This window comes from Schistocerca gregaria, chromosome 7 (genome assembly GCF_023897955.1).
Source record: "Schistocerca gregaria isolate iqSchGreg1 chromosome 7, iqSchGreg1.2, whole genome shotgun sequence".
Taxonomy (NCBI): Eukaryota; Metazoa; Arthropoda; class Insecta; order Orthoptera; family Acrididae; genus Schistocerca; species Schistocerca gregaria.
Window position 1 is genome coordinate 182,122,010 of NC_064926.1, and position 72,089 is coordinate 182,194,098.

Here is a 72,089-nt window from a genome sequence, read left to right on the forward strand (position 1 = left end):
TAACTCTTGAGAAACTACACTCTGAGAAACGTAAATAACATATGATATTAATTACGTTCTTTACGCAGCAAAACATAATGAAAATCCAAAAACAATAAAACGGGACATGAAATATAACGGAAATTCCAAACAAAAGTAACTCGTGAAAAACACTTCAGGATATCACACGTCAATTTGTCACCTACAGAGGATGAAGATTGTAAATAAAATTAAATATTTTCTGAATAAATGATATAATTTTTACTGGAAAACGATAGTATAGGTACTTCTTTATTAGTATGAATAGCATCGGGCTCTGTAAAACTATTCTACACAACATAAACAGGACATAATATCTTCATTTGTGATCAGATGATATTGTCGTTAATTTCTGCAATCAGGTGTAAAAAAATGAGAGATATTCATATTTTCTGTAGAATGATATTTAGCTTTTTGTTTATTGTATAATAGAAAACAGACACGTACTATGTTCATAGGTTTATTGCACATTTGTAACCGTGATACTAATACCCTACGTAATATCATCTTCACAACACCACTGGGATTCCCACAGTGGAGTATCGGTGCCCCACTCCCAACTAATCACATATAAATGGATGGCGACGTTTCCTGCCAGTCAGAGGTGTGCCATCAACTGTGAATCGCAGACAGTAAGTATCAGACAGTAAGCATTTTTTCTCATAGTTGTGAAATGATATCATTTTCGTCTGCAAATTCACATAAGTATTAATTTGAATGAAACCGTATGATGTTAGGGTGACTGGAAAAAACCACTCCGAAGCATATCGACACGTCGGTTGTGAAATTGTGTTTCATAATGTAGTAACCTAATACGGAAAGAATTTTATTCAAACTGACACTGGTCTTGTCAGACTAGTAACTTACAAGCATCAGAAACTTACACGCATATACTCCGCAAGTAGTGTATTCAGTCATTAGACTTCCTACAGAACAAAAGTTCGCTATTGTTTCTTTCATGGACACTAAGACGAGAAACTCTTGACAAACGTTTATCTCCGAGATTTTACCACAGGCTTCTACGTTTCTGGATTTATTGATCAGAAGTAGTTCTTGGAACTTTGCAACTAATATCCTGTAAAACCTGCGCATTAACTCTCACGTTATTGCAATTTTGTCATATGATGACATGATGCAGACCGTGGCTGTTGTTTGAAGACAAATGTTGATGGTGTTAGGACAGCAACCAGCCACAAATTTATTTTCAGTTCCTTTATTCAAAGGGTACCACCGTTACCGGTTTCGAATCGTTATGATTCCTCCTCAAACGGTTTACACGCTTTCTTTATGCCACGTCGTGCGTTTTTTACAGGTTAAACCGAAGTTTTTCTCGGAATTTCGAACATCTTGCACCATTTTACATTGTCGGACGCTTTTTCCAGGTCGAAAAATTATATGAGCATGTCTTGATTTTTCCTTAGTCTTGGTTCCGTTATCAACAGGAACGTCAGAATTGCCTATCTGATGCCTGTACCTTCCCTAAAGGCATCATCATCTAACACATACTCAATTTCCTTTTACGTTCTTCTGTATATTATTCTTGTCAGCAACTTGAATGCGTGAGCAGTTAAGCTGATTGTGCGATAATTCTCGCACTTGTCAGCATCTTCGGAAATGTGTGGATGATAATTTTCCGAAAGTCAGATGGTATGTCGCCAGACTCATACATTTTACATACAAACGTGAATAGTCGTTTTGTTGTCACTTCCCCCAATGATTTTAGAAATCTGATAGAATATTGTCCATCACTTCTGCCTTATTTAATCTCAACTTCTTAAATTCTCATTCTAATACTGGATGCCACCCCTCTTGTAAATCGACTTCTGTTTCTTCTTCTATCACATTAGAGAAATCTTTCCCCTCATAGAGGCCTTCAACGTACTCTTTCCACCTACCCACCCTCTCCTCTGCATTTAACAGTGGAATTCCCGTAGCACTGTTACTGTTACCACCCTTGCTTATAATTTCACCTAAGGTTGTACTGACTTTCCTATATGCTGTGTCAGTCCTTCCGACTATAATTTCTTTTTTCGATTTCTTCACATTTTTCCTGCAGCCATTTCGTTAGCTTCCCTGCACTTCCTATTTACTTCATTTCTCAGCGCTTTGTATTTCTGTATTCTTAAATTTCTTTGAACATTTTTGTACTTCCTGCTTTTCTTCGACCAGCTAAAGTATTTCATCTGTTACCCATGGTTTCTTCACAGTTACTTTCTTCGAACTTATGTTTTTCTTTGAAACTTCTGTGATTGCCCTTCTTGGAGATGCCCATTTCTCTTCAAATGTACTGCTCTTCGACCAGCTAAAGTATTTCATCTGTTACCCATGGTTTCTTCACAGTTACTTTCTTCGAACTTATGTTTTTCTTTGAAACTTCTGTGATTGCCCTTCTTGGAGATGCCCATTTCTCTTCAAATGTACTGCTCACTCAGCTTTCCTCATTGTTGTATCTGTAGCAGAACTCCCCTATCCCACTTCTTTGCGCATTGATTGTTTCCGACTAATCTCTTAAACTTCAGTCTACTCTTCATCACTACTACATCGTGGTCTGCCGGCCAGGGTGGCCGAGCGGTTCTAAACGCTACAGTCTGGAACCGCGAGACCGCTACGATCGCAGGTTCGAATCCTGCCTCGGGCAAGGATGTGTGTGATGTCCTTAGGTTAGTTAGGTTTACTTAGTTCTAAGTTCTAGGCGACTGATGAACTCAGAAGGTAAGCCCCATAGCGCTCAGAGCCATTTGAACCATACATTGTGGTGAAACTTCCTGAGAGATTAAAACAGCATACATTGTGGTATGAGTCTGTATCTGCTCCTGGCTACGCTTTACAATCCATTATCTGTCTGACCATGATGTAATCGTACAGCCGCGCGGGTTTAGCAGACCGGTCTCAGGCGCTGCAGTCATGGACTGTGCGGCTGGTCCTGGCGGAGGTTCGAGTCCTCCCTCGGGCATGGGTGTGTTTTTGTCCTTAGGATAATTTAGGTTAAGTAGTGTGTAAGCTTAGGGAATGATGACCTTAGCAGTTAAATCCCATAAGATTTCACACACACTTGAACATGTTTTTTTGTAATCGTACTGAAATCTTCCCGTCTTTCTCCTCTGTCATTCCTTGTCACAAGCCAAAATTCTCCCGTAACGTTTTCTTTTATTCTTTCATCTACATGACTTTTAGATTTTCATCGCCCTTTACATATTGTATTATCCTTTCAATATCTTCATATACTTTCTATATGGCCCCCCATGAACCATGGACCTTGCCGTTGGTGGGGAGGTTTGCGTGCCTCAGCGATACAGATGGCCGTACCGTAGGTACAACCACAACGGAGGGGTATCTGTTGAGAGGCCAGACAAACGTGTGGTTCCTGAAGAGGGGCAGCAGCCTTTTCAGTAGTTGCAGGGGCAACAGTCTGGATGATTGACTGATCTGGCCTTGCAACATTAACCAAAACGGCCTTGCTGTGCTGGTACTGCGAACGGCTGAAAGCAAGGGGAAACTACAGCCGTAATTTTTCCCGAGGACATGCAGCTTTACTGTATGATTAAATGATGATGGCATCCTCTTGGGTAAAATATTCCGGAGGTAAAATAGTCCCCCATTCGGATCTCCGGGCGGGGACTACTCAGGAGGATGTCGTTATCAGGAGAAAGAAAACTGGCGTTCTACGGATCGGAGCGTGGAATGTCAGATCCCTTAATCGGGCAGGTAGGTTAGAAAATTTAAAAAGGGAAATGGATAGGTTAAAGTTAGATATAGTGGGAATTAGTGAAGTTCGGTGGCAGGAGGAACAAGACTTCTGGTCAGGTGACTACAGGGTTATAAACACAAAATCAAATAGGGGTAATGCAGGAGTAGGTTTAATAATGAATAGGAAAATAGGAATGCGGGTAAGCTACTACAAACAGCATAGTGAACGCATTATTGTGGCCAAGATAGATACGAAGCCCACACCTACTACAGTAGTACAAGTTTATATGCCAACTAGCTCTGCAGATGACGAAGAAATTGAAGAAATGTACGATGAAATAAAAGAAATTATTCAGATAGTGAAGGGAGACGAAAATTTAATAGTAATGGGTGACTGGAATTCGAGTGTAGGAAAAGGGAGAGAAGGAAACATAATAGGTGAATATGGATTGGGGCTAAGAAATGAAAGAGGAAGCCGCCTAATAGAATTTTGCACAGAGCACAACTTAATCATAGCTAACACTTGGTTTAAGAATCATGAAAGAAGGTTGTATACGTGGAAGAACCCTGGAGATACTAAAAGGTATCAGATAGATTATATAATGGTAAGACAGAGATTTAGGAACCAGGTTTTAAGTTGTAAGACATTTCCAGGGGCAGATGTGGACTCTGACCACAATCTATTGGTTATGACCTGTAGATTAAAACTGAAGAAACTGCAAAAAGGTGGGAAATTAAGGAGATGGGACCTGGATAAACTGAAAGAACCAGAGGTTGTACAGAGTTTCAGAGAGAGCATAAGGGAACAATTGACAGGAATAGGGGAAAGAAATACAGTAGAAGAAGAATGGGTAGCTCTGAGGGATGTAGTAGTGAAGGCAGCAGAGGATAAAGTAGGTACAAAGACGAGGGCTGCTAGAAATCCTTGGGTAACAGAAGAAATATTGAATTTAATTGATGAAAGGAGAAAATATAAAAATGCAGTAAATGAAGCAGGCAAAAAGGAATACAAACGTCTCAAAAATGAGATCGACAGGAAGTGCAAAATGGCTAAACAGGGATGGCTAGAGAACAAATGTAAGGATGTAGAAGCTTATCTCACTAGGGGTAAGATAGATACTGCCTACAGGAAAATTAAAGAGACCTTTGGAGAGAAGAGAACTACGTGTATGAATATCAAGAGCTCAGATGGCAGCCCAGTTCTAAGCAAAGAAGGGAAGGCAGAAAGGTGGAAGGAGTATATAGAAGGTTTATACAAGGGCGATGTACTTGAGGACAATATTATGGAAATGGAAGAGGATGTAGATGAAGACGAAATGGGAGATACGATACTGCGTGAAGAGTTTGACAGAGCACTGAAAGACCTGAGTCGAAACAAGGCCCCCGGAGTAGACAACATTCCATTAGAACTACTGACGGCCTTGGGAGAGCCAGTCATGACAAAACTCTACCAGCTGGTGAGCAAGATGTATGAGACAGGCGAAATACCCTCAGACTTCAAGAAGAATATAATAATTCCAATCCCAAAGAAAGCAGGTGTTGACAGATGTGAAAATTACCGAACTATCAGTTTAATAAGCCACGGCTGCAAAATACTAACGCGAATTCTTTACAGACGAATGGAAAAACTGGTGGATGCAGACCTCGGGGAGGATCAGTTTGGATTCCGTCGAAATGTTGGAACACGTGAGGCAATACTGACCTTACGACTTATCTTAGAAGAAAGATTAAGAAAAGGCAAACCTACGTTTCTAGCATTTGTAGACTTAGAGAAAGCTTTTGACAATGTTGACTGGAATACTCTTTTTCAAATTCTAAAGGTGGCAGGGGTAAAATACAGGGAGCGAAAGGCTATTTATAATTTGTACAGAAACCAGATGGCAGTAATAAGAGTCGAGGGGCATGAAAGGGAAGCAGTGGTTGGGAAAGGAGTGAGACAGGGTTGTAGCCTCTCCCCGATGTTATTCAATCTGTATATTGAGCAAGCAGTAAAGGAAACAAAAGAAAAATTTGGAGTAGGTATTAAAATTCATGGAGACGAAGTAAAAACCTTGAGGTTCGCCGATGACATTGTAATTCTGTCAGAGACGGCAAAGGACTTGGAAGAGCAGTTGAACGGAATGGACAGTGTCTTGAAAGGAGGATATAAGATGAACATTAACAAAAGCAAAACGAGGATAATGGAATGTAGTCAAATTAAATCGGGTGATGCTGAGGGAATTAGATTAGGAAATGAGACACTTAAAGTAGTAAAGGAGTTTTGCTATTTAGGAAGTAAAATAACTGATGATGGTCGAAGTAGAGAGGATATAAAATGTAGACTGGCAATGGCAAGGAAAGCGTTTCTGAAGAAGAGAAATTTGTTAACATCGAATATAGATTTATGTATCAGGAAGTCGTTTCTGAAAGTATTTGTTTGGAGTGTAGCCATGTATGGAAGTGAAACATGGACGATAACTAGTTTGGACAAGAAGAGAATAGAAGCTTTCGAAATGTGGTGCTACAGAAGAATACTGAAGATAAGGTGGATAGATCACGTAACTAATGAGGAGGTATTGAATAGGATTGGGGAGAAGAGAAGTTTGTGGCACAACTTGACTAGAAGAAGGGATCGGTTGGTAGGACATGTTTTGAGGCATCAAGGGATCACAAATTTAGCATTGGAGGGCAGCGTGGAGGGTAAAAATCGTAGAGGGAGACCGAGAGATGAGTACACTAAGCAGATTCAGAAGGATGTAGGTTGCAGTAGGTACTGCCGTACGTTAATACCTGCCTCTGTCATGTTTGTCAGATTCGGTGTGTTAAGGAATTTATTGCTTAAAGTGTAATGGCCTAATTCCTGAAATATGTTTTTATCTTGCTGTCATCTTGAGAGGCGGTATATGTGTACTGTAGAGCATGTTTGGCCAACCTAGTATAATTTTATGTAAGATTGAATTTAATGGGCTTTTATTTAAATGGTCATTTTAGTATATAAATGTGCCACCCTTCCACCGTAAGACTTTTCTTTGAAGTTAAAATCAAGTTGCACCTTCGGTGGCAAGTTAATGTTTTAATTTTAGTGTTTTGTACCATTTCCATCCCTGCTACGGGGTGCATAGTTTGTGTGCTTCTGTAAATTGTTAAAACTTTTATTTAAGGTAATCTGGTGTGTTGCAGATTTGCATCTGTGTAGTCTTTCAGGGGTTGTTGTGAGCGGCCGTGGCTACCGCCATGTCAATAGGGAGCGGCAAGGTTCTCAGCTCGAAACCTCATACACTCAAAAATTTGTTTCTTTATGCCTCTGAATAAATTGTAACTTGATATTTAGAGGACATGTTTTGAGGAATCAAGGGATCACAAATTTAGCATTGGAGGGCAGCGTGGAGGGTAAAAATCGTAGAGGGAGACCGAGAGATGAGTACACTAAGCAGATTCAGAAGGATGTAGGTTGCAGTAGGTACTGGGAGATGAAGCAGCTTGCACAGGATAGAGTAGCATGGAGAGCTGCATCAAACCAGTCTCAGGACTGAAGACAACAACAACAACATGGCCCGCTGCAGCTGTCTATCGCTTGAGGGCTCCAAATTGTAACGTGTAACAAGGCGGTGTGTAACGCAACTACGTCAGTCGGTGAGCCGGCACGAGTGGCCGAGCGGTTCTAGGCGCTACATTCTGGAACCGCGCGACCGCTACGGTCGCAGGTTCGAATCCTGCCTCGGGCGTGGATGTGTGTGATGTCCTTAGGTTAGTTAGGTTTAAGTAGTTCTAAGTTCTAGGGGACTGATGACCTCAGAAGAAGAAGATTTTCTCTATGTCTTCGCCTTCAGCTTGCGACGTCGGCACGTAGACCTGAGCTATCGTTGTCGATGTTGGTTTGCTGTCGATTTGATAAGAACAACCCTTTCACTGAACTGTTGACAGTAAGACTCGCAGTGCCCTTCCTTGCTATTCAAAACGAATCCTACTCCTGTTATACCATTTTCTACTGCTGTTAAGGTTACCCTATACTCATCTGACCAAACATCCCTGTCTTCTTTCCATTTCACTTCAGTGACACGTACGATATTTAGAGTTTTGTACGTTTTTGATGTAAAATTTCTATCGTTTTGACTATGTGAAAATATATTTAAAAATTAGACTCTATACCAGAACTTGTGGCTATAAGCTTCCAATATCCTCGTTGATCTCGACGACTTTAGTTCCGTGTGTTATCTGTAGACTGCCGAAAAAGAGACTACTGGAATATGGGGTAAAGGTACGCAAATCTATTGGGGTACAATTGCACAGAAATTATTTGCGAACTTTTAGCCCATAACCTGTACTTTGATTTGTGCATTCAAAGTATTTTTGTTGGAGCTTTTTTACCTTGGATGCCGCACTGTTCACGTTAGATTACTTAAATTATTTTTTCTTTTCTGGAGTTTTTCCTTCGCTGGGTAGTGTTTTCTTCCAGCGTACCGACATCTCGAAGACTCTTCCATTTCAATGACGTGTTCCATACTGGAATTCTTTTTTTCCAGAAACCGATCAAGAACATCAACTCTCCCTCCCCCCTCCCCCGCCCCCAAACCCCCATAAGTATTAAATGCAACCAGGACTGTCAGAATTCAGACTAAGGACCTCAAAAACTATGGGTACGACACTTAGTTCCGGTTTGGTTAATTGGATGTTGCATCCATTCACACGTGTGTATCACCCTTAATGGTGCTAGAGGTGTCTTAGCTCAAACTTATGACTTAACGTCCGGTGACATTGAATCAGTGGTGATACTGATCAAGGTTTTCACTAAGAATCAGCAGATATTGTTAATGATGCTATTAACGCAGCAGATTTTGAAACATAGATACTATGCTGCATCAGAGTTTATCGTTGTGATATGATCATATTCTTCCTAACAAATAATATCAGTTACTACAAAATAATCACCATAGAAAAGCTATTTTATATCAGTTAAAAACGGAATGGAATGGGACGTACTTTGATATGGAATTAAAGGAATTTAGTTCAGTTTTTCCCTATATCGTACCCAGATAACGACGCTGTACTTCTCAGTATTCCGAAGACAAAGTATTCAAGAAATAGCCTAAGATGCTAATGCGCACTAGTGCAAAGGTTCTTAATCAGCAGAGTTTAGGACTGGTATGCCAGTGTTCTTTCCTAGGACCACAGCATGTACCGTAAGATGACACATGCCGACCTTTACTTACAAGCTGCCAACTGCCAGAAATCAGTGGCAAAGAAACTGGATGATAGCACTCGCATCCTCTCTGACAACCAGAGCCTCAACCAAGAACCTTAACATCTGAGGCCTATATTCAAGGGAAACAGCTATACAGAGTGGCCAATTCGGAGAGCTCTACACCAACTGTACACTCTACGGAAACAGTAGAAGAATCTCATAAGAATACGTTTGCTCCATATTGTGGCGCATTATCAGGAAAGGTAGGGAAAATTCTTCGCGAATGCTAAGTGAGGGCTGTTTTCCGCCCACCAGTTAAAACATGGGAACTACTAGGTAATGAAAGGACCACCTAAGAGGTCCATCGGGGTCTTCAAAATCCCCTGCGAATGCACCAAGATATACGTGGGTCTGTTGCGCCAGCTCCTAGGAAATCAGTTCGTCAACGCACCTAATGATGTCAACGTGATTGCATGCCGAAATATTATGTCAGTTGGACACTGACATCCGACTTTCACCCAACAACTATTTCGTCATATAACGATTTCTCTAAAACAGTCACAAGGAAAATGGGTCTGAGCACTATGGAACTTAACATCTGTGGTCATCAGTCCCCTAGAACTTAGAACTACTTAAACTAACCTAAGGACATCACATCCGTGCCCGAGACAGGATTCGAACCCGCGACCGTAGCAATCACGCGGTTCCGGACTGGGCGTCTAGAACCGCAAGGCCACCACGGCCGGCAATCACAAGGAAAACGAACATACAATTTACATTTGATTATAGCAGCAACTGGCACTAATACCCATCCAAATTGCGAAGACAGCGGATACACAGGAAAAGCTGTTGTTTGAGCCAATGGACGATTATGAAAACATAAACAAAATGTGATTCCTCCCATTCTTGAAATGGGAGCAAAGTTCTAGGAATCATGGTGTGGAACAGACTGGACAAACGGCGGGGAACTGTATTATCGTGAAGTAAGGTCTTCACTTGATGAACAAAAATGAGACCATCATTTCCCTATCGAGTGACTCGGCTGCCAGTGGAACAGAACCCATCGCTCCGACCTCTTCAGGTGTATCGTACTTTGTTTGCCTTCTGCAGTATTTATTTTGCATTACGATGTCTTCAGCAGCTCAGAGAAGTTTTAACCTGCAGACGCGGCGTGTTCTATAGGTGGCCGCGCCTCTTTAAGGGACCAGGAGCAAGTCCGGCGCAGGTGCCGCGCTACTGAAGTAGGTGGCTGATTCATGCGTGAGAATAAACAATAGAATCCAAATGTATTGGGAACGACGATGTAATTGCTATATGTGCCAAACTAAATGTTTACTATAATCGAAGCAGCTTTCAGAAATTAATTAATGTATCTGAGAAAATCTCTTTATAAGCTAAAAATGCCACTATGATTCAGCAATATCAAAGTAGAACTTCTTAAACCTAACTAACCTAAGGACATCACACACATCCATGCCCGAGGCAGGATTCGAAGCTGCGACCGTAGCGGTCGCGCGATTCCAGACTGAAGCACCTAGAACCACTTGGCCACAAAAGCCGGCGTTTGCAGAATTCGTGTCGAGCACAACAGAAGTATGTGTGTAGAGCCTAAGGTAGTATTGTATGTGGAAAAATCCCAAGGTATAATCCTCAGAACCTTTTCTGTAATTTACCGCATCCACGAATGTTTGGTAATGATTTGTAAAAAAGTAAAAGTTACACCGTGGGTGGGAGTCCTTGTGATTCCGTACAACAGCCTGGGAAAATCAGGTGAAATTTCAGAGAAAGGCAAAAAGGCAAGGGGATTCAGTCACCAGTATGATCATGCCGAAAGAAAACTACAGCGTTAAAATCAACTTCTTGATTTAATAGACATTTATATAATAATTATTTTAAAACAACTCTTTGGGGGGCTTATGGGCGCTCAACATCGAGATCACCAGCGTTAAAATAACTCCTAAAAGATGTCTTAAAGTTGGTAAGTAGGTCGGAACACCCCAGCTCAATGAACTCTAGCCCTACCATAAGACAGTAACTAGTAGCTGCAAAGTTCACGCCACTGTATCTTGTATATTTTTATTCCTAATATAAGGGCGTGCTGAAAAGTAACACTTCCGAATTTTTTATACTGTTCTCAACATCACTTGAGACTGAGCCGTTGTAAAAATTGCTGTTTCGAAAATCGCGCCGCTGCTTTGTTGGTGGGGGGGGGGGGGGGGGGGGGGGGGAAGATAGTTTGTTCACGTGCATTTAAGGGGCGCTATGAGCTCGCCAGTCGTCAGTCTGAGCCAGTTCGGGGTCAGTCTGGGGTCATTCTGGGTGAGCCTGGAGTCAGTCTGGGGTCAGTCTCTCGTCCCCAGCTTGCTAGACTGCCTCTCGTTCGAATTTGTGGCGCAGTAAGAGAACTCAACGGGGGCTTAGTTCCTGCATCTGAGTCTGCGCGTTAGGTAGCCATTCTGCTCGAGTTGCTCAGGCAACGGACATTGGCGGTTGAATCGAACGGTTGGTCGGTCGCGCACTGACACATTAGATGACTTGTCCGCCTTGAGCGTTGGCACATGTGAGGTCGCCACGTGAGTCCAGTGGGTCGCGCCGTATAACGAGGGGTGGTCGTTTCGCGGCCAACACGAGAGCAACAGGAAACCCACGACATCGGTTTGGCCGGTGCGAGCTGCGACGCCGTGAGACGGGAGATCGGTGCCCCTTCCTGCGTTTGTTGAAGCGGCTGACAGAGGACGGTTCGGGAGAGCGTTTTGGGGGTGCTGCGCCAGGTCTTCGCCAGAAACCGCAGTTTATTAGAAGTTAAGTGATTGATGATATGTTGTTTCATTTACTTTTTAAATTCTACTTGTTTTCTTGGTGCGGTAACCAGCCGCTTTGTTTTGGGGTCGTCCCACCAATCTTCTCCGTTTGCCCACTCGCGGGAATGTGGAGAGGTGCGGGTTAGATCAACCAGGTGTTCGGGTTGTTCGGCAATTTCCCTATAAATCTGCCGTACGTTAATACCTGCCTCTGTCATGTTTGTCAGATTCGGTGTGTTAAGGAATTTATTGCTTAAAGTGTAATGGCCTAATTCCTGAAATATGTTTTTATCTTGCTGTCATCTTGAGAGGCTACCGCTATGTGTACTGTAGAGCATGTTTGGCCAACCTAGTATAATTTTATGTAAGATTGAATTTAATGGGCTTTTATTTAAATGGTCATTTTAGTATATAAATGTGCCACCCTTCCACCGTAAGACTTTTCTTTGAAGTTAAAATCAAGTTGCACCTTCGGTGGCAAGTTAATGTTTTAATTTTAGTGTTTTGTACCATTTCCATCCCTCCTACGGGGTGCATAGTTTGTGTGCTTGTGTAAATTGTTAAAACTTTTATTTAAGGTAATCTGGTGTGTTGCAGATTTGCACCTGTGTAGTCTTTCAGGGGTTGTTGTGAGCGGCCGTGGCTACCGCCATGTCAATAGGGAGCGGCAAGGTTCTCAGCTCGAAACCTCATACACTCAAAAATTTGTTTCTTTATGCCTCTGAATAAATTTTAACTTGATATTTAGAGGGTGCTTTCTCCTTATAATTTTAAATCTGTTGCTTAAAAAAAATCACATTTGTTAAAAATAATTTCATTTTGATTTCATCAGTTACTCCCTGGCAACTACTTCCACTCTAACATAGTCCGATTACATGTGTTAATGTTCTTGATGAATCGCTAGTAAACAAAGTAAATTCTTAAGAAAAAGTTTTGAACGTAAATTCACGGTTCAGAGATATTACGTGCCATGCGTATTACTCGGTCGACTTTCCAGCTTCGCTCTTGCAAGCTGCAGCTGTCTACCGCTTGAGGGCTCCGAATTGTAACGTGTAACAAGGCGGTGTGTAACGCAACTACGTCAGTGCGTGAGGCGGCCTGGGTGGCCGAGCGGTTCTAGGCGCTACAATCTGGAACCGCGCGACTGCTACGGTCGCAAGTTCGAATCCTGCTTCGGTCATGGATGTGTGTGATGTTTTTAGGTTAGTTAGGTTTAAGTAGTTCTAAGTTCTAGGCGACTGATGACCTCAGAAGTTGAGTCCCATGGTGCTCAGAGCCATTTGAACCATTTAGTTCGTGGGACTGTTCGACTGGCTCCGACAAATAGACTGGTAACAACAGCAGAAACTGTAACTTCTAAAATTCTCTGGTGTCCGGACGGGTATCGTCGTAATTACTGAACGATCTTTCGTACAAGGAGACTCTTTGCCATCTTCTCGTGTTCCCTGATCAGCCATCAAGAACCACCTGAAGATGGCGACGAGTCTCTTTGCCGAAATATCGTGGAGTAATTACGAGATGGCCCCCGCAGAACACCCGAGAATTCTACAGGTTACAGTGTAACCACGAACTGTTGGCTAAACGATTACTGGAATCCTTGCTAAAACGTTGAGTTGCAGTGTGACATTTAACGCTGGTACCATACTTCAGACAACAGTGGCTTGTGCCGTGCAGATCCACAGACAAGTGGGACGCTGAGTAGCACTCTATGAGGTACAGCTATGAGACTCGTTCCGGTTTGTGAGGGCCTACCCGGCGCCAGTTTCACTGTATGGGACCTGGTAGGTGGCCAGGAGACGCTGCGATTCTTGAGATCGTAAACTCTCGAGCTCCTGGAATTGTGGTGTTTTGTTGGATGCGACAAGAGGACTGTTTGTCAATTGTTGACATGAGGCCGAATGCTCACCAGTGTGTGGCAAGACTGGTATACCATGTTGTTATAACCATCATGGCCGGTTTACCTAATGACATAGTCCAGCAGGATAGAGTAGGATCCTGCACTGTAGTTCAAACCTCAAACGCCTTTAGGAATGCGTGAATCCATGGCAGGCCTTCCCGTTAGCATGATTTGATACCCATAGAGTATGTGTGAGGTGCAATGGGAAAACAGCGTAGGTGGAGATAAAAGTACGCATTTTTGGTTTTGTTAAATATTTAAAACAAGACTTGCAGCAGTATTCTAAATGTTACGTACGCAACACTCAGTTTGACATCTCGGTAGCATTGTATTAAAGTTGCATTGTCATCTAATTGTTATTAGAGGAGTAATAAAAGGTTTTCGTAAAAAAATAATTCATGCACCGTTACTGACGTCCTGTCCAACACGGTGTGTTGGCCAGTTTTTGCAACCGTTTTTGGTTTCAAAAAACCCACGTGTCATCTTAGGCACGTGTGTCAAATTTTACTTCTCTACCTACATTATTACGCCGGTTAGTGCATTATGACTTTTGGGTCACTGTGTATACAAAATCACTGTGTAATGAATAACTGCGATGACACAGTTTTGACGTGGTTGGTAGCCTAGTCGTTAGTCAGCGAATAACTGTTTGCCTGCAGATGACTGCACTACTGCTGTTGCCGATACTGTATGCGGGTGCTGTGGTGGGGGAACCCAGGTGCTCGCTGCCGCCTGCCTCTGACGAGGAGATCCACATCCCCACAGTGAGTTTACTCCGGTCTACTGCCACTTAACATAGGTTTACTATATTTCCAAAGAAACAAGCAGGAGTATGACAAACTACCTTTATGTGAACTACAATGTCTTACTTTTTCACAAGCCGGCCACAGTGGCCGAGAGGTTCTCGGCGCTTCAGCCCGGAACCGTGGGCCTGCTACGGTCGCAGTTTCGAATCCTGCCTCGGGCATGGATGTGTGTGATGTCCTTAGGTCAGTTAGGTTTAAGTAGTTCTAAGTTCTAGGGCACTGATGGCCTCAGCAGTTAAGTCCCATAGTGCTCAGAGCCATTTGAACCATTTTTTTAAAGTCCCATAGTGCTCAGAGCCATTTGAACCATTTGGACTCAAGTTTCATCGAAAGTTCTTAAGTAACTCATTCTTGCATTTGATGTTATCACAGTATTAAGAACAAGTGAGATCTTTGTTGTCATGGCTGATGATCAACAAATTCTTTAAATGTTGTACGGGAAGTCTGTTTCAGTCCAATGTACATTTAATAAGGAAAATATCCTTTCCACAGCTCCACTGTAGGAAGGGCCTAAAAAAAAAGTTCTGCACGATTTTCAGAAGTTCTGAATACTCGTCTACGGAACGGCTATTCATGAAACCACACACCTATCAGATACAGTTTTCTCGAAAAATGTATCTCTAGTTTTAGATTTGAGTGTTCACTTACAAACATTTCAGGCGATTTACTTCATCACATGATTCACTGCCATTTACGAGAACATCTCACTTTCGCAAAAGGTTACATATTTTCTACACTTCTCCACTCAGGTTCTTAACTAATAGTTAACCAATCGACACAGTTAATTCATCGCAGTGCCTCGTCCATTTGTTGACGTTATCATTACAAACAGAAGAGAAAAGCATTCCAATTTTTCCTGAATACATTATTAAACTAGTTATTGTTACATTTAGAGATGATATCTCACTTTTCGGGGAACTAATTCATTTTTTAAGCTCTCTCTTTCAAACGTGACACAGTGTCACTCAATAGAGGACACACCATAGTATTTTTGTCACCTATAATGTGCAAGATTTGTTTGTGCAGGTAGCTGGAGACACTATGAAGAAAGGATATACATTCTTCAGCCAGAGAATTTTCCGGGAAAACCATGATTGCAGTGAGGACATTATTATTAGACTTAGTTAAGGTTTAAGAGCCTGGTACATTTGAAAAATTCTTTCACTTGCAGGCATAAGTAATACTCACGTTGCCTTATTATGAAAGTATTGTCTTATTTTAAACCCCTAAAACATTAGAAATCCCAATTTCATAGTTTCTGGACAAAAACTCCACGTCTATCTTAAGAATGTTTGAAAAAATTCTACCAGGATTATGTCATAATTTGAACAGCTATTTCGTGAAATGTTGTCCCCCCAATTCTTTTTTCAGTTTACTGAATACACTGTTAGACGCAGAGCGTTCTACTCCGCCAAAGTTCACGTTACCGTTATCACGGTAAAAAGCAACACATTTTTATGACAGACTGATTTTTTGCTGGTCTACCAGTATGTACTAGACTACAAAGTCCATTTTCCTTCGAAGATTTTGCATGCCAATACGTTTAGCCTGCATGCCCTCATGGCTAGAGAAAAGAAAAGAATAACTTGAAGAAAAAGCTTAATATTTCCGTGGTTGCTTGCATCAGCAGTAACACTAAGATAATTAGCTCCTACCAACTGAATTTCCAATTGATCAAGGCATTCAGTCGCTAAGACATTGTTGACTATCGCTTCACATTTCGTTCTAACACAAAAAAAGTTGCCAGCAATCTTCAAGTCATCGAAATCCTTTCCCACCAACTTGCTTATACAATCCATCGAGCTGAAACTCTGATAACGTTTTACGGTATGAAGTACATACTCAGTTGCTGCCGCCTTCAGATCACATTCACTGTATGTTTGCGGGAAGAACTCACCGATTGTTCGCGATGTGCCTTGTGCTTCTTTACCTTTATTTGTGCTGTTTGGTATCAATAATGTCTTATCTCCCACCAAACGATCAGGAAAAGAAACATCTGCAAGTAAGTACATTTTAAATTCACACTTGTAATAAGCTATACCGGTTGGTCAGAAACAGCCCGAAAAATTTAAAAGTATGCTGATAAAAAACTGTTAAGAAAAAAATTGTGCCTGCTGGGGTTATTTAGTATTGTAGATAGCCAATGACGCCACCGCGCAGACGTACCGGTTAATCATCTCTGGTCGAATTGCTTGTGAAGTGGCCTGGATGCCCGTGGCCACCTCTGTCAGTATTACTTATAAACAGGTGACTGCATGTTTTTCAACGTTTTATATCTCCGCCTGAACAGCTCTCCGAAGGCCCAACGCTATCAACTTAACGCCGTGTCATCCTCGGCCGAAAGTCGTCACTGGAGGCGGATATGGAAGGGTGTTGTGTACATAGTTCCGCATAGTCAGCGCATACACAACTTTCCCACTAGAGCGCGTCCTGCTAAACACAACAGTGCAGGCACAGCGCTCGTCCGTCTCTGCACTACGAGATGGCGCTGCGTTAGAGATGGACCAAATTCTGCTTTCGCCTATCCGGGTATTAGTATGTAATGCAGCCAATGAGATTGCTGCTAACGTAGAACCTTTTCTTCTCGCGAATCAAACCCGAGCAGTGATACCTGAACCATTCTGTACCAGTCTGCATTAGTCTGTACCAGTCTATAGTCAAGTTTCAGTCTGCACCTAAGAATATTATCATATTCCTGTACATAGACATAAAGATAAATGTATAGACACTTTGTCAAGTATCAGAGATATGTGAGAATAATATTAACGTACCAAGACCAAAGGAACTTCAGATTGTCAATTGTAAATAGCATCCAGAATCAAGTTACGTAATGTCTATGCTTTTTATTATTTTAATAAATGTGTGTGAAAATTAATCAAGTTCTGTTTAAAGTTGGTCGTCGTCAGTCTGCTACTGTAAGCGTGAAAGTGGCATTTCTATCGTTGACCTAATGGCAGAAGATAAACACGCCGAGATAAGAGCACGAGACATATTGCTGACACTTGCCTACTTCGTTAGAGCGACAAGTCAAATAATCTGATGGTGTGTGTACCAAAGGTCTTACCACAAGGGGCATGTGGCGGACAAGTGATCAGCACAACGCACTCATGGCCACGGTCAGCTTTCGTGACCAGAACCACTACTTCCCAGTCAAGTAACTCCTCAAGTGGCCTGACAAGGGCTGACTGCACCCTACTTACCAATAACGCTCGGCAGACCCAGACAGTAACCCAGCCAAGAGCTAGAAAAGCCTGGCAGCGCTTAACGTCGGTAATCTGGCGGGAGAAGATGTCACCACTGCGGTAGGGCTGACGGCGTTTCTAAACGTTGCTATTATCTGATCTCTTTTAGTTATTTCATTGATAATGACGGGCGGGAGGCGTGCCAGTTTCATGAAGAACACCCAGTACATCACAAATGGTAGGCACAATGTGCGGGTGACACAAAACTTCGAAGCGTTCCTAACGCCTCACTGTCATTTCTGCTTTTGTAGAATAAGAAAAATTGGGCATACATTGGTTGCCTGCGGTGTGTACGAAAGCCGAACCAATCCCTGCCAAACCGATTATGACAGAGAACACGATTTCACATCCTGTCGAGTGTGAAGGTATTTTTTATTCGATAGGGCCTGGGAATTATCACTAAAATATACTCTTACAGCTGTGTTTACGTGCTACGTGCTTTCACCTAATTGCAATGCGCACTCATAAGTACTACCTCGGAGGAAATGTGAATGTTTGAATGAATGCAGATGAAATTTAACATTTCTAGCTAGGAGCTAATTTAAATTAAAGGTATATATGAAGATAGAAGGTGTTCTCGAAAGAACAGATACCACTGTTGACCGTGCAGCTGTCGACAGCTGAGGGTTTCAATTAATTATCGTCTATTCTAGAGAAGCTGCACAGTCATCAATGGTATCTGTTCGTTCGAGAGGAGTTACTATCTTCAAATATACAGTTAAAGGCTACCCATCCATTGACCTTCGTCTGTGCGAATGCGCACAGGTTGCCCGTTTTCTTACGGGAATTGTCACCTTAGTGTGCGCGAGTAATGAGTGGATGGGCAAATATCTATTAGGTACATTACGTATGTAGATTGTGGACAGTTGGGAATGTGAGTCTCACGGGAAGGGTGCGACGGATAAGTTCCTGCAGTCGCGCTGTTTATCTGTGTCCTTGGTGGCTGAGATGGATAGAGCGTCTGCCATGTAATCAGGAGATTCCCCGTTCGAGTCCCGGTCAGGACACACATTTTCAGCTGTCCCCATAGAGACATATCAACAACACCTGTCGGCAGCTGAGGGTTTAAATTATCATTTAAATTGAAGGCATTGTGTAGCAATGATAAACTCTCAATAATTAATACATTATGTCAGTGTAGGTTGAATTTTATTTTTTATTCTGTCGCAAATATATTTTGCTTTGCTTTCTTTTCAGTAAATTAATCTATTTTTAGTTTCATATCTTTTTTCCTTTTCCATAAGCTCGCGTCCTCCATTTCGCGTTATCAACTCCCCTCCACCTCCACTGTACGTTGGCACTCCCCACAGACTGATCGCTGCTCTAGAAGATCAAGCCAGCGTGCCACGACAGTCGACGATCGAATGAGGTGTTACCACCCAGCCTTTATTTCTCCCAGTTTATGCCCAGTTTCAGTATGTCAGTTAACAATTAACTGCAAAGAACAACAACTTGAAAATGGCTCTGAGCACAATGAGACTTAACTACTGAGGTCATCAGTCCCCTAGAACTTAGAACTACTTAAACCTAGCTAATCTAAGGACATCACACACACCCATGCCCGAGCCAGGATTCGAACCTGCTAGCGTAGCGGTCTCGCGGTTCCAGACTGAAGCGCCTAGAACCGCACGACCACTCCGGCCGGCACAACAACTTGACATGGAAGTCCACAAATTGGGGTGTTTAATGTTTTGTAAATTTGCAACAGAAGGTTGAAAGAGAACATTAAAAACCGGGTGGAATCTGGATAAACCAAGTGAGTGGCCAATCATAACTTTACAACAACATCCACAATTACAAATCTAGTGTAGACACATCACAACTTTGTTCACTACTACATTTTTCACAAATTTGTGAAGAAGATAACTTTCAAGAGTTTCCCTCTTCTAGTTACACAGTCTTTATCTTATTTTAATCAAGTCTTACATACGTCTTCTTGTCTCATCGTAGAAAACCCGACAGGAAAGTAAACTGCAGTAAAAATCCCCCAAAATTTTGCACTCTGGTGGATCGATGAGGTGCCTATTGAGCTAAAACGAATCATTCGTTTTTAAATACAACATTGAATTGTTGCTTAAGCAACGTGCAACGATCTGAATACCACAGAAGCCAAGTATTTCGGTAATAATTTTAGTAAGTTATGTTTGGAACTAATGCTAGGTTCCAACCCTGAAATGTATCGTATTAGGTGCTGCCGAAATATAGGAAAACGCAAGGCAACACAAAACCCAAAACTTAATTTAGACGATTGAACTGCACTGGGGGGGGGGGGGGGGGGGAGGTCAAAAACTCTAAAATTAGGCTTGCCTATCGCTTTCGCTGTTGCCTGGAGACAGACTCCAGGCACAACTTAGATAATACAATGACTCATGTTGTGAAGGGTAGTCATAAAATTTCAATTATTGTCTGCTATAAAATTAAGTTACACAATTATTATTATTCCTTAGTTTGCCAGTAAGTTTGTACTCCTGGCCGGCATTGAAATCCCTCGGCCGTAGTACCGTAGTACCCCACTAGAAGAGCCAAACAAATTGGTCGAGTCCATTGGTGAAGTGGAGATGTGCAGCGCCATATTGTTTTTGCTCCTCTGACGGACTGCTGCATCGGTATTGTGACCTTGGGATTTCAGTGACTGCAGGCATGAACCTGCAAACAAACAAATAATTAATTACGTAACTTTATTTTCTCGAGATTAGCATTAAAACTGTATGTCTGTCCTACGTAGAATACTGTCGTTATCCGCCAATCAGGGATTGCGTTCGCGTAAACCCACCTTTTTATCTTTATACGGAAACACTCCAAATAGTTCGCTCTCTGCTTAGCACCACGTCAAGAGACTTTCAGAAAAGTGAGTCAGGGAGGAAGTGTGTTTGAGTTACAAACATTGTAAGTAGTCTGTTTAGCTTCTTATGTTGGTAACGGCACGTAGCGCTCTGTAGGAAAATCACTGACTCTGCTGTGTGTAGTCTGTGGCTGGTTTCCATTGTTGGAATTTTTTGCTATTGTAGTGTTGGGCAGTTGGATGTGAACAGCGCGTAGCATTGCGCAGTTGGAGGTGAGCCGCCAGCAGTGGTGGATGTGGGGAGACAGATGGCAAAGTTTTGAGAGCGGACGATCTGGACGTGTGTCCGTCAAAAAAAGTTGTAAGATTGGATGACATGAACTGATATATATATTATGACTTTTGAACACTGTTAAGGTAAATACATTGTTTGTGTTCCATCAAAATATTTCATTTGCTAACTATGCCTATCAGTAGTTAGTGCCTTCAGTAGTTAGAATCTTTTATTTGGCTGGCAGTATTGACGCACGCTCTATTGCAAGTAGTTTGAGTAGCGAAGATTTTCGTGAGGTAAGTGATTCATGTAAGGTATAGGAGGTTATTGTTAGTCAGGGTCATTCTTTTGTAGGGATTATAGAAAGTCAGATTGCGTTGCGCTAAAAAAAAAAAAATTGTGTGTCAGTTTAGTGTTGGTCAGAATAAGTAAAGAGAGAAATGACTGAGTACGTTCAGTTTTGCTCAGCTGTTTGAAAATCAAATAACGTAGAGGTTTTCCAGCACTGTCATTTACAGGGTGTTTCAAAAAAGACCGGTATATTTGAAACGGCAATAAAAACTAAACGAGCAGCGATAGAAATACACCGTTTCTTGCAATATGCTTGGGACAACAGTACATTTTCAGGCGGACAAACCTTCGAAATTACAGTAGTTACAATTTTAAACAACAGATGGCGCTGCAAGTGATGTGAAAGATATAGAAGACAACGCAGTCTGTGGGTGCGCCATTCTGTACGTCGTCTTTCTGCTGTAAGCGTGTGCTGTTCACAACGTGCAAGTGTGCTGTGGACAACATGGTTTATTCCTTAGAACAGAGGATTTTTCTGGGGTTGGAATTCCACCACCTAGAACACAGTGTTGTTGCAACAAGACAAAGTTTTCAACGGAGGTTTAATGTAACCAAAGGACCGAAAAGCGATACAATAAAGGATCTATTTGAAGAATTTCAGCGGACTGGGAACGTGATGGATGAACGTGCTGGAAAGGTAGGGCAACCGCGTACAGCAACCACAGAGGGCAATGCGCAGCTAGTGCAGCAGGCGATCCAACAGCGGCCTTGGGTTTCCGTTCGCTGTGTTGCAGCTGCGGTACAAATGACGCCAACGTCCACGTATCGTCTCATGCGCCAGAGTTTACACCTCTATCCATACAAAATTCAAACGAGCCAACCCTTCAGCGCCGCTACCATTGCTGCACGAGAGACATTCGCTAACGATATATTGCACAGGACTGATGACGGCGATATGCATGTGGGCAGCATTTGGTTTACTGACGAAGCTTATTTTTACCTGGACGACTTCGTCAATAAACAGAACTGGCGCATATGGGGAACCGAAAAGCCCCATGTTGCAGTCCCATAGTCCCTGCATCCTCAAAAAGTACTGGTCTGGGCCGCCATTTGTTCCAAAGGAATCATTGGCCTATTTTTCAGATCCAAAACGATTACTACATCACGCTATCTGGACATTCTTCGTGAATTTGTGGCAGTACAAACTGCCTTAGAGGACACTGCGAACACCTCGTGGTTTATGCAAGATGGTGCCCGGCCACATCGCTCGGCCGACGTCTTTAATTTCCTGAATGAATATTTCGATGATCGTGTGATTGCTTTGGGCTATCCGAAACATACAAGAGGCGGCGTGGATTGGCCTCCCTATTCGCCAGACATGAACTCCTGTGACTTCTTTCTGTGGGGACACTTGAAAGACCAGGTGTACCGCCAGAATCCAGAAACAATTGAACAGCTGAAGCAGTACATCTCATCTGCATGTGAAGCCATTCCGCCAGACACGTTGTCAAAGGTTTCGGGTAATTTCATTCAGAGACTACGCCATATTATTGCTACGCATGGTGGATATGTGGAAAATATCGTACTATAGAGATTCCCAGACCGCAGCGCCATCTGTTGTTGGCAATTATAACTACGGTAATTTCGAAAGTTTGTCTGGCTGAAAATGTACTGTTGTCCCAAGCATATTGCAACAAACGGTGTATTTCTATCGCTGCTCGTTTAGTTTGTATTGCCGTTCCAAATATACCGGTCATTTTGGAAACACCCTGTATCAATTTTTCTAAGGGGATGTTTCAACATCTACGGAGACATATACAGCATCAAGACATTTATCATCGAGACGCGGAGGCCCTTAACACCCTTGCCTGACATAGGTTACAGATTCAACGTAGTCTGAGCATTGCACCAAACCGTGAAGAGCCATTACATAGTCAGAATACGCCTTCCTACGAGTTCTACGCAACGTTACGGAACGCTTGATACATACCATCTTTACAGTAGCGAGCGTTAACAATCGTTCATGTAAATACAAACGCCTTTTTCGCAAAGCTCCTCTAAATAAGAGATTGCGAATACAGGGCATATCACAAAAAATCACTTCACTACCCGTATAATATTTTCCATTCATAAGCTGCTCTGTATAGCGGGAAGTTGTCATTAGCGTATGAACATTCACATCTAGAAAAGTAAACGTGTAAGTAAAGCAGGCAAAGTCCATTGCAAAGCAGCAATAACTTGAGAGGAGGGAAATGTATTATTAGCAAACCAGTTTCTGGATATATTTTTCACTGTTGAAAGTTCACTTAAGACTAACTATACTTCGATAAGGTATCTAAATACTAATGACCGATAATATATAGAATCTACTGCGATTACCGAACATGATACCTGCCGGGTTCGTCCACTGTACCTTGTTCTTCTCTCCCCGCTGCCTGGGAATTGAACCAGTCATCAGCACGAGCGGTTTCTACCGTTATCTGTTACTTCCGGCCATCCCTTGAGGCGTCTTTCTGTATTAAACATATTGTGACCGACTCATACCTAGGCTCCACGTCCATCTCCCAGCGCTGACGATCCAACATCCGCGTACACAACCACGCTACCCGAAAACAGCTTGAGAGAGTTACCGATGATGTTGAAGAGGCCATATAGCAACACCAAGAAGGAGTTTTGCAAATTAAACGAAAGTTGGTAGGCGTGTTTCTAAATCTGAGCCGCGCGGGGTAGCCGTGCGGTCTAAAAAAGCGCCTTGCCACGGTTCGCGTGGCTCCTCCCCCCCGCCCCTCCCCCCTTTGGGATGGGTGTGTGTGTTGTCCTTAGTGTAAGATAGATTAAGTAGTGTGTAAGGGACCTTTGACCTCCCCAGTTTGGTCCCATAGAACTTACCACACACTTCCAATTTCTAAATCTGAAAGATGATGCATATTCAGATTCACACGTCACATAAGAGTGGTACAAATATCTCTTTTACGAGCATGTAAATCAAGTTTGCTTTAAATACACGGTCGTGATCATTACTTAACTTTCATATTGGACATGGTGAGGTGGATGTTAGTCTAGAATGCCTTTAAGGCGACGAAGACGCCACTAAAACCTCCTCACTGAGCTTGGACGAGTCGTGTAACGGGGCTACGAGAAACTGGAGTTCTTTCTGCGATACTGCAGAAAGTCTTCGCAAGAATCTAGCCACTGTACATCATTGCGGGTAGCGGTGGTCACGGAAAGGTCCGGTCGCAACAAGACAGGTCTCCGGACGGCCAGATGGCATTAACGAGAGGCATCACCATCGTGTTTGGAGTGTGGGTCTGGCTCATTGTACTGCATCTGCAATAACAATCTGAGCAGCGGTTGGCACCACAGTGACACAACGAACGGTTACTTCAAGGAATGCTCCGAGCCAGACGCCGAACAACGTGCATTCCACTGACCGCAAATCACAGCGGTTTCCGACTTCGGTGGTGTCAGGCGAGAGCTCACTGGAGGGCAGGGTTGAGGTCTGTTGTGTTTTCTGATGAATATTGGTTCTGCTTCGGTACCAGTGATGACCGAGAGTTGGTTAGGAAGAGGCCATCTGAGGACCTCTTCCTAACCAACTCACGGCCATCACTCGTACCGAAGCAGAACCAATATTCATCAGAAAACACAACAGACCTGCGACGAACCTGACTGCATGCTAGACACACCCGGAGTTTATGGTCTGAGGTGCGATTTCGTGTGACAGCAGGAGCATTCTTGTAGCTATCCCACTCACTCTGACTGTAAATTTGTACATCAGTCTGGTGATTCGAACAATTGTGCTGCCATTCATGAACAGCATTCCAAGGGTTGTTTTCCAAGGCATTAACGCTCGCCCTCATACCGCTGTTGTAACCGAACATGCTCTTCTGAGGGGCGACACGTTGCCTTGGCCTGCTCGATCGTCAGGTCTGTCTCCAGTAGGACACATATGAGACATCATCGGACAACAACTCCAGCGTTATCAGAAACAGCGTTAACCGCCCCTGTACTGACCGACCGAGTGCAACAGGCACGAAACTCCATCCCACAAACAGACATCCAGCACCTGTACAATACAATACATGAACGTTTGCATGCTTGCATACAACGTCGTTCTGCCGGTTGCACAGGTTACTGAGGTAGCAGCATTTCACATCTGCAGTGTACTACCTCGCGCTTACATTAACCTGTGATCTTGCAATCTTAATCACATAAATATGATACACTCCTGGAAATGGAAAAAAGAACACATTGACACCGGTGTGTCAGACCCACCATACTTGCTCCGGACACTGCGAGAGGGCTGTACAAGCAATGATTACACGCACGGCACAGCGGACACACCAGGAACCGCGGTGTTGGCCGTCGAATGGCGCTAGCTGCGCAGCATTTGTGCACCGCCGCCGTCAGTGTCAGCCAGTTTGCCGTGGCATACGGAGCTCCATCGCAGTCTTTAACACTGGTAGCATGCCACGACAGCGTGGACGTGAACCGTATGTACAGTTGACGGACTTTGAGCGAGGGCGTATAGTGGGCATGCGGGAGGCCGGGTGGACGTACCGCCGAATTGCTCAACACGTGGGGCGTGAGGTCTCCACAGTACATCGATGTTGTCGCCAGTGGTCGGCGGAAGGTGCACGTGCCCGTCGACCTGGGACCGGACCGCAGCGACGCACGGATGCACGCCAAGACCGTAGGATCCTACGCAGTGCCGCAGGGGACCGCACCGCCACTTCCCAGCACATTAGGGACACTGTTGCTCCTGGGGTATCGGCGAGGACCATTCGCAACCGTCTCCATGAAGCTGGGCTACGGTCTCGCACACCGTTAGGCCGTCTTCCGCTCACGCCCCAACATCGTGCAGCCCGCCTCCAGTGGTGTCGCGACAGGCGTGAATGGAGGGACGAATGGAGACGTGTCGTCTTCAGCGATGAGAGTCGCTTCTGCCTTGGTGCAAATGATGGTCGTATGCGTGTTTGGCGCCGTGCAGGTGAGCGCCACAATCAGGACTGCATACGACTGAGGCACACAGGGCCAACACCCGGCATCATGGTGTGGGGAGCGATCTCCTACACTGGCCGTACACCTTTGGTGATCGTCGAGGGGACACTGAATAGTGCACGGTAGATCCAAACCATCATCGAACCCATCGTTCTACCATTCGTAGACCGGCAAGGAAACTTGCTGTTCCAACAGGACAATGCACGTCCGCATGTATCCCTTGCCACCCGACGTGCTCTAGAAGGTGTAAGTCAACTACCCTGGCCAGCAAGATCTCCGGATCTGTCCCCCATTGAGCAAGTTTGGGACTGGATGAAGCGTCGTCTCACGCGGTCTGCACGTCCAGCACGAACGCTGGTCCAACTGAGGCGCCAGGTGGAAATGGCATGGCAAGCCGTTCCACAGGACTACATCCAGCATCTCTACGATCGTCTCCAAGGGAGAATAGCAGCCTGCATTGCTGCGAAAGGTGGATATACATTGTACTAGTGCCGACATTGTGCATGCTCTGTTGCCTGTGTCTATGTGCCTGTGGTTCTGTCAGTGTGATCATGTGATGTATCTGACCCCAGGAATGTGTCAATAAAGTTTGCCCCTTCCTGGGACAATAAATTCACGGTGTTCTTATTTCAATTTCCAGGAGTGTACATAGACAGACGTATTCCCAAAATTTCATAACTTTGGATCTGGTTCAAATGGCTCTGAGCACTATATGACTTAACATCTATGGTCATCAGTCGCCTATAACTTAGAACTACTTAAACCTAAGTAACCTAAGGACAGGACACAACACCCAGTCATCACGAGGCAGAGAAAATCCCTGACCCCGCCGGGAATCGAACCCGAGAACCTGGGCGTGGGAAGCGAGAACGCTATCGCACGACCACAAGCTGCGGACTCATAACTTTATATTAATATTTTTCGGTGGTGCGTTTTTTTCCGCCAGTGTGGTAACGGTTCTGTCACACTAGTATTAAGCATACTCATTGCTAATTTCGCTTTTGGGGGTGTATACGGCGGTAGGAGGAGGTTCTGATTTCTATGTAATTATAAGTCTACAGTACAAGAAGATGTCTGGTCAGCGTTACCACTAAACGACAAAAGGAATTAATGTTAAGGTTTACCGTAGTCGATGACTATTTCATTATAGACGCAGCATTACGTCCAGTTAGACAAGGTTGAGATGGGAAAATCGGGGTTTCAAACAAATTATCCTTTTATTCACAGTGAATGTTCGCTCAGCAGCAGAGTGTGCGCTAATTGTAAGGTTGCTGAAAGATTAAAGCTGTGAGCCCGATGGAGATTTGAGCATGGGACGGTTGCCTTTCGGGGGAAAGTACTTTACCGAATAAGGTATTCAAGCACATATTACGCCTATCTGTGAGGACTTGGATGTTTCAGTTAGTAGGGAACTTTCTCTCGAAAGGCAAAGGTCGAAGTTTCGAATTCCGGCCTGGCAAATTGTATTAATCTGCCACGAAGTTTCATCCTTTTACTGGCCCCAGTTTGTACAGGGAAACTATAGGAAATCCAAATTTGTATGGCTGGAAGGGACTTGCTCTCAGGGTTCTTTGAATGACAGGCTAGTGTTCCAGCCGCTGTATCAATGGTTTTGGCAAATCGTGGGGATATGTATTGAAATTTTTCTTCCAGAATTTCTATGAAAAACGATGTTTACATTAAAATGTCCGTGGTTCTCAAAGAGCATCATAAGTGTAGTTTCGGAGATTCCTTAGAAAGAAAGAGGTGCATTGACAGAAATATTTACTTAGACTGACGTCGCAGCTAGCTATGGCCTATGACATAACGCAAACAAATAGCCCAGAAAGCACAGAAACAATTTTAACCAAAATCTTCCCTCTCTAAAAGCAAGGAAAAGTTTATCTTTTGCCGCAATAATAATTAATATTAATATTACAGACGAAAATATACCCTCTTCTACAACCTTTTACTTTACCCAACTTGCTAATGATGATGGATATCTGCTTCGACGGTACCCAAGCATTCCATCGGATTCCGTCATAGAAAATTCACAACGTTTCAACGTATTAAATCTCATCTCATTTTGACGAGGAGTTTCGAAGAAATATAGTGAATAACGCGGGATAACTAAACTGGTGATCTGGCATGTTTAGTGAAGTTAACTGGAGAATAAATTTTGACAGTAACAGGAATAGTTACAAAATTAGTGCTGACAAGATTGTTTGTTAGAAAGAGGAAGAAGAAGAAATGAGAACATTACACAAATTGTATTGAAGAACATGACGATAGCAGATTTACGTAAAACTGTCGTGCCACTACTTTTCGATCTCATTTTGAGAAACTGGAGCGTATGAATGAAACGTGGAACTATTTCCTAACATAAAACTTTGTTTTTGTACTAGGCCTAATAAGCATTTTATATTGGTACTTTGTGAGTTATATTATGTCATGTTATTTATGTAAATGAGGTACATAAAAACAAGCATTTTTGCCTGAACAGTCTCGCTTATTTGGCTTGTGTTACAACTGCTGCAATATCAGAAGGACCTACTTTGTTTTATCTAGCAAAGAGTAATGACAAAATAGACGTAATCAAATAGAGAAACCACACAAGTCTTGTCTACTATTCGTATTAACAGCTTTTTCTGTATTACACAACGACATTTTGATTTTTAATATAACAAAATATTTGTCGAACTGTGATGAGGTAGTAGATTCTTTCGCAGAAAGGAAAGCGTGCTAAAAAGCTGTAGCAAGATAAGGGATAAAAAACTGCTGGGACCTAAGGATTGAAGAAATGTGTACTGTCTTGCTTGTCTGTTGTCTTCACTAGTCTTGCATTACAATGCGTTACCTTAATACTTCTTCTATTGGTCACGAATAAGAGATTTCGTAATGATGTGGCTCATGTCAGTTTAACGTAAGTTTCCTTTACATGATGTATGTAAATGTATTACAGTTGCAGCTACATTTCCAAAAATTCATCTGTTGAGTAGAAGGAGTTAACATTCAGAAATTTTTTAAATGCTGGTTGGCAATCTGTAAAAGTTTTTATACTATTTGCCAAAAGATTTTGCAAATGACCAAATAATTTTGTAGCAGCGTAATTCACCCCTTTCTGTACCGAAGTCAGATTTAACCCAGAATAGTGAAGACAAAACTCTCTTCTAGTGATGTGCCTATTCACTTTGCTAATATTTTTGAACTGTAATCGCTTATTAATAACAAATTTCATAAGTGAATATATATATATATATATATATATATATATATATATATATATATATATATATATATATATATTGCGAAGATATATGAATAATGTGCATAACTCAAGTCCCTTAAATAAATGCCTGCTTTTTCTCTTAATTATGAATTACCCCAAAATATAATGCCATTGAAATCAGTGATTGAAAATAAGCATATGAGGCTAATTTACTGATATGTTTACCACTAAAATTTGCAGCAACCCTGATAGTGTAAGTAGCTGATATACCTAACATTTTCATCAGGTTATCAATGAGTTTCTTCCAATTCAATGTCTCATCAATGTACATACTTAGAAATTTTGAATATTGTGCCTTAGCAACACGTTTCTTTCAAATTCTATATTTATCAATGGTGTTATGCCAGTTACTGTACAGAACTGCAAATACTGTGTTTTCTCAAAATTTTCGTATCCATCCATTTGCAGAGAACCACTTAATAACTTTCTGAAAGACGTTACTTAAAATTTCCTCTGATAATTCCTGACTGTTGGGTGTGATTACCATATTTATATCATCAGCAAAAATAACGACCTTTGTATCTTCACGAATATAGGGTGGCAAGCAATTAATATATATTAATAACAATATGGGACCCAAGACTGAATCCTATAGGACATCATTCTTGATACATCCCAAGTTAGAGGACTCTGCTGATATTTGCATACTATCTGTACTATTAATTTCAACCTTCTGCATTCTTCCAGTTAAATATAAATTAAACCTTTTGTGCTCTGTCCCACTAATAACACAGTACTTCAACTTATCTAGAAGAATTCCATGATTCACGTAGCTGAAAGTTTTTTGAGAGATCATAAAATATCCAACTGGGTGATGTTTGGTTATTCAGAGCACTTAATACTCGATCAGTGTAAGAATATATATCACTTTCTGTTGAAAAGCTATTCTAAAAACCAAACTGACGTTTTGCTAGAACTTTATTTTTGCAGATATGTGAAGCTACTCTTGAATCCATTACTTTTTCAAGAATTTCGTATAAAGCTGTGAGAAGTAAGAGGAGGCAGCAGTTGTCAGCATCAGACCTATCCCCAATTTTAAGCAATGGTTTATCAAAAAAATATTTCAGTCTATCTGGAATAATGCCTTGTTTCAGTGATCTACTATATACATGGCTGAGATCCTACTGATCTCTTGGAACAATCTTTTAATACTCTGTTGGAAATGGCGTCAATTCCACGTGATCTTTTACTTTTGAGTGAATTTATTATTTTTCTCATTTTAATAGGAGAGGTTAAATATCAATTTGCATAGGTAGCCTATTGCGTCTTCCATATACAGTCTTGTATTTTATAATGAATAGTTGGATCCTATTCTTTCATTCTCTATAACACTTAAGAAATAATTATGTTGCTGACTTTTTGTTAACGAACTTTTCATTGAGTCTGATAGAAATGCAGTCTTCCTGAGCTCTCAGTTAGCTTCTTTCCTTTTAACAATATTCCAAATTTTTGTACTTTTATTACACTGGGAAACAGCCATTTTGTTGTCCTAGATCTGTGGCTTATTCTTAACTAATTTTTGGTCTCTGAATTCAAAACTGTTAGCAGATTTTTTCTATCATGTCAAGTTTTTAAACTACAGGATACTCTCTCTTTACCCTAAACGTCATTATAACTGGGCATACAAAAGTAAATAAAGTGGGTACTAGCCAAATAAAGTAGAATATTAGAATATTTTATTCATTCAAAGGTTATTATAATATTCAAAGTTACATTGCGTTTATACAAATATTAAAAACAAAGATATTAGGATACAAATTTTCGCCTATAACTTTTCCCAATGTTCCATGTGAGGACATTCTCCCTTGATGCTCCAACAATAGTCAGCTATCATACTGACATCCCATCTACCTTGATACCTTGCTCCCATGACCTTCAAATCTTGGTGGAATTGCTCACCCTATTCATCGTTAAAAGCACCAAGATTTTCTGGAAAGTTAGCAAGATGGCTATGTAATAAATGCAGTTCGATACACATGCTACAGCCAAGCGTTTTAAAGCTCCCTAAGAATTGTTGAACAATGTTGACCTAATTCTAGACTCGTGTATGTCCTAAAAAGTCCTTGAGAATACTTGTGAATCCCAACAAAGCATTCTTTTCAAGTTCGGTCATTGTTTCTCTGAAGCGTCCATCTTTAGTAAGTTGCCGAATCTGTGGCCCATCAAAGACACCGGCCTTCATCTTCTCATATGACAAACTAGGAAAATGCCGAAATGATATACATAAAACAGTCTCCTTCAGTTGACAGAGTTCTAAAAAATTGCTTCATGAGGCCTAGTTTTATATGCAATGGCGGAAATATAATGTTGTTTTTGGCGACAAGTGGATGATTTACAATGTTTGGATTACCAGGTTTCAGGTCAGATCTTGGCGGCCACTTTGACTGCACACAATGCTTCTCACGAGCACTGCTGACCCATATACACAGAAAACATGGATACTTGGCGTATCTGTGTTGTTGTCTAAGAAGGAAAGAAACCATTTTAAGTTCAACACAGATGATCTATTGGTGCAAGTTATATTACAACACGTCGATGACCTTCATGTCTTCGTATTTTATATGCAAGAAAACTGAATAGCCTATTGGGAATAAACCGTATAAATTTCCATTGTGGAGGAGAACACACTTCAAGCTACGTTTTGAACTATCTATAAACAATTGCCATTCGGTTGCTTTATAGTCTAAAATTTCCAATTCCCTCGTTAAACCAGGTATGTTGTGACAATACAGAAACCCATCAGCATTCCAAAAGAACTTCTCTCGATCGGAAGTAGGTGTTTTTAGTTCCTCTTTCTAAGAAGTTTTTTTTTCGTGCAATCTTGATGCTAGAAGTTCTGACGCTTTTTTGGATAGTCCCAAATTCAGTTCCAAGTCGTTTAACTCATGCAGATTAAATCCTTTACGAACAGAATCATCATCACCTTTAAAATCTTCGTGGTTTCGGTCACTTCGATCTACGCCCGATGCATCTTCTGGTATTTCCAAAGAGGGTAATTCTTGAAACACTGGTACTGGAATTTCAGCTGAATTTGACATAGGGCGTATAGCTGACATTAAACTAGGACAATCTATTTTATATTTTTTTTGTTATATCCTGACGTTTTTACGTTTTGTCACCAAAGTGACAATCACTGGAGTGGTCCTTGGGTTCTCTCCAAATCATTGGTGTACCAAACGGAAGTTAATCGCGTGTTCCTTTTGTTCACATTCTCAAACCCTCCTCACACTGCTTGCAGACTTTGTGAGGGGACCATGATTTATCTTGGTCGTCAATTTTTACTTTAAAATGAGCAAAATAGGCTTTCCTGACAAAATTACCGATGTTTGTCCGTTGACTGGGAATGGTTAAACTGCCATATATATAACAAAACGAATCGGGGCTGTTTAAGCACTTTACGACGCGAACCACCAGCGGCAGTCGTAAAGAAACTTTTTCGTTTATATATAAATAAGAAGTAAATACTGATAATATTGTGTAAATACAAATTCTTGCACTCCGCGTCAGAAACCAGCTTCACTATATCAGAGCGACAAGTGCACCTGTTTACTACTGCGTCTCATGCGTAAGCGACCACATTAGTCTAGGCAATATGAATCTAAACCTGTCGCGCGGCGTCACTATGCCCTCCAGTCTTCACTAGTTTAAGATTCGCCGACAGAGTGCAACACTGCTTTCTGTAACAAACAACTTACCTGTCAGAAGCGTAATCGCGTACGCAACAACTGCAGAAATAAAACTTGACGTGATAGGAAAAACCTAATTACAGTTTTGGAATCAACATGTCCATTTACCTCCAAAACAGCCTAAGAATCGAAGTAAAAAAAAAAAAAAGTAACAAAATGTTCCCCAGTGTTATCAAAGGTGCTAATCTATGAGATAATACACGTACTCCCGGACTTTTCAATATCTTTACTTAATATAGTGCAATAGTTTTTATAATGTTTGACTGTTTCTGGATCATTACTCCTTCTACAAGATACGTTTTTCTTTTCTGTTCACAAGATATTTTTATCCCTCTAGTAAGCCATGAGTTTTTAGATGGTTTCATGCAATTATGTTTTCTTTGGGAAACTCTTTGTGAATGTAATCACAAACGTATCATGAAATAGGTTAAATTTTAAATTAACATCATGTTCCCGTTACACCCCATCCCAGTCTAACCATTACAGGTTTTCCCTAAAATTTGCAATTGTTAAATGCTTAATTGAATCCACTATTTTGGAGGACTGTTTGCATTACTGTATGGTGCTATGTCATCTACAGTAACTAGCTGTGCATCATGATCAGACAGACCAATCTTAACAGGAAAAGTTTTTATTCGATTAAATTATTCTTGGTATACACAAATATTATCTATCAATGTGCTGCTTTCCTGTACTACCTGAGTAGTAAAATCAATAACTGATGCCAAATAGAAAGAACCAAGTAACACTTCAAGGTCATGCTTTCTATGTGACTCTTTCAGAAAATCTACGTTGTAATCTCCTCAGACAATAGTTTGCTCCCCTCTGTCTGACAGATAGCACAACAAATAATTTATTTTTTTTTCAAAAATAGCTGAAAATTTCCACAATGGGGACGTAAACACAGCGACAATTATGTTTCCTGTATTTAATTTTACGTCACACAAAACAAAGTTTATTAGCTAATAGGCGTGCAGCTTTACTGAATGGTTAATGGTGATGGCGTCCCCTTGGGTAAATTATTCCCGAGGTAAAATAGTCCCCATTCGGATCTCCGGGCAGGGACTACTCAGGAGGACGTCGTTATCAGGAGAAAGAAAACTGGCGTTCTACGGATCGGAGTGTGGAATGTCAGATCCCTTAATCGGGCAGGTAGGTTACAAAATTTAAAAAGGGAAATGGATAGGTTAAAGTTACATGTAGTATTCCAAGTTTATATGGCAACGAGCTCTGCAGATGACGAAGAAATTGAAGAAATGTATGATGAAAGAAAAGAAATTATTGAATGGAGACGAAAATTTAATAGTCATGGATGACTGGAATTCAGTAGTAGGAAAAGGGAGAGAAGGAAGCATAGTAGGTGAATATGGATTGGGGCTAAGAAATGAAAGAGGAGGCCGCCTGGTAGAATTTTGCAAAGAACACAACTTAATCATAGCTAACACTTGGTTCAAGAATCATAAAAGAAGATTGTATACATGGCAAAAGCCTGGACATACTGACAGGTTTCAGATAGATTATATAATGGTAAGACAGAGATGTAGGAACCAGGTTTTAAATTGTAAGATATTTCCAGGGGCAAATGTGGACTCTGACCACAATCTATTGGTTATGGACTGTAAATTAAAACTGAAGAAACTACAAAAAGGTGGGAATTTAAGGAGATGGGACCTGGATAAACTGACTAAACCAGAGGTTGTACAGAGTTTCAAGGAGAGCATAAGGTAACAATTGACAGGAATGGGGGAAAGAAATACAGTAGAAGAAGAATAGGCAGCTTTGAGGGATGAAGTATTGAAGGCAGCAGAGGATCAAATAGGTAAAAAGACGAGGGCTGGTAGAAATCCTTGGGTAACAGAAGAAATATTGAATTTAATTGACGAAAGGAGAAAATATAAAAATGCAGTAAATGAAGCAGGCAAAAAGGAATACAAACGTCTCAAAAACGAGATCGACAGGAAGTGCAAAATGGCTAAGCAGGGATGGCTAGAGGACAAATGTAAGGATGTAGAGGCTCATCTCACTAGGGGTAAGATAGATACTGCCTACAGGAAAATTAAAGAGACCTTTGGAGAAAAGAGAACCTCTTGTATGAATATCAAGAGCTCAGATGGAAACCCAGTTCACAGCAAAGAAGGGAGAGCAGAAAGGTGTAAGGAGTATATAGAGGGTCTATACCAAGGCGATGTACTTCAGGACACTATTCTGGAAATGGAAGAGGATGTAGATGAAGATGAAATGGGAAATACGATATTGCGTGAAGAGTTTGAACGCGCACTGTAAGACCTGAGTCGAAACATGGCCCCAGAAGTAGACAACATTCCATTAGAACTATTGACTGCCTTGGGAGAGCCAGTCCTGATAAAACTCTACCATCTGGTGAGCAAGATGTATGAGACAGGTGAAATACCCTCAGACTTGAAGAAGAATATAACAATTCCAATCCCAAAAGAAAGCAGGTGTTGACAGATGTGAAAATTACCGAACTATCAGTTTAATAAGTCACGTCTGCAAAATACTAACGCGAATTCTTTACAGACGAATGGAAAAACTAGTAGAATCCGGCCTCGGGGAAGATCAGTTTGGATTCCGTAGAAATATTAGAACACGTGAACAGCCGGCACGGTAGATCAGCGTGTTCGGTCAGAGAGTTAGCTGCCCTCTGTAATAAAAAAACTGAGTTAATCGATCAACAACAAACTTAAACGGATGTCTTACGACGTCCACCCCGAGCAGATGAAACGAAAAAAAGGAAACAAAATCAGATTTAAGAAAAAAAGAGGGTAGCGTCTTTGATTCAAAATCAAAACGTCTTCGGTCCCGGGTTCGATCCCCGCCACTGCCTAAATTTTGATAAATAATCAGCATTGGTGGCCGAAGACTTCCGGCATAAGAAGTCAGCCTCATTCTGCCAAAGAGGGCGGAGGAGCGGATAGAGAGTTAAGGGCAATCTCTTGTCCTAGGGGTGAGAAATTGCCCCTAAAGGCAGAAGAATCACCAATGATCAACGACATGAGGATGCAGAAGGCAATGGAAACCACTGCATTAAAGACACGTAACGTGTATCCACAGGACATGTGGCCTGTAGTTGAAGAAGTTTCATGATGATCTCTCCATTGTCAAAAGATTCCTGAATAGTCCCCCATTCGGATCTCCAGGAAAGGACTGCCAAGGGGAAGGTTACCATGAGAAAAAGACTGAATAATCAACGAAAGGATAATGTTCTACGAGTCGGGGCGTGGAATGTCAGAAGGAATGTGGTAGGGAAACTAGAAAATCTGAAAAGGGAAATGCAAAGGCTCAATCTAGATATAGTAGGGGTCAGTGAAGTGAAGTGGAAGGAAGACAAGGATTTCTGGTCAGATGAGTATCGGGTAATATCAACAGCAGCAGAAAATGGTATAACAGGTGTAGGATTCGTTATGAATAGGAAGGTAGGGCAGAGGGTGTGTTACTGTCAACAGTTCAGTGACCGGGTAGTTCTAATCAGAATCGACAGCAGACCAACACCGACAACGATAGTTCAGGTATACATGCCGACGTCGCAAGCTGAAGATGAGCAGATAGAGAAAGTGTATGAGGATATTGAAAGGGTAATGCAGTACGTAAAGGGGGACGAAAATCTAATAGTCATGGGCGACTGGAATGCAGTTGTAGGGGAAGGAGTAGAAGAAAAGGTTACAGGTGAATATGGGCTTGGGACAAGGAATGAAAGAGGAGAAAGACTAACTGAGTTCTGTAATAAGTTTCAGCTAGTAATAGCGAATACCCTGTTCAAGAATCACAAGAGGAGAAGGTATACTTGGAAAAGGCCGAGAGATACGGGAAGATTTCAATTAGATTACATCATGGTCAGACAGAGATTCCGAAATCAGATACTGGATTGTAAGGCGTACCCAGGAGCAGATATAGACTCAGATCACAATATACTAGTGATGAAGAGTAGGCTGAAGTTCAAGACATTAGTCAGGAAGAATCAATACGCTAAGAAGTGGGATACGGAAGTTCTAAGGACTGACAAGATGCGTTTGAAGTTCTCTAACGCAATAGATACAGCAATAAGGAATAGCGCAGTAGGCAACACAGTTGAAGAGGAATGGACGTCTTTAAAAAGGGCCATCACTGAAGTTGGGAAGGAAAACATAGGTACAAAGAAGGTAGCTGCGAAGAAACCATGGGTAACAGAAGAAATATTTCAGTTGATTGATGAAAGGAGGAAGTACAAACATGTTCCGGGAAAATCAGGAATACAGAAATATAAGTCGCTGAGGAATGAAATAAATAGGAAGTGCAGGGAAGCTAAGACGAAATGGCTGCAGGAAAAATTTGAAGACATCGAAAAAGATATGATTGTCGGAAGGACAGACTCAGCATACAGGAAAGTCAAAACAACCTTTGGTGACATTAAAAGCAACGGTGGTAACATTAAGAGTGCAACGGGTATTCCACTGTTAAATGCAGAGGAGAGAGCAGATACGTGGAAAGCATACATTGAAAGCCTCTATGAGGGTGAAGATTTGTCTGATGACATAGAAGAAGAAACAGGAGTCGATTTAGAAGAGATTGGGGATCCAATATTAGAATCGGAATTTAAAAGAGCTTTGGAGGACTTACGGTCAAATAAGGCAGAAGGGATAGATAACATTCCATCAGAATTTCTAAAATCATTAGGGGAAGTGGCAACAAAACTACTATTCACGTTGGTGTGTAGAATATATGAGTCTGGCGACATACCATCTGACTTTCGGAAAAGCATCATCCACCCAATTCCGAAGACGTTAAGAGCTGACAAGTGCGAGAATTATCGCACAATCAGCTTAACAGCTCATGCATCGAAGCTGCTTACAAGAATAATATACAGAAGAATGGAAAAGAAAATTGAGAATGCGCTAGGTGACGATTAGTTTGGCTTTGGGAAAAGTAAAGACACGAGAGAGGCAATTCTGACGTTACGGCTAATAATGGAAGCAAGGCTAAAGAAAAATCAAGGCACGTTCATAGGATTTGTCGACCTGGAAAAAGCCTTTGACAATATAAAATGGCGCAAGCTGTTCAAGATTCTGAAAAAAGTAGGGGTAAGCTATAGGGAGAGACGGGTCATATACAATATGTACAACAACCAAGAGGGAATAATAAGAACGGACGATCAAGAACGAAGTGCTCGTATTAAGAAGGGAGTAAGACAAGGCTGTAGTCTTTTGCCCCTACTCTGTACATCGAGGAAGCAAAGATGGAAATAAAAGAAAGGTTCAGGAGTGGAATTAAAATACGAGGTGAAAGGATATCAATGATACGATTCGCTGATGACATTGCTATCCTGAGTGAAAGTGAAGAAGAATTAAATGATTTGCTGAACGGAATGAACAGTCTAATGAGTACACAGTATGGTTTGAGTGTAAATCGGAGAAAGACGAAGGTAATGAGAAGTAGTAGAAATGAGAACAGCGAGAAACTTAACATCAGGATTGATGGTCACGAAGTCAATGTAGCTAAAAAATTCAGCTACCTAGGCAGTAAAATAACCAATGACGGACGGAGCAAGGAGGACATCAAAAGCAGACTCGCTATGGCAAAAAGGCATTTCTGGACAACAGAAGTCTACTAATATCAAATACCGGCCTTAATTTGAGGACGAAATTTCTGAGGAAGTACGTCTGGAGTACAGCATTGTATGGTAGTGAAACATGGACTGTGGGAAACCGGAACAGAAGAGAATCGAAGCATTTGAGATGTGGTGCTACAGACGAATGTTGAAAATTAGGTGGACTGATAAGGTAAGGAATGTGAAGGTTCTACGCAGAATCGGAGAGGAAAGGAATATGTGGAAAACACTGATAAGGAGAAGGGACAGGATCATAGGACATCTGTAAGACATGAGGGAATGACTTCCATGGTACTATAGGGAGCTGTAGAGGGCAAAAACTGTAGAGGAAGACAGAGATTGGAATACGTCAAGCAAATAATTGAGGACGTAGGTTGCAAGTGCTACTCTGAGATGAAGGGGTTAACACAGGAAAGGAATTCGTGGCGGGCCGCATCAAACCAGTCAGCAGACTGATGATCAAATAGCAGTTATAAGAGTTGAGGGGCGCGAAAGGGAAGCAGCTGTTGGGAAGGGAGTGAGACAGGGTTTTAGCCTATCCTCGATGGTATTCAATCTGTATATTGAGCACGCAATGAAGGAAACAAAAGAAAAATTCGGAGTAGGTATTAAGATCCATGGAGAAGAAATAAAAACTTTGAGGTTCGCCGATGACATTGTAATTCTGTCAGAGACAGCAAAGGACTTGGAAGAGCAGTTGAACGGAATGGACAGTGTCTTGAAAGGAGGATATAAGATGAACATCAATAAAAGCAAAATAAGAATAATGGAATGTAGTCGAGGGTATTAGATTAGGAAATGAGACAATTAAAGTAGTAAAGGAGTTTTGCTATTTGGGGAGCAAAATAACTGATGATGGTCGAAGTAGAGAAGATATAAAATGCAGGCTGGCAATGGCAAGGAAAGCGTTTCTGAAGAAGAGAGATTTGTTAACATCGATTATAGATTTAAGTGTCAAGAAGTCGTTTCTGAAAGTATTTGTATGGAGTGTTGCCATGTATGGAAGTGAAACATGGACGATAAATAGTTTGGACAAGAAGAGAATAGAAGCTTTCGAAATGTGGTGCTACAGAAGAATGCTGAAGATTAGATGGGTAGATCACATAACGAATGAGGAGGTATTGAATAGGACTGGGGAAAAGAGAAGTTTGTGGCACAGCTTGACTAGAAGAAGGGATCGATTGGTAGGACATGTTCTGAGGCATCGAGGGATCACCATTTTAGTATTGGAGGGCAGCGTGGAGGGTAAAAATCGTAGAGGGAGACCAAGAGATGAATACACCAAGCAGATTCAGAAGGATGTAGGTTGCAGTAGGTACTGGTAGATGAAGAAGCTTGCACAGGAAAGAGTAGCATGGAGAGCTGCATCAAACCAGTCTCAGGACTGAAGACCATAAAAAGAACAACATAAGTAATAGGCAACAACGACAGCAAATTGTGTTAAGATTTCTTATTTTCCTGGTCACAAATATTCCCACCCGGTATTAATTGTGAGTTTTTCTTACGGGACGGTCGATGTCAAACCGGACGATTGGGTGCAACAGGGACACCACAGGACATTTTAACTTCCATAGTCCTGAATATAGGCTTGATGGCTTCCGTTACAAAATACACGCGTTTCAATTTCACAGAGAGAGAAATACAGTGTATTACGATAGAAAAATGCTTTGTGAAAAGGAATGGCACTTCACTTTGACACACTTGAGACCAATTAACATGTCTTATATTTTCTCGAACAGAACTCTTCAGAAAGAATTGTCGTACAAAATTAACATATTTCTGAAAAATCTATTTTTCTAAGTTTTTGCGTTCTATCTCGAACGCACGAAATGGCGAGGGGGAGATCGTAGATCCGGAGCTGCTCTCAATTCACAAAATTCTACTGGGAACTTATTTCTTTACTGGTTTCAATAATATTGAACAAAATGTGTATCATCCAGTAACACCAATTAATCAGTTTGAGACACGTTTTACTTTGAACGTGACAACAGGTAACTCAAGGAGTTTTAATAACTCGCACACACTGCCGGAAAAAAAAGTTAGTACAACTGGATAGACGACCTCGACTTTGATCCGATGACGGCGTATTCCACCTGGGGGATATTAAATGTACAAATAATAGTTTCAACGTCGCCCGCCAACAGAGTAGTGGCGTAGGTACCAGAGCGCCATCTTTGTCTACCCTTTAAAAAGGAATATTCACAACCAGAAGGCTCAGTGAGTTGTAAGCTTTTGACGCAAGCAGGCAACCATAGCACACAGACACATTCGTGCTCATTACAGCCAACTGAGCGAGTTTGAAAGGAGTCAGATTGTGGCCTTCCGAGTAACCGGATTGTCCATTAAAAGAATTGCCACTTAAGTTCTCGTGCTCAAATCATTTTTGGGACCGAGAGATGACTGAAACACTAAGTGGAAAACTCTGAGATATTTAGCAAGTCGCCGGCCTCTGTGGCCGAGCGGTTCTAGGCGCTTCAGTTCGGAACTGCGCAACTACTACGGTCGCAGGTTCGAATCCTGCCTCGGGCATGGATGTGTGTGATGTCCTTAGGTTAGTTAGGTTTAAGTAGTTCTAATTTCTAGGGGACTGATGACCTCAGAAGTTAAGTCTCATAGTGCTCAGAGCCACTTGAACCATCTAGCGAGTCGTGGAACGTATATCGAAAAGACAGATTGGAGGCCATATGAGGGGGAATGTTCATTGCAGTTGAAAAAAAAATAATGTCTGTATTGTGGTCGAACTTGAGTGTGACAGGGAAGTTATCTGGTCGCATATAAGAGGTGTTGTTGAAACCAAGCGAACTGTTGGATATTTTTACAGGCCGCCCGATTCCGCTTTGACAGTTCTAGAGTGACTCAAAGAAAGTCTATGGCCAGTAGCGCGTAAAAACACGGATCATTCATTACAGGTTTGAAGCGATTTTAATCTACCCAGTCTAGATTGGATTGTTTATGGGTTAATTGCGGGGGGTACAGATAAACAATCACGAAAAATATTTTTGAACACGTTTTCTGAAAACTGTCTTGAACATTTAGCTGGGCAGCCCAGATGCAAATTTTAGACCCTGTAGCTACAAACAGGCCGTACATTATCGACAATGTCAGTATAGAAACGGAAATTAGTCATCATGATGTCATTATAGACACTGTGGTTACGAAAGTTAATAAATCAGACAAGAAGACTAGGAGAGCGTTCCTACTAGATAGAGCAGATAATCAGTTATTAGCTTCTCAATTAGACGATGAACTTATATCACTTATTTCCAGTAAGATGGATGAAAGCAAATCATGGGAAAAGATTAAGGAGTTTTTAAATCGTCATCTGGAGACTTACGTGCCTAGTAAGTGGATAAAGGATTGAGAGGCCCACATGGCTTATCAAAAAAAATTGGCGGATGCTGAGGAAGCAGAGGCTCTTGCACTTTCGATTCAAAATGAATCGCAAAAATGACAAGCGAAGATTAGTAGAGATTCGTGAGTCTGTGAAAAGATCTATACGCGAAGCATACAACAATTACCACCGTCACACCTTAGCAAAAGATGTGGCGTACATTCAGTCCCTATTTGACCTGTCTGGTGTGGCAGTTGAAGACAGCAAAACACAGTTTTAAATCTCAAGTTCAAGTAATCGTTCACACAGGAGAATCGTACAAACATTCCGTCCGATGCTAATCCTTGGACGGAAGGCGACGTTCTTTTCAAGTAACGCTGCTGAGAAAATTTGGAGAATCGGCATTTGAAGGCGACTGCCAAGCGATTCTACTGCCACCAATATACATTGCACGTAAGCACCGCAAAGATAAGATACGAGAAATTTGGGCTCATGCGGAAGCATATAGACAGTCGTTTTGCCTTCGCTCTATTTGCTAGTGGGACAGGAAAGGAAATGATTAGTAATGGTACAGGGTACCGTCCGACGCGCACTGTAGGGTGATTTGCGGAGTATCTATGTAGATGTAGATGCAGACGTGGAAGTTGGACATACTGCATCAGTTGTGCAACTATGCAGGTATCAGTGGTCACGTGAACATTTTCACATCTGTAGACAAGGTTATTGGCGTCCACGCAGCACAGATGGCAGCCACGATCGTCGCATTGTAGGGGCAGCATCGTACAGGTTCCACAGCACAGTTAAAGGGCTTGTGAGCTCAGACGTATCAATACACAGTGTTGCGAACCGGTTATTGGCAGTGAGACTATGTGCAAGCACACCTAGAGCCCTTCTTCCACCCACCCCACAGCATCGACGTGCATGGCTCGACTTGCGACGTCAGAGGATCACTTGAAAGATAGAATGGCGTGCTGTGATCCTCAGCGATGAATGTAGATTGTGTCTGTACACAAGTGATGGTCGTTTGCGCGTACGACATAGATCTGATCAGCGCTGTCTCGCAGTGTGCATTCATCCACGACGCACTGTCCGACATCAGGCCTTTCGTCTGGGTTGCGATAAGCTAAAGCTCTCGTTTACATTTGGTGTCACTGGAGGGGACGCTATCCAGTGCTCGGTAGGAGCAGAATGTTGTTAGACCCGTCATTTTGCTGTCCTGGCTACAGGAATATGATGTGTTCTTCTAATAGGATAATGCTCACTCAAACACAGCGCATGAAACTCATCATGCTCTGCAAAACATGCACCAACTTCCCTGGCCAGCACGATCTCTGGACTTGGCTCCAATTAAGCACGTGTGGGATATGATGGAATGTCTACCAACAACTCTTACAGAACTACATGAACAGGACGAGCAGGGATGTAATAACGTATCGCAAGACACGATTGATTGGATTCCAGAGTCATCACCTGCATTGTCGCTCATGGAGGCTACTCCATATGCTAAAATAGGTGTTTCAGCATGGGTCGATACCTGGTACCTCCGTACCACCCGTGATAGAGATATGTAAATGTAATCACTCCATGTACTACATATGTACTGTTGCAACAATAAATGTTGAGTGAATTGAAAAACTCTAAAAGCAAGTATGTCCTGTACTGACAATAAAATAATAATGTAACAGTGGCAGCCCCGCTTCCACGAAAACTGCAGCGTAGTTCAGTACAGTGAGATAAAGAAATTACTGAATAATGTGAATTTCTTTAATCTTTCGCTTCATTTCATAGAGAACTTCATGCATGGATCCTTCTTCTTTGAAGTGAACTAACAGACACGTAACTTACTTAACAACAAATTACTTATTGAGACTAAAGATCATGTCCCAATTTTCCTACTCAGTTGATAATAGGAAACAGTGTTTTCTACGTAGTCAGAAATCAGTTTCCATGATGTCCTCCCTTTTGATTCTCTCTTGTAAGTGTATAACTTCAAAGCTGTATGTTTGTTTGTGTATGATGAGGAGGGACATATGACCTCGACCTCTGTTATGATATGATGTCATAAAAATATAGTTTCTTATTACATCTCAGCCGGCCGCAGTGGTCTCGCGGTTCTAAGCGCGCAGTCCGGAACCGTACGACTGCTACGGTCGCAGGTTCGAATCCTGCCTCGGGCATGGATGTGTGTGATGTCCTTAGGTTAGTTAGGTTTAAGTAGTTCTAAGTTCTAGGGGACTGATTACCACAGCAGTTGCGTCCCATAGTGCTCAGAGCCATTTGAACCATTTTATTACATCTCAATACTGCAAGGTCGTTAGATAGACTTACATTTCCTCAAAATCAGTAAAGCGTGTGCCCATCAGCACCAGGCGGTGTCCAGGAGATGAATGAACACAAATTTTGATACTCCGCTCTCTAATCCCCATTTAAAAAAATAAATAAATAAAGCTACATGAAGGGGATAATGCAATGCTGTTGCTAATGTGACAGAAGAGTATACCAGTCATTTTAGGAAAAAAACAGGGGAATGCAGGAACTACTCTTGGCATGCAAAAAAAAATTAGCAAATATTAGTCTGGTACGGGCCTGGAGGAGTGTTTCCTCGATTGGTCAGTTTCTTCACGCCGAGCATTGTGCTCGGTGTGACACATTAAATTGGATACACAAAAATTTTGGGAGTCAAAGCAACCGACTTTTCCACACTGGTAGGGTCGGACCACGGCATATTGTTCTTTTCATGCAGAAAAGGCAATAATGTCGTGCTCTGTTATTCTCTGGGATCGACAGTGGCGTCACAGCACCCTATGCCTCAGCGAGGATAAGTGGTGGATTTGCCCACAAAAGCAGGAGCAGGCCGCAGCCCCACTTCCACGAAAACTCCTTATTTTCCTGGGGAGGTTCGACTCTATCAAAGAGATTCACTTACTCCCTTCTCCCAACAAATAGGAACCTGAGACCACACTGGAAAACCACCATCCTAGCGTGAAAAACGCAATGCTTTTCTCCTTAGCAAATGTGTTCAGTGATCACAATAAAATAATAATGTAACAGTGGCAGAAAAAAATGAAAAAATATCACTTGGTGGTATACGCCAGTAATGCAATGCGTGAAAATTAACAATAACAAACTAATTTCTCAAGAGAAATTTCCCCATATAACACTACCATAAATATACTTATATTAGGCCATTTCAAAGTTGAATGAAATATTTATCGGCTGAATACAAATCGGAGGATGTAATTAATCTGATCTAGAATTTAGAAAATTCTATCTGCATGGAAAGGCAGACAATTTGTAACCTTCTCACCTGTCCGTTAATGTTGACGTATCGCTTTCTGTAACGTAAGTAAAGTATTAAACATGCTAGTGAGGTTGACAGTTGCAGGTGCGTGTGATCTGGTTTCTGCCACTCGGCCCATCCCACTGACGCCACAGCATTGCAACAACTCACCTGCCTTACCTGTCCTATAAGAGCTCTGAAGTTGTGTTCCATCTGGTGGTACATGTACAAGCTTTGAATGAAAATAGGGGTCTGGAAGAGGTTGTTTGGCCTGAAATAAGCACCCAACACATTTAGTGCAAATAGGTTATACTGTTGAGTCCCAGTGTCTTCCACCTGAGATGATGTACATCAGTATCAGTTTCAAATATTAGGTAAATGTACATCACACGTGATTGACAGAGACCTTTACAGCAGCCATTATTTCATAGTAATCATCTCCCCCATATAACTTTGACTAAGTAGCAACCCCAGTTGGATATAATACTAAATTAGTGCCCATGCAGCATATTACTCGTGAGGTGCCCGGGTAGCGCTGATACTGCTTAGCCTCTAGTCCACGAGATTCTCCGATGACCAAGTGTGATTATCTACCACAACCCTGAGGATATACACATAAGGCAATAATTTACCCCTACTTACCAGTACTAGTGTGAGAGAGGATGTAATAGCCTGACATAAGCGCTTACTCATTTGTTGCCCTACCTCTGATAATTTGAGGAGCAATTTGTCTCATACTAAATGTATTTTTATGGACAAACTATTTACTTGCTTCCACCCTGCCAGGCCAGGGACGACCCATTCTGTTTTTGCTTTTAGTTTTGACTTAAGTATTCTTACGCCTTTCTTCTACAACTTTTACCCACGTCTTTCTTCCCTCTCTGGGACATGAGTCCAGCCACTGCAGTTGATTCGCGTACTGTGCCCGAGCCTTATAATCTTCATCTACATTTACATCTACATACATACTCTGCAATACACCATACAGTGCGTGGCGGAGGGTACCTCGTACCACAACTAGCATCTTCTCTCCCTGTTTCACTCCCAAACAGAACGAGGGAAAAATGACTGCCTATATGCCTCTGTGCGAGCCCTAATCTCTCTTATCTTTTCTTTGTGGCCTTTCCGCAAAATGTAAGTTGGCGGCTGTAAAATTGTACTGCAGTCACCCTCAAATGCTGGTTCTCTAAATTTCCTCTGTAGCGATTCACGAAAAGAACGCCTCCTTTCCTCTAAAGACTCCCACCCGTGTTCCTGAAGCATTTCCGTAACACTCGCATGATGATCAAACCTACCTGTAACAAAAATATCAGCCCGCCTCTGAATTGCTTCTATGTCCTCCCTCAATCCGACCTGATAGGGATCCCAAACGCTCGAGCAGTACTCAAGAATAGGTCGTATTAGTGTTTTATAAGCGGTCTCCTTTACACATGAACATCTTCCCAAAATTCAACCAATGAACCGAAGACGACTATCCACCTTCCCCGCTACTGTCATTACATGCTTGTCCCACTTCATATCGCTCTGCGATTTTACGCCCAAGTACTTAATCGACGTGACTGTGTCAAGCGCTACACTACTAATAGAGTATTCAAATATTACAGGATTCTTTTTCTTATTCATCTGCATTAATTTACATTTATTTATATTTAGAGTTAGCTGCCATTTCTTACACCAATCACAAATCCTGTCCAAGTCATCTTGTATCCTCCTACACTCACTCAATGACGACATCTTGAAAGGTGGCTACACTGAGTCACAGCGCCAGAGATTGCGCCAAAGAGCCGCCTCCACTGGCAGTTGCCGCTGAGAAGATGGTGAGAGTTGTAGTAATTCTGAGGTAGGCGCGATTTGTGCTTGTTGAGACGTCGATAGAGTACTAATTGTTCTTTTGGGCAAAACACCATATGTTATTCGATTGGGGATGTTGTAAAGATCAAAGTGCATTTTTTGTCAATATATGTGAAGGTAAAGAAAATTTTTATTTTTAGTGTTCTATATAACAATAACCCTTGGTCACAGGTTCAGTCAACAAAGCATCTGGCTCGTGTTCTTGTGATAGACTGTAATTCTGGTTTCTATATGCAATGATAGTATTTCTAGTTTTTTTTAATTACTTCAGTGCAAATCGTGTTTAAAATATCCTGTCTTATCGTGGAAGAACCGTGCCAGATGTGTACGTTGAATCACACTTCCACACGCAAAACAGTTATACTTGTGCTTTGTTCTTTAGTAGCTTTTATAGTTGCTGGGGACTTAATTAATTAATTGTGTTAATGCAAATTTCCTTTCATTCTTTGTTGTAATTCTATGCAGTCAGATTGCGTACTAACATTATTCAGGGCCAACCGGTTACGAGACTGCGTAACCGGACAAACAGCGAAAAAAATTAAAATTATTAGCATTTTATTTAATTAAGCCCCGATGCAACCGTCGCGTACACCACAGCATCATCAGCAAACAGCCGCACATTGCTATCCACCTATCCAAAAGATCGTTGACAATGGTCAACATGGCTCCAATCACCTCCCCAGTTCTGATGCGCTGTTCAGTTAAAAATTGTATAACACACGAACATAATGTCGAATTGAAAGGCTGCTTGCAGCAGTAAATTCCTGCCACATATTTTACGATCTCTTCTACAACAAGATTCACTTTTCGTTAACTTAATAGATTACATACAGTTACGTTTGTGGGCATAGAAGTAACATGTCACTGCCTCGTCTCAAATGATGTGAGCAGTAAAATTAAGTAACCTCGCAAAAACGTACCAAAAGCGACTACAGTGTGAATAGTTATGTACATATACTTGAACTCGATGTGTTATGAACTTGAAGTAATCCATTTCCTTGAAGAACGTTATGAATGCAACGTGAGAGTGTATCAACATTTTACGATGCTTCATTCCTCTGCAGCATAGGAGAAACTGGTACTTGCAGTTTCAGTATGAAGAGCCACACATCCAGCGACTGGGCTGCTATGTCCTCACTCATTCATCTGGAGAAAACCCATACGAAATCAACATCAACGGCAGTTTCAGCAGGCAGCCTGAGTAAGTACGTAGTTATTACAGTGGCACATCGTTATAACACGCCACCAGTTTCATCGTTTCTTTAATATCTAGGGTGAACAGCGTAAGATGAATCATGTCTCTCTTTTGCGAACGTTTGAAGAGATCGAAACAAGGCTTTGGGGAAATAATAGTATCCAGAGTCACACGTAATATGTGGTATGGTTAATATTCTTAATTATTGTCTCAAGCGAGATATTGAAGAAGATAGGTTTCTTTTAATGAAATGATGTACACTTTTACGGTATTTGAAAGCTTTTGAAAAGTTCTTCTTCAGTATCTCTTCATAAGTCATCTTACTTACCCATCTAATCTCCAGCATTCTTCTGTAGCACCAAATTGCAAAAGCATCATTCAAATGCACTTCAAACAAATAGCTCCAGAAAAGATTTATTAAGTAGTGATTAGTATAACATGGACGAGAGGGTCTTGGTAGGGGTCCCGGTTTATTACAAAAATTGTCGTCTTTTATTTTCAAGCTTAGATTTAGTTACTGGTATTGGCAAAAAATTTCGATAATTAATGACTCTTTATGGCTAGTCAGCAATATGATGTGATTAGATTAGATTAATTCTTGTTCCATAGATCATTAATACGACATTTCGTAATGATGTGGAACGTGTCATTTTAAATGAAAGATTTCTTTACATATCATGATTCAATAATTTTATAACAGTTTTTACACACACACTCTCTCTCTCTCTCTCTCTCTCTCTCTCTCTCTCTCTCTCTCTCTCTCTGTCACACACACACACACACACACACATACACATACACACTATTTTTTTATCTTTATTTGTTTTTTGTGCTCGACTATCGGCGAGGCACGAATACGCCTGTGAATGAGTTTCTTAGTTTTATAATACACTTGCCAAAGAAATATAAAAACAACTATGAGAGTTACTGATTTATGAAGCCTAGTTTGCAGTCAATTCTGAGTATTTTTATTAACTGCGCTCCAGTCCCTAAACCTAGTTACAGAAATGTGAATCAGTCACATAACGTATTCTAGGCCGTAGCAGCTGCGACTTGGAGACACCAGCTAAGGTCACTTCCCAGCCCACTGTAGGATAACATCGGTTCGTCTTCTTCCTGCTGGTACAGTAATTGAGATTTGGCAACAAGGCAACGTATGTTTGAAAACTCTGTGATCGACGATTTACTTCCTTGTGTGCACGGAATTAAGCCTTAAAGATCACTTGATTTTACCTGTCATTTCCATTGAATAATCTCAGTTATTATCGCTTGAGGTGTAACAAAAGATTGTAAACTTACGGTTTTCAGCCCAGGAAAGTCGTTGCAGGTGGAAATCGCAACTAATCTCGGCCTTTAAATAGCAGTTTATGAGTTATAGCCACTATTGGCCTCGTAAGAGGAAGCTCACACACATACTTCTTCGCCCGCATGTCGTGGTCGTGCGGTAGCGTTCTCTCTTCCCACGCCCGGGTTCCCGGGTTCGATTCCCGGCGGGGTCAGGGATTTTCTCTGCCTCGTGATGCCTGGGTGTTGTGTGATGTCCTTAGGTTAGTTAGGTTTAAGTAGTTCTACGTTCTAGGGGACTGATGACCATAGATGTTAAGTCCCATAGTGCTCAGAGCCATTTGAACCATTTGAACACACCTGTTCGCCAGCTCTGTGGTAACGTGGTGACATGTGAAAAAGACTCTGTTATGGTTCACAGTTCCAGTCTCACTGACTTCAAAGTTTTTACGCCTTATGTAAAAGACCTACAAGCAGTCAGATCAAACATCAATAAGGAAATCCCAAGAAAATACTTTCAGCTCATAGTGCAATGGTGAAAAACTTACAATGCTGCACGACAGGTAACGCCTCTGTCCGTTGCTGACAAACAAATTTTGGGGTTCTAGAAATACATAACTATATTTATGAAATGCCACATTTGCATACCTCTTGAGTATGACACAGCATACCAATTAAATACAGACCCAATCAAAATCTAAGTGAGTAGTATTTTACTAATTCGTGTCGATAGAGGCATGCGTACAGATACTCAGTTTTATTGAAACAGACTTTCGTCGTAAGGTTATCGTGGGTAGTTTTATTTCATTTCTTATAATACAGTGCACAGTTTTCGGAAGGTTTCCTTTAGTGTTGTTGAAACAATAGTAAACATGAGAGCGAAATTAATCGTGAACGATATATGCGAATTCTCTGATGTTTTCTATAACAGTGTGACGATGCACATGCAGTTTATTGATGACATGCATGTAGAAAACGTATTCTGAGTTGAAGCTGTCAAACAATGTTTGAAGAAGAATAAAATGCCACTACCACACGACAGCTAAAGCAGAAAATACTTTTCTGGCGTATTTGGGCACGATGCGCACTCCCCATACATGATACAAAAGCTTCGAGATGCATCTGCTGCCTGGCTGTCTATTAAACCTGAAAAGAGCAAAATGTCACACAAGTTAGCCCTTTTTCCTCATGCGACTGTCTTGGGTTGAGAAGTAAAGGGAATTATGTTCAAAGTTCCATTAGATTGGTAACTTCAGCAGACAGCTGAATAGCGTTTTAAAAGAATGTAGTAGTAAATGTATTCGAACTAGCGACATCTTATCTATGGTGCACGACACTTACCATTACGTTACTAGCTGACACATAGCTCCAAGAGCTCCAGAGCTGAACAACAATTCCTTCAGAACATTCTGCATACCATAGCGCTGCGAAATAATGCAAGTGGCCGGGTCTAGACTTCTGATAATGAGAGAAACAGTTACAGCTTTTCTTTTGCGCTGCACGACGTTTTATTTTTCAAAGAGATAGCGCAATAGAATAGCTCAAGTGGAAAGAAACACTTCCTATATAAATTTCTGCATCCTACACTGTTGGCAGTTCTGTGTAGGTGGCAGTTACGTGATTTTATTTCGGTTACTGCAAAATAGAATCGAATGTATGCACTGGGTAGCTGAGGCAGCTAGTTCATGGTGATTTGGTTAACGAAGTAAATGAATTTACTGAACATGCTGCAATTTACTACAGGGATACTGTGTGTCAGAATTCTCATCCAGTGTGGCGCAAGTGTGTCACAATAGAAAAATGAGTCACAGAAAAGAGGGTTTGGTGGTCTGTTGGACTGCTGGTAGGTTCTTATATCTATGGTATGGGTTCGACTCCCTCTTCTGTCAGTGATTTTAGATAGGGAGAGGAAGATTCCATTCTCTTCTGACTACACCAAGTGAAGAAGATATAATGGCCGTGTGGTCTGAAATTCACATTCAAGATGATATTCCTTCTCTGCCAAGTAGATGTTAGGTTGAACCACAATAAAGTCTGGAGTGGCGACATGTAGAAACTCTATCACCAGTAACCTTTCTTATACTAGTTATTTATTTCTAGTGACGAAACAAACGCTATGTAGAGTCACAGGACACTTATTCCATCTTTTATCTGAGCTTCTATATGTCGATAAAATTGGTTCTGAACTGAGAATGCAACTCAGACCGCCCTTAACGCGGAATTTGATCCCTTCGTGGCAATACAGCTCGGCTACAATTTGTTGTTTGTTCAAAACTGCAGATTCCTCAACATGTCCACCTATTTCGTGTGAATGGGTTCGAATCCTGGCCCAGCACTAAAGAGTTCATTATGTATTTTCAAGCTCTAGCATGAGAACACCTTTCTGCTGGTGGATAATAATTTTGATTTTTAATGTTTTGTCATTCGTTGTCAACACTAACTATATCTGACGTTTTTGACTCACAGTGGGACACAGAACTACTTGTGAGATCACTGTAAGTTCAAGATGTTATTCCGAGCTGCTGGTGGAGAAAAATTCGGTAGCTGACGTCTCTTTGTGTGTAGTCAACAACGATATGTGTGGGGCTCTATTCCCAGCGAGCACTGAACTCTTCGTCATATTATTTCTAGTTCAAACATGTGATGTCTGCATTGCACGTTTTCATTTCACATATTCAGAAATAAAAGAGAAAACGGTAAAAAAATTGTAATCTTATAGTTCAATACGTATTTCCCCTAAAATCCTGGTCAATGTCTTTCAGTTTCGTAACAGGGGCACTGACTCCTTGCGAACTGCTCTCAGCCTCATAACAATTCTCTGGACGCTTTGATGATATACTGTTACGGTGGCCCATTGTTTTCGTACCTCTTCTGCTCGAGTAGACTTCCTTGCCAATCATTCTTACTTCAAAGACAAATATGTATACCACACGATCACAAATACACTATCAAAAGCAAATACTACACACAAAATCAAGACTGGAAGCGAAAGAATTTTCTTTTTGTACACGCTTGCTAAGAGCAAGCTAACCTATTATAGGAGTAAAATGCATCCAACTAAACCTGCACATTACAAGGGCGTATACAAATAGCGTAAGTAGGCCTTTTCTGGTCATCAAAGGCGCTAGAGGAGGAGCTCGGAATTCCATACAACATTTTTTGTTTCAGGAATTAGAGTTCCCTCGTGTTTTAGAAGATACAAAGCATCTTTTAAGGGAATAAAAATGATTTTTTGAAAATACTACAGTGATGTTACCCATTAATGAATGATCGTAGCATTCTCTGGCTAGAATAAAGGAAGACAGACAACTAGACGAAGTGATAATGTTTCTTATCTCATAAAATGGCTCCCAATCAAGCAGCCAAACTAATGAACAGGAGTGTAAATTCAAAGAGGACATGCAATATTCAAAACTGTGTAAAATACTACAGGAATGTGCGGAAAATTACATAAGATGACACAGATAAAGTAAACGTAAATCTGGACACGGTTAGAGTAAGAAGAATTTCAAGAAAAAGTCGACTGTGGCTTTCAGTTAAGGAAAGTGATTTATGATTGGACAATTGGAATGTACAACTGTTTTTTGTGTAGATGAGACGACAGTAGTGTCCCAGTTTGCAACATGTTGTTATATTGGAACAATGTTTTTGAGATCACAATAACTTGAACATTAACAATATTACACACTTAACACATGTGCATTGCTTCACTGAAATACAACTCATAATGCTTTAATTACTTTTTTTCTAGTTTCCCTGTGTCAGCTAAAGTAGCATTCAAAGGAAATCTAATGGTGAAAGCATATGCAGACAAATGTAAGTATGGATTAAAATGTTATTCTTATTGCATTAGAAGTTATACACAACAAATCTTGTTTTTATTATGGTAAAGGTTAATGTGCAGGAGATCCAAACACATTGTTTATAACGGCAAAAGTTAGTCATTATTCATCGATCAAAGACGCAATAAACGAATTGCCTACAGCTTCTTCAAATCAGATAACACAGTTTTCTCGTATTTAATGAGTTTTTCAAAATCTAAAATATTTCAGTACACCAATATTATTAAATTTCATTCCCCCAACAATTCCTTGTTATAATCCGTAATCTCTATAGACATCTTCTGTTACTAAACAGACACAGGACGCAAATAAAGTGCACTGCGACAGAGTAATTATTTGGTCTGGACAGGAGAGCAATTTTTTGTGAGCAAATCTGTCTGTAGCTCAATTCTTCATACCCTTCTGGGAAATAATGGTAACTATCATATTTCCAAGGTTTCCTATGTCTCAATAATAATATAACTTCTACAGAAATTTGTCATAATTTAAATAAAAGGCAAGCTAATATGAGAAATTGTCAGTAAAATCTTATGTTAGCATTAACATTCAAGTGGATTTCAGTATTTATGTTCTGTTCGTGATTTTTATTTCAGGGGACAAAGAGTTTAGTGGAGAGTACAATATGGTGTATGTAGACAAAGACATTGGTATTGATCACTTCTGCTATTTGGGAAAAGGTGAGTCTACATGCTAACAATTTCAGAGATGAACAATTCTGACATTTGAGTTTCCTTGTCTTCAGAGAAACTAACTTAATTTAAAAATACACATACCTATTGTTATTCAGATCGCATTTTAGGACATCCATCTTTAAAAAAAAGGCAGCAATATTCTCTTTGAAAATGAAATAATGGCAATATCAAACTTCATCGAATGATTAATTTCTTTAGTTCTGCACATAGTCAAGATGAAGCAAAAAACATTAGTACTTATTTTCATCAATTAGATATACAATTTTCCAGAAGTAAATTGTTTTCAAGCTAAGCACAGGTAATTAAGAAAAGCTGTCTCAAATAGAAATATTTGCACTTATATCTCATTTAACTTGATGGATTTCTCATGATATCCATGTTGGACAATTAATTCACATAACTGTGTCCTTGCTGATTTTTCTTGATTACAAGTAAGTAACTTAACTATGGATATTGTATGAGACAGACTCAGTAAAATAATTTATTTACTGTGTGACACTTGAGGTCAATCATAACCAAACACCAGCAAGGAGAACATGAAGGCATGTTATGGATGTTTATTCTAGTTGTTTTCATTTGCACGAAACTTCTCTATTTTCAATGACAGCTACGATGATGATGGTTTCACCATACAATGTGTGTTAACAGATTGTTTTGAATTGTTTATTTAATATTATGAACTTATTTCACATGACCAGTTGACAGCCCTCGCACTCCCTCTAACATCTAACCAGATACCCTCAGTAAGCTAATATTACAATATGTATAGTGCATTATCATTATAAAAAACAGTTGTAGATATATTAGTCATAACAATATGCTCAGTTAATTTATCAGTACACAATAATAATAATAATAATAATAATAATAATAATAATAATAATAATAATAATAATACATATAATTATGAATGTATATAATGCTGAGATTCTAATTAACACTTCATTAACTAAATTTCAATTACAATTACGACTAGACTGGTGTGAGTTTCTACCTTGCATCACCAAATGATCATAAAGCAGACAAACCCTATTGGAACTTACAAGAGTGATATACACTTAACAAACATGTGTTTGGGCAATGCATTGCGCTGTTTGAAGTAGTGCCCCAATATCATCATAGTGTTGACCCAAGCACAGTCGGTTTTCATTCCCAGCAACCAGACATGCTGCAAAAAATAGTTTCTCCTAGTGATCTTTTAGTCTATATTGTGAAAGAATCATCTAGCTATGGAAATTTGAATAAAAATGACATGAAATAGTAATAAAATGTTGAGAAGGTTTGTTATGTTTGTGAACAATTGCTGTAGGCAACACCAGATAATTTATATTGAATTAACTAATGATTTATTAAACTACACTAACAATATAAAGTGGTGGTAATACAAATGTGTGTTTATGTATGAAATAAAATTATAGTAATAATCACATGTGTATAGATTGCATGATTCCTATTTAAAGTGGTAGTAGATCACCAGATATAAATTAAGCATCACTGTTTCACGAAAAACAGATTTCCATTCCGTTAAACTATTCACAAATAAATGAAATGAACTATGGTGATGAACATCAAAAGTCGCATAATCATGAGTAGATTCCCACAGACTAATCACTAACAATTTAACAATGCTGTTCAAAGCTACCCATTGCCAGTCACTCACAAAAAGTTAAGAGTTCCGACTGCTTCATGGACTAAGTTTCAGCCAGCCCAAAATTTCTCTAAGTACAAATGAACATTAAAGTGTCGCATGATCATTTACAACCTCTGGGCGAGGTAACGGATAAGTGTCAACTACTGTCTGAGGCTTGACTGCAGGCTTGGAGTCAACACAAATGCATATGCAACCAGAAGGCTTAGGCAACAAAACGAGAGGACCTGCCCATTGACTAGCTTTAATGGGACCAATTAAAACATTTTCTTGCTATTCTTTCAATTCACTGGCTACTCTGTCTCATCAATTGGAACAGAGCGGGCCCAAAAGAACTTCGGCTGTGTATTGTCTTTCAATGTAACATGCCCTACGAAGTTATTTGCTTTTTCCATTCCTTCTGAGAGTAGTTCAGGAAATTCTCTAAACAAGCTAGCGAAACTGTCTTTTGGTGCAAATGTAGACAATACATTGCCGTGGGTACTAATGCCAAACAAATCAAAAGCATCTAAAACGAAAATTTTCTCACTGCCTCTTGCTTTCAACACGGTAAAATTCACTGTCCTAGTACGAGATTTGTAAGTGGCAGGCAAACTACATTGTCCAAGCACTGGAATTCCCTGTCGGGCTGTAAGCAGTAAGGTGCTTGCTAGATTTAGAAAGGTGTGATGAGCTTAACTGCTTGTACGTGGCACAATTAAGCAAAGTTACTGAGGCACTCGTGTCTGACTGAAAGTTCAGAAATTCTAACCACACTAACACCTCTCCAACGTACGAGCTACCTTCATGACCATTAGGCACAGACTGACGATCTCAAAAGAAGGGTCTCCATCTGAACATGGACAGTGCCCTGTGTCTAATAGTTTATGCACAATCAATTAAACATGAAATTTACTCATACACACATACAATATAGATGACAAAGAAGTTGTTGTTCATACTTGATCAACAGTACAGGCATCCCAATCAACAGCAGTGTCTGTTTGTGCTCTATTCAATGATTGAATCAGATCTAGCATTCATAGATGCACTTTCAACTGGCAAGTGTATTTATTTTAAGTGATATTAGATTAATTAAATAAGAGTCCCCTTAATAAACTATTCGTGTGATACATGATTACATAGGGAAAGGTGCAAGGAATGTCATTCTCCGTTAACTTTCTGTGGCTGTGTGCAGGATACGATGCTCTGGCACATTTAAAAAGTAAAAATAAATAAAACATATTATAATTCCAAAAATAAAATTATACAGATGTGACTTTCAGTGATGATAGCTTGTATCCTTCGCTATCATTCAACCCCTAGTACCAAGCAAGGTGGAGCAATGGTTAGCACATTGACTCACATTCGGTACTCGGTGGCATGATGGTTCAAACACACGCCAGACAATCCTAATTTAGGTTTTCGTGATTTCCCTAAATCGCTTCAGGAAAATTCCAGGATGATTTTTTGAAACGCCATGGCCGACTTCCTTCTCCATCCGTCCCTAATCCAATGGTACTGATCTGATGACCTCGCTGTTTCGTCCCCTCCCCCGAATCTACCAAGCAACAACTTGTTTGTAAAAACACTATGAATTATGCAATAGTTATTAATTTTAAAGCTTTAATACATGGTATTAAGATCTCATTTTATGCACTTCAGTGCCATTTTGCGATGTCACAAATCTGTTCTGAAATTAATCTTAGCGTTCATTATCGGTCATTTCACCAGTCGCCATACTTAGTGCCAGTCTCAGGCCCTGTGGACAAAGATTTACCACCTCCAGCACTAGGGAAAATACAGCTTCCACTTCCTGGCTTACCCAGTGCAGTTGGGGTCGCCCGACCCACGTCACAGTAGCGTGCCCCAGTTCACTTTGGCTCACCACAGCCTAGCCTCGAACCCTCAAGCCAAGCCACTATTTATAATTAATTGGTTTCAATAATTTTACCCCACTGAGAACTCGCCAGCATTTGCATTATGCCACATAGGTTTCTTCGAATCTGAAAAATTATTCAACCAAAGATATGCCTCGGTGCCGAAGGAATAAAATTGGTTGAAATAAGTTGACTGATCTGCAGAAAAGTAAGTATGCAGAAGAGCAAGAGAGCAAGCGAGCTGACATTAACCACACAAACGAAGATATAAAAATATACAGTGCTCTTCAAAGCTTAAATATGAGATAGATAAGATGAAATAACATATTAAATACCCAGTGGAAATGAATGTTTCCAGGGATCTTCAAACCGAGAACTGAACGTTGGACGTCAGAGTGCATGAGGACAGCATGACTATAGCCCCAAATCGCGCTGCTCCTACAACAAAATGCAGTTCAAGTAAGGGGAATTGACAGTGTGAGACAATCTGCAAGCAGTTGCGGTACACTGTGGTGATGTTCTCCGTTACAAAATGGGCCAGAGATAACATCTGGATCCCTTCACATGAGAAATAATTATTTCTGTATGGAAGAAGGATGAAGTGCCACAAGTGTAGCCCAGGAGTTTGGTATTGCACACACGATTTGTTACTTGGTCAGTGTTCCGAACCAGAGGCACTGTTGATAAAAAGAGAGGAGTTTGTCTACCATGGTTATCAACAGCAGTAGGCGATCGCTACAGTATGGAGCAGACATGAAGGGCCCCACGTCAAACAGTGGGTGCAATTGCACCCATACTTAACAAGACTGCAAGACATGCACTCTCATGCTTCACAGCTACTGCATAGGGGTGATCTTTTTGTCCACCGACCAATACACTGTGTTCCACTAACAACGGCGTATCAACGGCACTGTTTGCGATGGTTCAGAGCTTCTGGACTAGACCAATAAGTAGTGGGGTCGAGTGCTGCACTCGGATGTAAACAAATTCAGTTTGAATAGTGACTCTGAACCTACCCTCAGCGGTGGGAACGTGCAATAAACGCAGGAACATTGTTGACATGTACAAGGCGTGTGATCAATAGCTTCCTACGCTATCCTTGCCTAACTCACGGAAATTTTTACCTTCCAACACTTCCCCATATTAAGCACGTCGATCGTGCTTATAGAGTCAGTTGTATGCCGGAGTTAGTCCAGACATTTACTCCAGTGGCGCTACACAGCCGTATGTTTCCATGTTACAGTCATGAGGGAAAGTTCTACTTGCTGCGTCCTGCTTCCAGGTGGTTCCTCCAGTCCAAAACTGGCGGTTAACATTGACAAGTGTCTTAAGAAAGAAGGTTGGAAACTGTAGGTTATGTACAGCAGGAAGCTTTTAAATGTAAAGATGCCATTTCTCTTTGTAATAGTCTGAAAAGACGATCTTTTAATACTCATTTTCAGAAATAACCAGAGTTCCAGTTTTGTTTGACTTCTCTATCACTAGAGCCAGGTTTTCTGGTGTTTTTATTCATTTCGATTAATTTTCTAACGATCTCTTCGCTGCACTGATGACGTTATGACAGAAAAATATAACACACTTTCCAGATCAATTATATTTGCCACCCTGTAAATAATTTAAGCATACGTAAACAAAGTACACGTCCTCATTTTAGTGATAATGTGAGAAGATTTATTATTGCCGCTAAGTCGGATAATTGAAATATTTGTTGCAGAAATGGCCCAAATCTTCACCACTGCTCAGCTTCTCGAGCGAATCTGGAAGATCGTTGACGAACACCCTGAAATAGAAAAATCATTATTCAAGGAAGTAATATGCTAATACTATATCTGTTAACAAATAAAAATTAAGGTAAATAATATCTTAGATTTCTAATCTCTGTTTCTTCCCCTGTGTTGCCTTCTACTGAGTAATAACTGTGCATCCTAAGGAACCAGCAAAAATCAGTCTTTACTCATATATTTCAAAGAGTGTTATGTATAGATCGTTAATAATAATGAAAGAAATCGTTTACGCTAGGAACTGGAAACAAACTGTTTTAAAGTGACGCCGGAAATCGATGAGTTGCAATATTATATTGTTAATAAATGATATTCCAGTTACTTTTCCGTAGCTCTGATACGTAAGGAGACATGCGAAAGCAGATTAATAAGTCAGGTAAATTTTTATAAAAGAACGGGACAGTCAGAGAAACTATGTCAGCTATGGCAACGTCCTGAACACTCCTACAACCCTGTGTGGCATTACGATTCTTTAGATGAAATCTTCACCTACTCGTTTTCAGTTAACTAACTGTGCCTTACAGCATTTTTCGCTTTACAGCTTACCTTATGTAAGGTAAAATCTGTACCTTCTACATCACTGAATTTCACCCAAGTGTTTCACCCTGTCTCTTCACCTACATACACTTTACGAAAATCAGATTTGATGGATCACTGAGGTACTACCGGTAGACAGCTAAAAATAATGCACATCGAAGGAGAATATCGATCAGCACAAGGAAACCAGAAGAGGTGGAGGCTGGTGTTCTCCTGGAGTTCTAGAAGACTATATTTGTCACGAACACCTACAATCAGAACTGCAAGAGAGGAAGATATACTCGAAAGTACTAGAAGAATAGTTAGAGTAAGTCATAGTTAGAGAAAGATTTAGAGAGTAAGTATTGAATTGTAAAGCATGCTAAGATTTTGGTATGCTTTCAGATCATAGCCTTGGACTTTAGCAACATGGAACTGAGTGAGATGAAGTAGAAATCCTCCAAACTGTTTCCATCATATAATTGAAGAAGGCACAAAGGAATAAATGCGAAACTTATTAGACGACCAGTCTGAAAAGTGAAGTTTCGATCAGCTGACCATCGAAATATACAGCATCATAAAAATAATCCCTTGAAGACTTATTAGGTAAAGAGCAGATATCATTCATAAAAGGAACCACAGAATTAAGTATGAACTATCTTTTGGTAAAGGGAGTAAGAATACAAGAAAGTTCGAAGCTCAGAAAACAGTTATTGTGATTGTATTCAATCGTAAATAAAATGTCTGACAGACGGCTGGAGTGTTTTCAAATAAACGCTTAAGTTATTCCTGTTTAACAATTCTTATATCACAGAGTAATTCTTTAAAATAAATAGGTAGTCAGTTACAAAGAAGTAGCTGTCCAGTATGGAGCCACACAAATACTTTTTAATTGTCTGAGGAATTGTTATTCATATGACACGTTTCGCGCCAAAATGTTCATATTGAATATGAAGCATGGAACTAAATAAAATCAAAAATAAACAGAAAAAAGCCAGTATTTTAAAATCGATTGCGGTATTACAATTCATGAGAATGAACATAAAGTTAAGTGATAGACGAGTAATTCACAATATTTACAAAAAATAAGTGAGAACAATAGACTGCAATTTCTGTTAAGACAGATTTTTGTTAAGAATAGTGTAAAACAGAGTTGCAGCGCACCATCCAATACACGTTGAAGGTAGTAACAGAAACGTTTACTTCTGTCAAAGAATTACATGTAACCCAATAAATATTTCTCAATGTTCCTGAAATAGTATGTCACGAGCACACCTATGAAAGTAAAATTTGTCCTGCAGAAGATGGAAAAGGAGAAACTGTTCGACTTTTAAATGTCCATCGGCCGAACAATGCTCTAACTCTAGTGGGCAGATAATTATCTGACGTAATCAATAGCAAGAACAATCGAAAGTACAATTGCTGACGAAATATCTTATCGGCGAGGGACGGGCCAACAATAAAATGATATGGCGTCGAGAATACTTAGCCTGGCTCTGGTATGACTAAGAGAGAAAATTTTGAAAAGCGCAGAGAGAAATTAGAGCGTGTAGAACAGAAAACAGATTATCTAGGATGTTGTATGTTACATGCGCAAAGATGGAAATATAGTAAGAGATTAAAACTGACTTCAAAACATCAGCAGCACTGATATTAAAAAAGAGAATCTCACTGACAGTTCTACATATCTGTTATTTTAGTAAAAACTAATGCGTCTACATATTTCGTCGACAATAGCAGAAAAAAAGAGAGAAGCTCCATGATTCAGTTATACATTAATTCACTCTCAGTTTCTCTAATATTTCGATATATTACGAAAGTCATGGGTAGAAATTCTATAAAAATAAAAAATACTGTTTCTAGGCGTAACGCATTAGTTTATCAGGCAGTCTTACAACTAATGAATGAAGTGGATCAAAATGAATGCAAAAGTACTTCGCACGTAATCATTGGTTTCGTTAATACAGTCATATTTTACATGAAAAACATTACATTAAAAGAGCTGTAACTATTGAAGTGAAATCTGCGTCAGCCACAGTTAATAAAATGGTTCAACGAGTAATTTCCTAAAAAGAAGGTCTTAAAACTTTTTACCTTTTTCTTAGATAAAGTGAATGTAATTGAGAGTCTTTATTGCATCTATATTAAAGGGCGGAAGTCCCACTAAGGGAAATTGATTGCGTAAATAAAACTGTGGAGATTAACATTACGAAATATTGAATTTACGTCTTCATGATCAAGATCATAAAAGATATGAAAATGATGTGCATTTCGTAGTTTCTCTACTGTACTGACTTTTTGATGCAACACACAGAAGCTGTGAAGTACTATATACTCGTATAGGGCCAAACAGACTTTGCATGCTCACTGTTTTGGTACTTTCAGCTTATTCTGCCATGGACGGTAAATTTGACAAAACATAAAAGCTATTGCTAGTTGTTACAACACTAAAGATACACAAAAGGTCGGTAACTCTTCAAACAAATGGATAACGGTGCCGGGAAATTTAAAAATAAAACTATTAGCTGTATTGGAGTAAACCTCGATATTCTCCACGAGTTAACTTTCTGACTAGTATGATGTAGCAGAGGTACACTTTTTTATGATATTTACATAGAACTCATAAATTCTCCGTAGGACTGAAGTTTCTCTACACGTCACACTCTGGAATCAGATGGTACCACGATCACTTTGGGCCAATCAGAGTTTACGATAGCCATATTGTGGACTATGTCTACGCGTGGCAAACACCTTTTAGCTTCATTTCCCTGTGTATTTATTACTGTATTAACGCTAATACTCTTATTAACTAACGTCTAAGTAATTTTGAGTCAAACAATATGTATTCATGAATTTATCTGATTACAAAACATTTTGATATTGTGAATACATAAATAACCCTAGTAATTAGACATTGTTAATCGTCAGAGAACAAGTTTTCGGTTCTGCAGAAAACGCATAATGAATCATTATCTAAAACATTTTAGCAACATTCCGCTCACTGTAATTTCTTTGTAATTTGATTGCTAATCAGAACGCATTGCAATGGGCTTGAAGTAATTTTGAACTTAACTTTAAGCAGTTTTACGTGTTTCATTGACACAAAGTGGAAGATGGGTAGTGGAAGAAATTGTTTATATCTTTCTGCAGTTTTCGACATACAAAACTTTTATAAATTCATATAGCCTTCATTGCATTGCTTTGTGCACTTATGTAACAATGTATACAACATGGTTATTTAAATGTTATATAAACTATATGTATGTAGCCTGTCTAGGTTTTTCTCTCACTTGCTCTCGTTAGGCGCTCTGTGTATTAGTTTCATTCATGAATATACTGGATAATATACACGAAATGTGTCTTTTATTACGTAGATAGTTTGCCTACAAAGAAGAAGGTTTCGAAATGCTCGGAAAAAGAATGGTAGGTATGTAACACAAGCCATTAAAAAAATAACCGCCACTGAACAGCAACTGCACCCTCGAGGATAACTAAATGAGACAGTATTCATATTTCATCTTCCAGAAGACTTCTTTTTGCTTACAAAATAAATCACTGTAGTTTTCATGGTAAGAATTTCCATAGCTATTTGCAGGATGTTCTAAGCCAATAGAATCGCCCCTTCATTTTGCATCACTGGTGCAATATGCGTTGCTTACTGTAGTTTGTGTAGCTGTCGGTGAGCGTCGTCAGTAACTTTGAATAACTGAAGCTTCCTGAAAGGTTAGAACTGTGCGATGGACCGGAACTCGAACTCGGGACTTTTGCGTTTTGCGGCAAGTAATCTACCATCTGAGCTACCCAAGCACGACTTACGACCCGTCCTCACAGCCGTAGTTCCGCCAGTACTTCGTCTCCCACCTCTCCTGCAGACCTTACAGAACTAGCACTCTTGGAAGAAAGGAGATTGCGGGGAGATGGATTAGTCACAGCCTGTGGGATGGTTCCACAACGAAATTTTTCACTCTGCAGCGAGCGAAGTGTGTGCTGCTGCGAAACTTCCTGGCATATTAGAACTGCGCCCCGGTCCGAGATTCGAACTCGGGATCTTTGCCTTTCGCAACAAGTGCTCTACCATCTAAGCTACTCAAGCACGACTCACGACCCGTCCTTTTGTACCTACTTTCATATGGAAGAATAATGTGTCTTAAAATTTAAGTAATTGTAGTCACGTACACCCAGACAAACTAAAATATCATTTTAATTTTTCACACGACTCTGTTCATATACCTCTAAATCTGTACACATCGGAAAGAAGCAATTAGTTTGTAATATGTTTAACAGCATTAACACTAATTGAACGCTACTAATCCACCCCGGTAAGTAACAGATAAGAATAATAAAGAAATAAGAGATTCTGCTGAACAGTCTAAGTAGTGGATACCTTAACCAGATACTAACCAGACCGGCTATATACGTAGTCGTCTGCGATGAGCACATCTAGACCACCTGCAACTCTGAAAAATCACACGTGCTGTTGCAGTTCCTCTGGGCGTTAACACTCCATCACCATTACCTAACTTATGACTTCCCTCATATGGTTGTACGGGTGAATTCTGCTAACTGAAGATGGAACCATGAACGAAGGGCTCAGACCTTCGCACGTGACGGGTCGTATTTGCCAAGCGTAGCGCAATAACTCGAGGTGACATGGACTCATAATGTAGTTGGAAGTCCCCTGGCGAAATATTGAGACATGCTGCCTTTATAGTCGTCCATAATTGTGGAAGCGTTACGGCAGCAGGATTTTGTGCACGAAATGACCTCTCGATTATGTCCCAGATATGCTTGATGGGAATCATATCGGGCGACATGGATGGCCATTTCATTCACTTGAACTGTCCAGAACATTCTTGGAACCAATCGTGAACAATTGTGGTCCGATGACTTGGCGCATTGTCATCCACAAAAATTCCATGGTTGTGTGACAACATTATGTCCATGAATTGCTACAAATGCTCTCCAAATAGCCGAACGTTACCATTTCCAGTCAATGGTCGGTTGATTTGGACCAGAGGACCCAGTCGTTTCCATGTAAACACAGCCTACACCATAATGGAGTCACCAGCGGCTTGCTCAATGCCTTGTTGACAATGGCTCTGAGCACTATGGGACTTAACTTCTAAGGTCATCAGTCCCCTCCTTGTTGACAACTTGGCTCCTTAGCTTCGTGGGGTTTGCACCACACTTGAACCCTACCTTCAGCTCTTAGCAACTGAAATCGTGACACATCTGACCAGGCAACGGTTTTCCAGTCTGACTAGGATCCAACCGCTCGTATGGTCACGAAGCCAGGAGAGGCGCTGCAGGCGATGTCACCTGTCGTAGCTCACTTACGCCACATTTCGCCGCACTGTTCTAAGAGACACGTTCGTCAAACGTCCTACATTGATATCTGCGCTTATTTCACGCAGTGGTGCTTGTCTGCGAGCACTGACAATTCGACGCAACGCAACTGTCGACCACACTTTTGTCCGTGGTGAGAGATAATACCCGAAGTTTGGTACTCTCGGCACACACTTGACACAGTGGACCTAGGAATATAGAATTCCCTATCGATTTCCAAAACGGAATGTCCCATGCTTCTAGCTCCAACTACCACTCTGTGTTCAAAGTATATTACTTCCGTCGTACGGCCACAATCGCGACGGAGATCTTTTCACATGAATCACCCAAGTATGAATGACAGATCCGACAATGTACTGCCCTATTAGCCTTGTGTAAGCGATACTACCGTCATCTCTGTGTGTGCATGTCGCTATCCCCACCGAGCGAAGTGACACAGTGGATAGACACTGGACTCGTATTCGGGAGAACGACGGTTCAATCCCGCGTCCGGCCATCTTGATTTAGGTTTTCCGTGATTTCTCTAAATCGCTCCAGGCAAATGCCGGGGTGGTTCCTTTCAAAGGGCAAGGCCGACTTCCTTCCCTGTCCTTCCCTAATCCGATGAGACCGATGACCTCGCTGTCTGGTCTCCTTCCCCGAAACAACCAACCAACCAACCAATCGCTATCCCATGAGTTTTGCCATCTCAGTGCATCATTATTGAGAGTTGTACTAATTTACAAATCTAAAGAAATTTCAGTAATTCTCTTATTACAAAAAAATTACAAAATAATAACACCTATGCAAAACTCAGTGTGATGATGAAATGATCGTTTCTCAGTATTGTCCAGGAGATCCCATTTGGTTAATGCAACTACTCATTTTATTCCAGCCTAACACTGTTAGTTACCGACGTTCCCGCTAGGTGGCATCTTCGAATGATTCCAACAGTCATCCTGGAGTTGCATAACGATCCAGAGCGTGCAGGATGTTGTTTGTTATTTAACCCCAAATGGGGTTACATTAAAGACAGAGTGTCTCTTCCTCCGCTTCTGGGAAAACTCGACGAGTTGCAGTTGCCAGCATACATCAAGATTCGATTAAAAAATTTGGCAGGTAAACGATTACAGATGGGACATTTGTCGTGTTACAGAAGGTAGCCACATTGACCATTTGTAATTAAAACTTGGAGATATACTGCATTCAGTTCTATATTAAACATTTCTGTAAGCTATTTTTTTCACAATGCGTGATAATGGAGGCGAAGGACATCGACACAAACGTGAATCAAACAGCACATTGTCTCTCTAAGACAGCCCAGTTTGGCAACATCTTCCGTGCAACCCGCCCACATTTATCGTGAATTTTAAAAATGTCCTTTACTGAGAAAACGTATCAAGTAGCCCTATGTGCTTGCAGGTAGGCAACCACTTGTCAAAATTCCAACGACAACATCCCAAAGAAAGGGCGGTCCCTTATGACACCCCCTGACGCCTTTTCTTGTCGATTCAGAGCGGCGGTGTGCCCTTGTTGTTTTCCTTGGCCACTCATAAGAAAACCACGTGATTTCAACTCTGGAAGTCGCAGTTCTGACCAACATCACAGAGGCGTCAAGAAGAGGAGTGATATGTGGGTAATAGGGCCAGTGACGACCTTCCCATCATGTGACACGTCCACTTTGGCTTTGGGCGGAACTGTGGTGAAATCTGGTGCCAATGCGACACAATTAACCCACTTTACAAGTCACATGAAGTTCTGAGCTGTGGCCTTTTTCCACATGTTTCGACACCTTGGCGTTTGAAGCGTTATCAAGCCCGGGGAGTGACGTCGCATGGCGCCACGCTTTTGCATCATTATAGAGGAAGGTTGTACACTTCTTTGAGCCAAATTTTAAACTTGTGCGTCGCAATGGGAGACAATACTCACTGGAAAAAATATTACTCACCCTGTTAGAAGAGCTCATTTGTCTCTCTGGAGAACTGTAGATGGTGCAGAACTGGTACCATACCACCATGTGTCCCTCCACCACTGGGGTAAGGTGATGTGGTGTGTATGTGTAAGTCGGTTTTGAGACTCACCACAGTAAGATGGACGACTTGGATGCTTGACAGAATGGCAGACAGGAGCTTTCTCTATTGAATATATCCATTATCACACTTTCAATGACATTATCTGATTCGTTGGCGTATCTACGTAGACTATCAAGCGTGTCTACAGGGAACTGTCAACCACTTGCAATAATGTAAACTGTTGTAAAAACACTGATCGCAGAAAGATCCTAACCAACAACCTTGTCAAGGACAAGTGGTCTTAAGCCCAAAAGGCTTTACTGCTATCGCTGAATGCGAATTGTAACGTGCCCATTATTCTCAAACCACATTCTATTTCCTTATTTTCCAGATTTCGCATTCTATGTCGCAACTCCGCCATAGGTGGTCCCAAGTGCGGCTGGCAAAGGAGAGGGGGGGGGGGGGGGGAGAGGGAGGAAGAGTACCACTTCTTTAAAAAAGCCTTCGCTCACCTGGTCTGGGTGATAGTACCTTGTGAGCCTCCCTTGCCAGGTTACGACAAAGACTACAACGCTCCCTACAATGACTAAGAGTGAAAGCAGCATCCTTCTCTGCTGGGATTTCATTAACAAAGAAGAAAAGTGTAGGTAGACCTCTTAAGCGGTGGTCTATCAGCATTCTACCTAAGAGAAGGTAACTGATTTAAAAACTGGAGGTTTAAATACAGAGGATTCAGAGCTTCTAGAAAATCTGAAACAATGAAATATAAACATTGCTGGAATAACAGTAACAACGTAGAAAGGAGAAGAACAAAAGAGTTCAATAATTACGCTTTAATTTACAGTGGAGCCGAACAAACGAAACGGTCTGCGAATGGAGTGGGTATTCTTACAGATGAAAAATGGGAAAGAAAGCTGGACTTTTACGACTACATAAACGAAAAGATACCATTCTCTAGATTAACCGCTGATATCGAACACTTATGTGTCACTAGAATGCACACACCTGAAGAAGGAAAACGCAAAGACTCTGAAATATTTTACTAAAATTTGAAAGAAAGTAAATAAATATAAACTGACCAGTAGTTAATATGAGGAGACCTAAATGCAAGAACTGGAAAGGTACCAATAGAAGATACAGTAGACGTATTCGGTAAAATAACTTTAAATGTTTAGAGATTTTGCTACATTTAATCAGCTAAAGATCTATGTCTTTCTTCAGAAATATCACTTCAAAGAATTTTGAAAATAGAAATATGGGCAAGATGGAAGGAACAAACAAATGTAAGGAAAACCGAAAGCCAAAACTTGAAACGTAAAGTTCATCTTGTACAGGGAGAAAGCATAAGGAACTTATATCAACACAGACTCACACATCAGTATATGAATTGAGCCAAACATCTTAACAATATCTGCAAATAATATAAATATAAAAGCTTTCAAAGGAAAGAATCCAACCACAAGGAAAATAATAAATAAATGAGAAAATTTTATAACAAGTATCCCACTTCAGTTATCTAGGATGCGATATTAGTTCTATGACAAAGACATTGAGAATAAAGTTAATAAGTCTCAAGTTATCTGCTTAACAACTGGAAGAACTTTGGAAAGAAAATAAGAAAAGACACACAAATGAAATTCTGTCTGGTTATGGCTGTACCTACTGTAGTATATGGCTCTGAATCATGGACAATTGGACAATAACAGAAAGAGAAAAATAACGTATTCAAGCAGCAGAGATGAAGTTCATGGAATCCTTAAGAGTAATAAAATGGATAAAATAAGGACTGAAACAATAAGACAAATTGAAAAATCTTTTCAGTTAATGACAAGATAGAACAGAATAAAATAGAATGTCCTTGTTGATAGATTGACAGAAAAAACATTGCCAAAAAAGACATTGAATTACTGGCTGACTGGAACTAGTTGGATCACGTAAGAAATGGATGGATGGCTGATAGAGATCGGAAAAGTTGACTACAGCACCTAATACTTGAAAGGAGATATCATAGCATTCAATAAGCTCGGGCTGTATTGCAGAATGAATGGCAAGGAGTAAGATTTTGTTTTCCACGCCGGCTGAGGTAGCTGCTGGACCATCTGGCTTTGGCACTAGACAGTGAGGTGCGGCGCTATGGCCAGCAGCAGTTTGACTGAAAAAGTTCAGTTTTTTATGTAGAAGGTAACACGAACATCTCACAATAAGTACATTCTAATAAATTTTAAAGTTTATTTTTACGAAAAAAAGCATTTAAACAAAAAACTGCACAAAATGAACATAATATTGCATGATAGTGTTAATCCTATGAAAACTGAAATACCCTGCATTATAAATTTTACTTTTTACTATTTTTTGTCTTTATTATACATGTAATAATAAAAACAAAAAAGCTCCCATAAAAACTGAAAAGTGTGAAAATTAAACTAGTAATTTTCAGATTTTTAGTTTTCTTCTCAAAGGTTTTCTTTGCACTCTTTGGAAATTTTTGTGGAGAAATCAAGCTAGATGGGCTCAACATATATATGAGACGTCAGGTGTAGCATGTTTTGCGTTTTTCCAGTCGTTCTACTACGGTTCTGATACACCCGAAACACGGTCAACGGATACACGAACCTCGCTGGCTACGTGATAAGTATTGACTCACTATTTCTGTGTGTAGTCACCAACGAGTTTGCAAGCATCTTCAAAAAAAAAGTGTGAAGGGCAAACGCATTCACTCCACTTGTGTCCAATACGCGGAAAAATAAAGCTATTGGCCACCGTTGGAAGAGGCTTAGACGACCAGTCATTTTTGTTTCAACTAAACATACTCATAGCAGAAACTTTAGCTAAAGACTGAGTCTCTACAAATCTATCTTCATCAGTTTGATCACTTATTTCCTTCAAGGATTTCACAGATGTCAACACAAGTTCGTCTTTAATTTCGCACTGTTCCTATGCTGAATTATCTTCATTTTAAATTTTGTTGTCACTAAATCCAACATCGCTTCCTAAGATGTTATCAAACGATTTTAAAACAGTACCCTAAAAGCCAGGATCCCTAACATGAACAGCAGACGAACAACTGGCTATTGAATCCGTAACGCAAAGACACTAGCACGAAAGCAGTAGTAATGATATAGGTTCGCGTGGCTACTGACAATGGAAATCACTGTAGCTTCGAAAAAGAAGAACTAGCTAACGATGTAATCTCCTACCCCACTTCTATACATTACCATTAAATGTGTAAGTTCATTTACTAGTCTGTGTCCGTCATTGTATTGAAACACAGCAATTCTCTTACCAGAGCCCCTTACATGACTCCCATTCGATTCTCCAGTGCACGGTCGTCTTTAGTTTAACGGATGCGTTCTGGGTTCGTCAGTGACATCCGTAAACAATGCCGCTTGTTCTTTCCAGTCATTTATATGTGAAGATTGCTGGTTAATATTTTGTGAATGCCAGTTTGGATTATTCCTGTGGAATTGCTGATTATTCTGATTGTGTAGGTTGTGGTTATTTGATTGAATGGGATCGAATCTTCGCCCGTTAGATTTCTTTTTTGCCCATCGAGGTTGGAAATGCACCGCACTGGCATTCAATCTTTGGCCGCCGTTCAGATGTTGTTTGTTATGCTGAGCTTTGAAGCCTGAGCTCTACTATTATTATTGCCGCTCGGTCCTACGTGATGTGCAAAGCTCTTGTTGGCACTAGCCGACGACCCATTCCCATGATTTGTAGCTCTTAATTTTCGCCTAATAGGTCGATGGTGTCGACGATAGAGAGAAAGTCTTCGACATTGTCTTCGGGAGCATACATCAGTTTTCACTTATTTCGACCGGTAACTTTGCCTTAATAATCTGACTGTGAGACTGGAGTATCCCAATATCTACTTTTATTCAGGTACGTCTCGAAATAACAACGCAAGTTCCCACTCTTGACTGCAAATGTTTCTGGATTATAAACCTCGTTCTTGAATCCCCTTAGAACAATACCTTCTCAAGAACGCTCGCTCAAAATCCTCGTGGGTGCCATAGGTTTCCATAATATCCGTGCACCATAAACTACCTTCCCCTTGTATGTAGCCAGCGACAAATGAAATCTTTTGTGCGTCAGTCCATGCACGGGGTAAAACCCCTCTGAACCCGCGAATGAAAACAACGAGGTTAACAGTTTTCTTCTCGGGACAGAAAGCTTGGAACTGCCGGTGCTTTAGGAGCTTCTCCTCCATCAACATTTGGGGGTATACATTGCTGGGTGGTATATTGCCATAAATAGAGTCAGACACCACATGTGCACTTTTTGTCGTAGGCGTCGGGCTGCTCGTCACTGACATTGAATTCACCACGGTTTGCTTCGGTTCGTCGGAAAACGTCATTTTATTTCCTAAGTTTTTGCTGTACAGATATAGAGAATTGAAAACTAGCATGTCAGTGACATGAAGGAATAGTTTTTTCGGCCACCGGATAGCCTTTCATTCACATAAATAATACGATAACATTTGATCTTGTTTATCAATCCCAGACATACACGCATTGTACCTAGTAATAGGCAAAGGTTTCGTGACTGTTTACTGGCTCGCATTCATCACTTGCTCCATAACATTTAGATGTTCTGTAGAAATGTAGGATACCTCTCGTCGATTCTTCCATTTTCCAATCATAACTCCATTTGAATACCGCGCTATTGTCTCTCCTCTCCCAAGTTTTGCCGATACAGCGTCTTCGGGGATATATTTCCCATTTAATTTCAGAATACCTGAGGAAAGTGTTTTTAAGTTCAACAGAGTTGTAGCTAAATGAAAACTGTTATAATAATTGTCCAAGTAAATGTGATGACCAACATGCAGCTTTTCCGCCATCAAATGCAAAACGACCTTTTCAGCGTGACCTTTTCCCCCCATATCTCCACTACTTCCCGTGTACACAGCATTGTCTAGATTGTTCAGCATATACATCTCAATGCCGTATTTATTACG

The 72,089-nt window shown here is 40.8% G+C and overlaps 1 protein-coding gene across 1 annotated transcript; it reads left to right on the forward strand.

Moving 5' to 3' along the window:
- Positions 1–553: 553 nt before the first annotated feature.
- LOC126282344 (uncharacterized) lies at positions 554–59,319 on the forward strand. Its single transcript, XM_049982001.1, has 6 exons — positions 554–650; positions 14,224–14,328; positions 48,043–48,179; positions 53,209–53,273; positions 53,893–53,976; positions 59,213–59,319. The coding sequence occupies exons 1-6, from the start codon at positions 597–599 to the stop codon at positions 59,317–59,319; spliced, it is 552 nt and encodes a 183-aa protein (XP_049837958.1). The 5' UTR covers positions 554–596.
- Positions 59,320–72,089: the final 12,770 nt, after the last annotated feature.

What these genes read in the sequence shown, in the direction of transcription:
- LOC126282344 (XM_049982001.1), top strand. Translation starts at nt 597, where the DNA reads ATGGCGACGTTTCCTGCCAGTCAGAGGTGTGCCATCAACTGTGAATCG. An exon ending in AGGAGATCCACATCCCCACA is followed by an intron (nt 14,329 to 48,042) that starts GTGAGTTTACTC and finishes ATTCCTCTGCAG; the next exon opens with CATAGGAGAAACTGGTACTT. An exon ending in AGTTTCAGCAGGCAGCCTGA is followed by an intron (nt 48,180 to 53,208) that starts GTAAGTACGTAG and finishes CTTTTTTTCTAG; the next exon opens with TTTCCCTGTGTCAGCTAAAG.